The sequence below is a fragment of the Mobula hypostoma genome, chromosome 4 (assembly GCF_963921235.1).
Source record: "Mobula hypostoma chromosome 4, sMobHyp1.1, whole genome shotgun sequence".
Classification (NCBI taxonomy): domain Eukaryota; kingdom Metazoa; phylum Chordata; class Chondrichthyes; order Myliobatiformes; family Myliobatidae; genus Mobula; species Mobula hypostoma.
The window spans coordinates 54,103,023-54,175,111 of record NC_086100.1 but is presented as its reverse complement, the minus strand read 5'-3'; the positions used below and the strand labels follow the sequence as shown (position 1 = coordinate 54,175,111).

General features: G+C 40.4%; 1 protein-coding gene across 1 annotated transcript; it reads right to left on the bottom strand.

The window, feature by feature from the left end:
* Positions 1-15,736: 15,736 nt before the first annotated feature.
* Positions 15,737-48,129, bottom strand: tiparp (TCDD-inducible poly(ADP-ribose) polymerase). Its single transcript, XM_063045807.1, has 6 exons — positions 47,940-48,129; positions 46,295-47,216; positions 32,011-32,176; positions 30,836-31,023; positions 27,474-27,752; positions 15,737-24,218 (listed from the first exon to the last, which is right to left on the bottom strand). Exons 2-6 carry the CDS (start codon positions 47,188-47,190, stop codon positions 23,771-23,773), a joined length of 1,977 nt encoding a protein of 658 aa, XP_062901877.1. The 5' UTR covers positions 47,191-47,216; positions 47,940-48,129; the 3' UTR covers positions 15,737-23,770.
* Positions 48,130-72,089: the final 23,960 nt, after the last annotated feature.

Below are 72,089 nucleotides of genomic sequence, written 5' to 3'. Positions count from 1 at the left end.
TTTTAGAAAACCTGGCACATTTATTTTTCGCAAACACGAGGAAATCTGCAGATGCTGGAATTTCAAGCAACACACATAAAAGTTGCTTGTGAACGCCGCAGACCAGGCAGCATCTCTAGGAAGAGGTACAGTCGACGTTTCGGGCCGAGACCCTTCGTCAGGACATTTATTTTTCCTACATTTACACACTTAGTCCAGTGGTCGTGGAGCATACGGATCCCTTCTTTGTAGAAGTCAGTGCCTTGGACCTCCAGAAGTGGTCCACAGCAGGGGTGATTGATAAGTTCATGGCCTAAGGTAAAGGGAGATGTTAAAGGGAGAGTTATTAACTTCAAACTTTTTCTGCATTTTCACTCAAAGAGTTGAACTGCATGTGCATGTAACAAGAGCTGTATAACTCATCGCCTTCTACTTAGGCCACAAACTTATCAATCGCCCCTGCTGTGGACCACCTGGAGGTCCAAGACTCTCTCGTTACATGCATGTGCAGTTCAACTCTTTGAGTGATAATGCAGAACGTTTGAAGTTAATAACTCATCTCCTTCTATCTTAGGCCACGAACTTATCATTCACCTCTGCTGTGGACCTCTTCTACAACGAAGGGATCCGTATGCTCGACGACCGCTGGACTAAGTGTGTACATGTAGGAGGGGACTATGTTGAAAAATAAATGTGCTAGGTTTTCTGAAATTGACTCCTTCTACCTTAGACCACGAACTTATCAATCACCCCTCATATGTGGAATACAGGCCCATTCTTTGAAGGACCTCATTGGTTACAAGTGAAAAAAAGAAATGTACTGAGACATGACTAGTTTTCCCTCTTTTTTCAAATGCAAGAAGTAGAATTTACATGCATAAAAAATGTATTGAGGATACTAGCCTGATAGATGCTTACACTTTTGCACTCAGGATTAATTTTCCACACAGGCTCCAGGGTTACAGAATTATTTCGAGCACTAATGTCCATAGCCAACTTTTTCCCAGGACACTGAAAGGTAATATGCAGTTTAAGTAAGTTAGGACAGCAAATGATAGCCATTGTTGTAAGGAGATTTGAGTAAGTGAATGGAAAAAATCTTGCTTTAATTATGTAATAGTGTTCAGGTTTGTCCTCCCTTTTTAAAGGAGGTTGACTTGAGTTTGAGGGAAACTGATTCTTTGGGTAGCAAGTTTGTTCCATCAAGGATTAACCAAATTTGACCTCTATTCTGGAGCCTGCCCGACGCCGACCCCCTAGGCCTGAGTCGACGTAGTAGTAGTCTGGAGTTTAAAAGAATGAGAGGTGATATCATTAAAACATCAAAACTCTGAAGGGTTTGTTTGGATACGTGCAGGGATGGAGTGGCCAAAACTAAACGGCAGTCATTCAAACAGAGGAGAATTTTTCTTCCACAGCAAGAGGAGTGGATTTTTGGAATTCATTCCATGAGTTATGGAAGCTCAACAGTTAATTATATCATGATAGAAAAGAATGATTTATTTTTAGATTTAAGAAATAAAGAGATATAGGGTTATCACAACAAAGTGAATCAAAGACAAATAATAGCTCTGATAATAATGAATTGCAGCTGGCATGAGGGACCAGATGGTCTTCTGCTACCCCCATTACTTAAATTCTTATGTTCCTAATCCCATGGAGGATTAATTTTTAACCTACAATGTTGTTTTTGCTCACATTGCTGTTACTGTACTTTTACAGAAATAAGTGTTTTGCATTAGATTTGGTGCACATTTTAGGCTAAAGTGGTAGGCAGTCTCCTCTTACAGAACCCGATTACAATTCATTCATAACAGCCCAAAGCACATCTACATCTTGCAAATCACATAAAAGAAACTGACATTATAAGAAACTAAGAACTGAGATTGTATGTAACCTTCTTGCAGAATACTGTCAAAATTAGTTCTAAATTAAATCAATTCATTTTAGCCAACTTCCAACTGCTGCTAAAAGTGCAGTCTGCTATTCTTCATGACTTAATTAGCAAATATGTCCAATCAATTAATCTATTCATTACATCTTTAGGCAAAATCTTCAATATACCATACTTCACATTTTCCCTTATGAAACCGACTGTACATTCAGTGGAAGATAACATATGTGTTGTTCACCCTTAGAAACTCACATAGCAATATCTTTGTCAATTCTAAACTCCAAGGTTGGATAATATTTTCACTGATGTGTTTTCCTCCTACCTCCATTTCTGTATTTTGAACTTGTTTTTAAATTAAGTTTTGTTCATATTATATAATGTTTACAGTTATATTGAAATATTTTTACATGTCACAACTAATTAAATTATACATCCAGCATCCGTAAATATAATATCAAAAATCAAGCTTGGAGAAGTACAGTGCAAGATGTTCAATCAAAATCAAAGTAGAAACTTTGAAACACAAGTGAATCAGAAACGTAGAAATCTATACACCCACCTTGGTGACAATGAAAAGAGATATTCAACATTGATTTGCATTGATTGTGGGAGAAATTTACAGGGAATTCCTCCTATACGCAAAAACTACAAGTGAAAAAGCACCTCAAGAACGGAAAGAGTTAAACATTTTCCAGAACATTCTTTTTAATGATCTCAGCAGTAATTCAGTTAATTTTGTGCATAAGCACGTTCATGCTTATATACATGGTGGGATGACATTCCTCAAAGTCATTTCCTGAAGATATTTCAAATGACTGAGGGGTAATAATTAGACTACCTTCCTGCCCCACCCCTACAGAATCATTGCTTCGTGTATACCAACGTCCTGCATTTGATTTTGAAACACTGATGTAGCCTAAATTTTACATTTTATGATTTGATAATTAGGCAAGAGTATTTCTAGCAGTCTTCATGCTGATCATCTTATAGGAATGGAAAGTACTTTGTTCCTCAGAACACAGATTCAATAATAGTGCTCTCTATAGGGGCTGTGAGATTCTGCAGATGCTGGAATCCTCGTTAAACACACAAAATGTTGGAGGAACTCAGTAAGTCATGCAGCATCCATGGAGGAAATAAACAGTCAACGTATTGGACCAAGATCCTTCATTATTTTGTGTCATTGACCTTTTTAATCATATGGCGTTGGTTCTGATGAAAGGTCAGTGAACTAAAAGTCAGCTCTCCTCTCTCCACCAATGGTGCTCATCTTTCCGGGCATCTCCAGCATTCCCTGTATCTAGTTCAGATTTTCAGTATCTACTGTTTTGTTATTAAAGTAGCTGTACTTCTGACACAAAGAAATTACAGCATGGTGGAAATGCCAGTCTTCACAGACTATTACACACAGACCATTACATTTGTGGTGAGGGCAGCCGCATTTAAATTTCCTAAATTCTTGCATTTCTGATCCATTGAACAACTTTGTAATCTTTTGTCCTGTTCCTTTTTTTTAAAAAAAAGGAGAAATATCTAATTGTGTGCAGAATGCAGCTGGTATGCATTGACTTACCTCCACTTACACATCTTAATTGAAGCACAAGACTGCACAGGAGCAGGCTCTCTAGCCCATGATGCTGTGTCAAACTGAATGCCTAACTAAATTTACCCCTTCTTCCTACATAGTGTCCATATCCATTTATTCTCTGCAAATTCACGTTCCTTATCTAAAAGCCTCTTAAATGGCCGATCATATTTGCTTCCAATACCAACCCGCCAGCATGTTGCAGGCAACCACCACCTTTTACAGAAAATTGCCCTTTGGACTGAACCCCTTTCAATTTTAATGCATGCCCTCTGACATCCCTTCCTCACACCGCGCCTCTCAAATTTTATCAGGTCTCCCTGTAGTCTTTGCCATTCAAAAGATAGCCCAGGTTTGTTCAACTTCTCCCGCAGCACCTGTCTTCTAATCCAGGCAGCATCCTCGTAAACAAACCTAATAACTGGGGAAAAAAGTATTTTTTTCCTGATAAAAGCATTATATTTTTGATGAGATGGTTGACCCAAGACACATCTAATTCATCACATGGTCATAACTCATCCACTGTTCTGGACTATGTTTGTAATATTAACGCAAAAACAATTTTTTAAAAAATCAATAGAAGAAATCAAATTATTTATATTGTATGCCAACCATTCAGAGGGTTCTATTTAAATTGCATATTCATATCCATCCTGTTGCACTTTTGGTGATACCAAAGTCTGAAGGGACCTTTCAGGCTCTGTTGTCTATATGACTAAGAACCACAGTTACCTTTAGATATTGACCTTGTGCAAATAATCCAGTAGAAAGTCCACAACGCATGCAGAAGCTGACACAGAATTTACAAGATATGCAAATCTTAAACCAGAGTCAATAGTCATGCAGTGTTCCGGAACACGAGCAATGCAGCATTTGACTCTGATTTTCACAAGGCAGTAATTTCCAAACCATAATTCCATTCCTCGTTAGCTTTAATAGAAAGAATATCAAAATTTCAAAAATAAATCAAGAGTTTTCTGCAATGCTGCATAATGTAGTGGGCAAAATCATCATCCCTTTCTGACATTTTTGTAGCAGTATATGTACTACCTGTTCATCATATTAAACCAACAATGCAGCTTAATAAATAATTAGTATACAAGATAAGTTTGGATCATGCCATTAGACCCTTGGAATGAAGTTACATTAACTCTCAATGCAAGTAAAATCTTCATGGAAGACATGGCCTGTTTTTAATATGTTAGTTCAGAATTCCTCATCAATAATATAGTCAACAGAAAATGACACATGAAGAAAGCAACAGCAAGTATTAATTGAAAGCTATAATACATATCAATAAACAATGTTCTTACAAAAGGACCTAGTAATTCATCTAAAAAAATTGGATAGTGTTCACTGAAAGCATAATATCTATAATTAAATAATAACAAATGGAATTAACAAGCACAACTTACCTGCTTGGAATTAATTATGTTAACCCATAAAAACAGAATGATTTTGATGATGGAAAAATTCCAGTTTAATATTACTTTTAGTGAAATATTTCTGAAGAAATTTTCATTCTTTTTATTTTGTAGCAAAGTCTTTTTAGAATTACTTGACTACTTATATAAACAAGTTAAGATCTGAACTTAGCTTCAAGACTTTTATTAAAGTTAATCTTGACAGTACAGCATTGAGTAGGTCCCCTGGGAGGTAAATGATTAAGCATACCTTTTGAAAATCTAATAAGAAAGGCAATGATGAATGCTTGTAGAACAAGAGATCTAGTGTATATCAGAGGAAATTAACATGATGATCTAGTTACTAGATGTGGGGTTCTATGTCTTCTGATTTAATGTACAACATGAGCTAGTTTTTACAAGTGTATGATATTGCCAAACAATTCTTGGATTGTGTCCTAGTATTTGTAACTTGTGCGCTGTACATTGTTACGAATATGAACACTAGAATCCAGTGATGATGATCCAGCCCATGTTATACATTAAATCAGAAAACATAAAACCCCACAAAACAACCTTAAAATTCACTTCTTTCTGTTTATTGCCACTCAAAACCAAGCAAAAACACTATCCAGTAAAATCAACATTGCCAGAGATACATCTGATGAATGCAGAACCAGAAAATGAGAAATTAACTTTAAGTATTAATTACATAATTATTAGCCTAATTGGTACTTATCAACTGGATTTTCTACTTAGAATTTTGTGACTCCATCTTCTGTGTGGTAATCCAAAGAATTATGCATCTAACATGTAAACAAAATCGTGTTCAATGAAGCAGACATATGAATTTTCACTTATAAAAATCAACTAAGTGAAAGTCTAGATAGAGGATAGAGCAGATGCATCTTCATGTTAAAGACTAATTGTGAAGAAATTTGTGATAGTAACTTTCCCAACTTTTATAAAAAGCAGGGAAAATTCTATGTCATTGTGTTACAATATCTATTGTTCATTCACAGACCTTGGGTAAGTAAAACCATTTATAACCATATATGTTATATGTTAGTCTAAAATCTAATCTTGGCCTGATAAGATTTATATTCTGTCTGCTTTTGAAGAAAGTTGCATGACTAGATGTGATACATTTCAGGAGCCCATGCTGAGAAGGTAGGGTCCTTTTATAATGCCTGGCTCTCATTAACATTTCAATGAAAATGTATATAGCATACTGTATATTGGATATAGAGAGCTGGTTGGTGTTTTTTTTATCATAAGGCTATAGGACCATAAGAGATATGAGCAGAATTAGGCCATTCGGCCCATTAAGCTTGCTCCACTATTTCATCCATTTTCCACATTCTCCTGCCTTCTCCCTGTAACTTTTCATGCCCCCATTAATCAAAAACTTATCAACCTCCACCTTAAGTACAGCCAATGACCTGACCTCCATAGTCACCTGTGGCAAATAAATTCCCCAGGTTCACCACCCTCTGGATAAAGGATAAAATTCCTCCTCATCTCTGTTCTAAATGGAGGCTGTGCCTTTTTGTCCTAGACTCCCCCACTATAGGAAACATCCTCTCCACATCCACTCGATTTAGGCCTTTCAACAATTGATAGGTTTCAATGAGATGTATCCTCATTCATCTAAATTCCAGCAAGTAAAAGCCCAGAGCCATCAGACACTCCTCATATGATAATCCTTTCATTCTCAGAATCATTCTTGTGAACCTCCTCTGAACCCTCTCCAATGTCAACACATCCTTTCTTAGATAAGGTACACAAAACTGCTCACAATACTCCAAGTGAGGCCTCACCAGTGCCTAGAAAGCCTTAGCATTATATCCTTGCTTTTACATCCTATTCCTCTTGAAATGAATGCAAACATTATTTTCGCCTTCCTTACCACTGACTCAACCTACAAGTTAACCTTCAGGAAATCCTGCATGAGTTGCTTTGCTCTTTTTGAATTTTTGATTTTTGAATTTTCTGCCATTTAGAAAATTGTTTATGCTTTTGTTCCTTCTATCAAAGTGCATGACCATACACTTCCCAACTTTGTATTCCATCTGCCAGTTCTTTGCCCATTTTCCTAATTTGTCCCAGTCCTTCTGCAGTCACCCTGCTTCCTGAGCCTTCCACCTATCTTTGTATCATCTTAAAACTTGGCCATGAAGCTATCAATTCCATCATCCAAATCATTGACATATATTGTAAAAAGAGGCAGTCCCAACACTGACCCCTGCAGAACACCACTAGTCACCGGCAACCAACCAGAAAAGGCTCCCTTTATTCCACACTTTGTCTCAATCCAAAATAGCTGATCCCCTAGTGTGCTCAACCACAAGTCTAAAAAGCCATCTTGTAGGCATTTGACAAATTCTTTGTCTTGGAATGCAGCACTAACCTGATTTTAAACACAAGAAATTCCGTAGATGCTGGAAATCCAAAGCACACACACACAAATTGCTGGAGGAACTCAGAAGGTCAGGCAGCATCTATGCAAATGAACAGGCGGTCAGTCTGAGGTCTTTCTCTAGCATAGCAAAGTAAAAGAGAAGATGTCAGAATAAAAAGGTGGGGGATGGGAAGGAGGATAAATGGAAAGAGATAGGTGAAGCCAGGCAGGAGGGAAAGGTAAAAGTCTGGAGTGGAAGGAATCTGATAGGAGAGGAGAATGGACCACAGGAGAAAGGGAAGGGGAGGGGGCACCAGGGGAAGCTGGAGTAAGAGGCTAGAGTGGGAAACAAAAGAGAGGGGAGGGGGAGGGAACATTTTTTCTCCCCCCAGAAGGAGAAATCGATATTCATGCTATCAGGTTGGAAGCTACCCAGATGGAATATGAGGTGTTGCTCCACCAACAATTTTGCAAACCTATCTGCATATTCAAATCCCCCATGCCTATCATAACATTGCCCTTTTGACATGCATTTTGTTCTCCCTCCCGTTGTAATTTGTAGCCCACATCCTGGCTATTGTTCAGTGGCTGTATACAACTCCCATCAGGGTTTTTTTTTTACCCTTGCAGTTTCTTAACCCTACCCACAATGATTCTACATCTTCTAAACCTATGTCACCCCTTTCTAAGGATTTGATTTTATTTTTTACTAACAGAGCCACCACAGCCCTGTGCCTTCTGGCTGTCCTTTCAATACAAAGTGTATCCTTGGTTGGTAAGCTCCCAACTGTGATCTTTTTTCAATTTTGACTCATGATGCCCACAACATTGTACCTGGCAGTCTCTAACTGCACCACAAGAACATCTACCTATTTCGTATACTGTGTGCATTTAAATATAGCACCTTCAGTTCTGTACTCATCACCTTTTTAGATTTATTCCCTACGCTACACTGTAACTCATCCCACTGGCTGCAATTTTGCCCTATCATCTGCCTCTCCTTCCCAACCGTATCACTACACTCTTCCTCCAGCCCCATCACTCTGGTTCCCTTGCCCCTGCCAATTTAATTTAAACCCTCCTGAATGCAACTAACAAGCTTGCCTGCAAGGGTATTGGTCCCCGTCAGATTTCCCCTTTCCCTTTTGTACTGGTCACACCTTTCGCAGAAGAGATCCCAATGATCCAGAAATCTGAAACCCTGCCCCCTGCACCAGTTCCTCAGTCACACATTGTTCCACCAAATCATCCTATTCTTACCCTCACCAGTGTGTGGCCCAGGCAGCAATCCAGAGATTACTACCCTGGAGATCCTGCTTTTCAGCTTTCTGTCTAGCTCCCTAAATTCTCTCTTCAGGACCTCCTTCCTTTTCTTACCTATGTCATTGGTGCCAATATGTACCAGAATATCTAGCTGCTCACCCTCCCCCTTTAGAATGTAATGGACTCAATCTGAGACATCCCTGACCCTGGCATTTGGCAGGTAACATGCCATCTGGGTGTCTCTTTCACATCCACTGAATCTTATGACCACTCCACAAGATTATAAGGCTAGCAGGAAGGAGTTTAAGAATGAAATTAGGAGAGCCAGAAGGGGCCATGAGAAGGCCTTGTCGGACAGGATTAAGGAAAACCCCAAGGCATTCTACAAGTATGTGAAGTGCAAGAGGATAAGACATGAGAGAATAGGACCAATCAAGTGTGACAGTGGAAAAGTGTGTATGGAATCAGAGGAAATAGCAGAGGTACTTAATGAATACTTTGCTTCAGTATTCACTACGGAAAAGGATCTTGGCGATTGTAGGGATGACTTGCAGTGGACTGAAAAGCTTGAGAATGTAGATATTAAGAAAGGAGATGTGTTGAAGCTTTTGGAAATCAAGTTGGATAAGTCACCAGGACCGGACAGGATGTACCTCATGCTGCTGTGGGAAGCGAGGGAGGAAATTGCTGAGCCTCTGGCAATGATCTTTGCATCATCAATGAGGACAGGAGAGGTTCCAGAAGATTGGAGGGTTGCAAATGTTGTTTCCTTATTCAAGAAAGGGAGTAAAGATAGCCCAGGAAATTATAGGCCAGTGAATCTTACTTCAGTGGTTGGTAAGTTGATGGAGAAGATCCTGAGAGGCAGGATTTATAAACATTTGGAGAGGCATAATATAATTAGGAACAGTCAGCATGGCTTTGTCAAACGCAGATTGTGCCTTACGAACATGATTGAATTTTTTAAGGATGTGACTAAGCACATTGATGAAGGTAGAGCAGCAGATGTAGTGTATATGGATTTTAGCAAGGCATTTGATAAGGACCCCATGCAAGGCTTATTGAGAAAGTAAGGAGGCATAGAATCCAAGGGGATATTGCTTTGTGGATCCAGAATTGACTTGACTACAGAAGGCAAAGAGTGGTTGTAGACAGGTCATATTCTGCATGGAGGCTAGTGACCAATGGTGTGCCTCGGGGATTTGTTCTGGAACCCCTACTCTTTGTGATTTTTATAAATGACCTGGATGAGGAAGTGGAGGGATGGGTTAGTAAATTTGCTGATGACACAAAGGTTGAGGGTGTTGTGGATAGTGTGGAGGGCTGTCAGAGATTACAATGGGACATTGATGGGATGCAAAACTGGGCTGAGAAGTGGCAGATGAAGTTTAACCCAGATAAGTGTGAGGAGGTTCATTTTGATAGGTCAAATATGATGTCAGAATATAGTGTTAATGGTAAGACTCTTGGCAGTGTGGAGGATCAGAGGAATCTTGGGGTCCGAGTCCATAGGACACTCAAAGCTGCTTTGCAGGTTGGCTCTGTGGTTAAGAAGGCATACAGTGTATTGGCCTTCATCAATCGTGGGATTGAGTTTAAGAGTCAAGAGGTAATGTTGGAGCTATATAGGACCCCGGTCAGACCTCACTTGGAGTACTGTGTTCAATTCTGGTCACCTCCCTACAGGAAGGACGTGGAAACCATAAAAAGGGTGCAGAGGGGATTTACAAGGATGTTGCCTGGATTGGGGAGCATGCCTTATGAGAATAGGTTGAGTGAACTTGGCCTTTTCTCCTTGGAGCAATGGAGGATGAGAGGTGACCTGATAGAAGTGTACAAGATAATGAGAGGCATTGATTGTGTGGATAGTCAGAGGCTTTTCCCCAGGGCTGAAATGGCTTGCACGAGAGGGCATAGTTTTATGGTGCTTGGAAGCAGGTACAGAGGAGATGTCAGGGGCAAGTTTTTTTTTATGCAGAGAGTGGTGAGTGCATGGAACAGGCTGCCGGCGACGGTGGTGGAGGCGGAAACGATAGGATCTTTTAAGAGACTTCTGGATGGCTACATGGAGCTTAGAAAAATAGAAGACTATGGGTAAAGCCTAGGTAGTTCTAAGGTAGGGACATGTTCGGCACAGCATTGTGGGCTGAAGTGCCTGTATTGTGCTGTACGTTTTCTAACTATGGATCCCCTATCACTACCGCAGTCCTCCTCACCCTTCTTCTCTTCTAAGCCACAGTGCCAGAAACCTGGTCGCGGCAACTCTCCTGGTAGGTTGTTCCCCTTCAGCAGTATCCATAGTGGTATACCTATTATTGAGGGGTAACAGCTGCAGGCATACTCTGCATTGGCTGTCCATTCCCTTCTCTCTCCTGACAGTCACCCGCGTACTTGCCTCCTGCAATTTGGGGGGTGGCAACCTCCCTGTACCATTATCTTAGACTTCCTCAGTTTTCCGTATGAGCCAAAAGTCATTGAGTTGCAGCTCCAGTCCCCTAACACGTTTCTGAGGAGCTGCAGCTTAGTCACCTGGTGCAGATGTGGTTATCCAGGAGGCTGGAGGTCCCCCCACATCCCCACATCTCACACAAAGAACGCAACATAGCCCCTGTGGCCATTCGCATTGCACTAACTGACAAAGAGTGCAGATGAAACTTACCCACCTAAGCCCGTTGAGCCAAAGCCTTCCCCACTCTAACACTAGTCAGCTTACTGACTGACAGTTCCACTTGTCCTTGTATTATTTTTATTTGCCCTTGCTAATGAATTGCAGTTTGATTGGGTCACCAGTAAAGGCCATCAACCCATGAATACTCCTTTTTAAATATCTTTCCTCGAACTGTGATGCAGCCTCCTCTCTCAATTTCATTAAGCCACTGGCAAATAGTAGTGTTAATTAAACAATCAATATTGACAAATGGAGATACGTCCTTGCTCTTTTTTGAATAAAGATAGTAAAATGGGAAGACTTTGTCAAATGAAGTACTTTCAATTCTCAAGTGATCCATGTCTCATTGGTTGAAGCTCTCTTTTATTGTCTACATCAACTAGACAAATATGTTATTCATCAACTACTAATGATTGTATTTATCATTAAGACATTTCCAGTCAGTCAGTGGGTGCCGTCCCGAATCCGGGGTTGGCAGCTATGCACCTCCATCTTCTTCGATTTGCGCTCTTTTTCTGGCCTCAGCATAACTCGACCCAGTCTATTGCCTCACATTATCGTACCAAGTGGTTCACTGCCTTCCTCTTTCCCTCTCTTTTTTATTGATGCACTGTGGAGAGCATTCTGACTATTTATATCACCACCTGTTATGGAGGCTTGAATGCACAGGATTGAAAAATGCTGCAGAGGTTTGTAGACTCAGCCAGTTCCATCATGGGTACTATCTTCCCCACCATCAAGGACACCTTCAAAAGGTTGTGCCTCAGGAAGGTGGCATCCAACATTAACGATCCACCCCATCCAGGATGTGCCCTACTCTCATTACTTCCTTCAGGGTGGAGTTACAAGAGCCTGAAGATGTACACTCTGTGTCTTAGAGTCATGGAAAAGTACAGCAGAGAAACAGGCCCTTTGGCCTATATGGTCCACTGAAACTGCCTAGTCTCATTGACCTGCACCTGGACCCGTGCCATCCATGTACCTATCCAAACTTCTCTTAAACTTTTAGTTCAAGCTCGCATGCAGCATTTGTGCTGGCAGCTTGTTCCACACTCTCACAACCCTCTGAGTGAAGAAGTTTCCCCTCATGTTCCCCTAAAACGTTTCAGTTTTCACCCATGGCCTCTGGTTGTAGTCCCATCCAAACTCAGTGGAAAAAGCCTGCTTGCATTTATCCTATCAATACTCGCCTTCTGCTTTAAGAACAGCTTCTTTCCACTCTGCCATCAAATTTCTGAACAGTCCATCAATCCATTAGCACTGTCTTATTATACCTTTCTTTTTGCACTGCTTTCTGTATATATATTTCAGTTCAGAAAGCCTTTGACAAGAGACTGCTTAACAAGCTATGAGTGCATGGTATTATAGGAAGGACACTAGCATGGATAAAGCAGTGGCTGATTGGCAGGAGGCACGGAGTGGGAATAAAGGGAACATTTTCTGGTTGGCTGTCGGTGACTAGTGATGTTTCACAGGGGTCTCTGTGTTGAGACCGATTCTTTTTACACTCATTGACAATGATTTGGATGATGGAATTGAAGGCTTTATTGCAACATTTGCAGACAATATGAAGATAGGTGGAAGGGCAGGTAATTCTGAGGAAGTAGAGAGGCTACAGAAGGACTTAGAAAAATTAGGAGAATGGGCAAAGAAGTGGCAGATGGAATGCAGTGTTGGTACGTGCATGATCATGCACTTTGGTAGAAGATATGAGAGAAATTACAAACACCGAGGTGCAAAGGGACTTGGGAGTCCTTGTGCAGGATTCCCTAAAGGTTAATTTACAGGTCGAGTCTGTAGTGAGGAAGTCAAATGCGATGTTAGCATTAATTTCAAGAGGACTAGAATATAAAAGCAAACGTGTAATATTGAGATTTTGTAAAGGCCTTACTTGAGTATTGTGAGCAGTTTAGGGCCCCTTATCTTAGAAAGGATGTGCTGAAACTGGAATGGGTTCAAAGGAGGTTCACAAAAATGATTCCAGGATTGAATGGCTTGTCGTGTGAAGAGCGTTTGATGGCTCTGGGCCCGTATTCACTAGAATTCAAAGAATGAGGGGTGATCCCATTGAAACTTATCAAATGGTGAAAGGCCTTGATAGAGTGGGCATGGAGAGGATGTTTCCTAGGGTGGGGAAGTTTAAGACCAGAGGACACAGCCTCAGAATAGGGAGGCGTCCTTTTGGAACGGAGATGAGGAGGAATTCCTTTAACCAGAGAGTGGCGAACCTACAGAATTCTTTGCCACAGGCAGGTGTGAAGGCCAAGTCTTTATGTATTTAAGGCAGAGGTTGATAGATTCTTGACTTTTCAGGGAAGAAGGGATAGGGAGAAGGCAGGAGATTGGGGGGGCTGAGAGGAAAATTGGATCAGCCATGATGAAATGGCGGAACAGGATTGATTAGCCAAATGGTCTAATTCAGCCCCTATATCTTAAGGTCTTATGTTCTTATATAATATACTTCTTCCAATATATACAGTTCATATGTCTTTTTGTAATTTATAGCATATTTTATATTTTGTACTGTCAATTGTCAGCTACTTCATCAAGAGCTGAATATCAGAAATAAGTTGAAAATAAATGACCCTGTTAACAGGAATATAAACTACAGATGTGAGAAAACTCTGAAATAAAAAACACAGAACATTGTCAACACATCAAGCAATATCTGTGGAAAGTGAAACAAGTGTTAACATTTCAGATCAAAGGCCCTTCATCAAAACTTGGAAAGATAGATAAGGAGGATGTGTTTAAGTTGCAGTGAATGTGATAGGAGGGATGGTGGGCAGGTGTACATAGCCAAGATTTCTGAGGGCGTGAGTTTTAGAGTTAATGGAAGGAGAAAGAGGCGATAATAAAGAGCAAAGTGCAATGTGTTGCTATTAGCCGGCTGTGGGACATGCCGGCCTGTTAGGCTGGGCTAATTGAGAGAAAAACTGAGGTGATGCCACAGATGGATGACTTACAGCATAAACTGCCTCTGATCTAGGCAGCTTGAGGCCAAGAGTCCATTTTAAAGCAGAATAGAACCATTGTCTTATAACAACAGTTTAAAAGCTGTCCTTAATCCTGGTGGCATGTTCTGCTGAAGGGTTTCGGCCCGAAATGTTGACTGTACTCTTTGCCATCGATGCTGCCCAGCCTGCTGAGTTTCTCCAGCTTTTTGTGTGTGTTGCTCAGATTTCCAGCATCTGCAGATTTTCTCCTGTTTGCGATACAATTTTCTGTCTGCTTGTTTGCGAATCCCAATAGTTCAGCATTCAGCTTACTGGGTACCGAATCCTCCAGTCCTGTTAACATTCCTGGGTTCCAGTTCCTCTTCTCCCTTGAAAGTAAGTCACTGGAGCCGTTCGCTGCTTATCCTTTAAACATTCAGAATTCACTAGAAATTTTATTATATTGCTATGTGCATCTTAAAAAAATTAAAATATGTTGGAGTATTAGTTGGAATAATATCCAGCGTCTGGAAAATCTGCTGGTATGGCACTTCCAAAGTCCCATTTTATTGTACAAAGATTTTGTATCTCAGTTTATATACTGTAAGTCACTCTAGGGTGAGGGTAGATTTAGTGAAAGGGAGTTGAGTTTGTGGTAAGAGCCAAAAGTGATGACATCTGTCTTCCTCATGCTCATTGGACTAAAGTTGGACATGGTATCTTACAGGTACGCTGAGAGCATACAAGTTGGCGAGAAGACAGGATGAGCAAATAATATATTGCAACCCAGACATTATTCTATATTATTTAGTACATATGTCAGTTTGTGAGCTAGAACCGGCTAGAGCGGATTATGAAAATAATCTTGAAATAATCTTAGATGGATAAACATCTTTAGATGGATAAACAAATCTTTTAATTTGTTTATCCATCTATAAGTGAATGCTATAGTAGGGCTTGAACTAAGATAAAATCCTGAATTTAATTTAATTTAATCTTTCAAAACCTGTCTAGATGTACATTTTATACTGTCCTTTTTGCCAGCTTTCAATTTTCCACCATCTGTAAATTGTATTTCAAAAGCAGTTAGATCCAGATATCCTAAATCATCAAGGGCCTCAGATCCCCTTAAGCAATACATCTAATTTCTGTTATATAACAAAATTGCATTGATGTTTGGGTAATTTTATTTGACCACAACATTTGCATTTTAGTGAAATCTCACCTGAGGTGGCCAAAATACACCTTCAAAATGGCTCATGATACAAATTGATTATAATCAAAATGAAGACTACACTGCCATTGATATAACAAGCTGTCCTGATTCGACAGGAATTAAAATCAGGCCTATGTTGTCATCTTTATTAGCTGCATTCATTTCATATCGGAGGTAGCAATGTACTGCAAAAAATTACTATCTTGATGTCAAAGATAAAGAAAAATGGGGGAATGAGTGGGTTACTATTGATAGGTGCAAATATATAGTGGGTTATTATTAATAGGTGCAAATATATAGAGGTGCTCCCAGAGTTATGTAAGGGTTCATTTCCCCACCATTGTCCATAAACTGATTTCACCACAAATCAGAAACAAACATCACTATACACACACTTCTTATAAGTCTTTTCATTTAATCATGTTCACTCCAACACTACTCATAATTAAACAAATGCATGGCTGCACAGGTTGATAGAGTAATAAAGAACCTAATGGTATACAGTCCTTGGCTTTATTAGTCAGGGTATCCAGTTCAAGAGTTGGAATTTATGTTTATAAAACTCCAGTTAGATTGCAACTGAAGTATTATATTCAGTTTTGGTCACATTATAGGAAGGATGTGGACGCTTTTGAGATGTTTCAGAAGAGGCTTACCATGTTGCTACCTGGGTTTGCTAAAAGGAGGTTGGACAAACTTGGGTTGATTTTTTTCCTGGAGCAGCAAAGGCTCAGGGGAGATCTAATAGAGGTTTATAAGATTAGGAGAGGCGTTGATAGAGTAGACAGCCAATATCTTTTTTCCCATGGTTGATATGTCGCATACTGGACATCATGTGTTTCAACTGAGAGGGAGCAAGTTCAAAGCGGCTGTGCAGGACAACTTTTTTTTTAAACAGCATTGTGGGTGCCTGGAATGCCCTGCATGGGCAATGATGGAAGCAAATACAATAGGGGCTTTCAAGAGGCTCTTACATAGGCACATGAAGATGCAGAGAATGGACAGATAGGAACATTGTGTAGACAGAAGTGATTTGTGTAGTTAGGCATTTAATTTCTAAATTTGTTTGGCAAAACATCATGGGCCGAAGGGCCTTCTCCTGTGCTGTACTGTTCTATGTTCTAGATGTTACCAATACCTAGTTCTAGATAATACCACTAGGGGAAATACCATTCCTCCTACCAATTTTCCTTATATTCAATAAGATCACCTCTTTTCTTCCATACAATGTATATAGAGCTAAACTGCCCAACATTTCTTCACGTGTACCCCTTAACTGAAGAATCAATTAAATGAACCTCTCTCCTCCCCCTCCAACTCTAACCCATTCTTTAAGTATGGAGGATCAAACAATACTTAGTGCTTAAGGTAACCACGTAATGTTGGGCAGCACTATTTCTCTACTTTTGTACTCTACACCCTTAAACCCTTGCAGTAAAAACCAACATTTGATTAACATACTTAATTCCTCGCAATATCTTTTTGTGTGTCATGTACGATGACCCCCAGTTCCCCAGGTACTTCTTTATTTTGTAACTTTACTCCATTTAGAAAACCACTTGCTTTTCACTCTTCCATACAAAGTTTTTCACTTCACATTCTCCCACTTTTTACTCCATCTGCCAGCTTCTTGCTCATTTACTTCTCCTAATCTTTCTCCCTCAAGGTTATTTGTGTCCTCTTCATAAAAATAGTGATCTATTTTCATGCTTCTAGAAAATGTGTTAAACATTTGTTACAGACAAATGTATTCATTAAGCAAGCTGTTATGACACTACACGTTGATGGTAGATTTCCATGGTAAACTATTTCTGATGAGATTATTGACCTGAAACCTTAACTCTTTCGCCACATGACTTGCTGAGTGTTTCCAGCATTTTGTTTTATTTTCAATTCAGAGTTCCAGCACCTGTAGCTCTTAGATTTTCTCAATTATTTTATTATCTGATATTATATTTTGTCATGCTTGAGGCATTATGCCATAGGTCCAAAAGCCTGTAATTTTTCAAATGACTTTTTACCCTACTGTGTCACCCAAGCTTGGGACTATTAAAGACACAGTGTTAAATACCTGAAATATCATAGGACTATTACAAAGAACAAAGTGCTCCAGTTTCACATAGGAAAATGAGTGAAAAATTCTGTCATAATATCTCTGCTTAAAACAGGCTTCTCTCGAAACTTTCTGCCTTATTCTTTCAGTGTCTCTGATAGTCTGTAAATTAAATACATAGGTCTACCTGCTGACTAATTCATAAAATTGATTCAGACTGAAACTAGAGCTAGGAATATAACATGCACAGATTTATCTCCAGTTTCAGGCTCAATTTTGAATATTCCACCAAGTACAGGATATAGTTATCAGGGATGTTAATTCAAATCAAACTAAATTTTCAATCCCATTGATATATATACTTTCCATTTGATCTTATCTATGGATTTCTATATCTGCTTATTATTGCATGCATTTTAGAACTGCAATCCATAGTAATAATAATTATATTCTTTGATAATGTAATTCTGTATTATTTTATTGATGACACTAATATTTTGACCCTACAGGATAACAACAATAATGACAATATATCTACAGTATGAGAGAAATCAAAATGATTAAATTTAAAATCTGCCAAACAAGCATGGGTATTACAGTAAGCGTGCACCTTTTGACTAGACGGCACACTGAAAATTAACTTCATTATCTATTGTGAATACGATTTCAGAATTCATCCAGACTTCCTTGCCCCATTGGTTGAGTGAATATCATTAATGAGTGACAATTACCATTAGCTTACATTGATTAAAAGAGGAGGCAACAGGAGGTGTTGGAAATCATTCTGCAAGCAAATCTGCACAGGGAAGAATGGGCCTATGTGGGAGAAAGTAGGTTCTGTGCAGATTCACTTGTTGGTACCTGGGGTCAGTCCTGACAAACTAGATACAGTTAGAAAGACATTTACAAATAATAACTCTGCGCAGGTAGTCTAATCACTTACCATATCTTCAAATGCCACCCTTCTGACTGCATTATTAGCTTCAGATGTATCAACAATTTCTATCAAACAGGTCTGCTCCCTAATTCTAAATGCTGCACCATATCCTCAAGCACTTAGCAATAATAAGAAGCCACCATTCTCAGGGAGCGTATAATACTGGTTATTCAATTGTGACACCACATCATACAAACTACACAATACACACACACTTCCATCCCACATGACAGGAGGGAGGAAAAAGCAGCTAATTGGTGCCAGTGGAGGAGACAGAAATAGCCACTGTTGGAACAGCTATGGCTGAAACCATGGTAGTTACTGTAATCTCTCTCCCCAATCCTTCCTTCTTCTCATTGCACACTGCAAATTGTAGCTTCACGTCGGCCAAAGGGCCTGTTTCTGTGCTGCGTGACTATGGATCTACCAATTGGAATGACCGAGATGGTTTTCCCCAGAGGGAGGCTGTGAGGTGACGTTATAGAGATTTATAAAATTATGCGGGAAATAGATAGGGTATATAGGTATAATCTCTTTCCCAGGGTAAAGAAATCTATAACTAGAATGCATACATTTAAGGTGAGAGGGGAAAAATTTAGAGGGAATCTGAGGGACAAGTTTTTCATCCAGAGGATGATGAGTTTATTGAACAAGCTGCCAGAAGAGGTGGTAGAGACAGGTACAATTACCACATTTAAAGGACAATAGGGCATGTAATGTAGAAAGGATAGGTTTAGAGCAATATGGACACATGGGATTAATGTAAATAGTCATCTTTGCTTGGATGGATAAGTTGGGCCAAAGAAGCTGCTTCCATGTTGAATGACTCTCTGAATATTCTCCTCTGATTCTGCACATTTGTACCATGACTCAACCCTTGTGCCTTATTTACTCAAAATGGCAACTCTGTTAGGCCATGGAAGAACAAGACACTGATGTCACATCTTCACACACTCAAGAGCCACCAGCTCAAGTTAGACCATCTGGATAGAGCAGAAATTGACTTTCCATGTGGTAATCATTTGGCACACATGGCTTGCAGCCAGGACGATGCCAATACCAACTTGCGAGGTGTTGAGATTACACATGAGCACTCCTGTGACACACATGAAAGTTCCAGAAGAAGACTACAGAAGAACAACAAAATACTTGCTGAATTGGAAAGGCAGGGTCTAATATCAAGGAGTATGGAAGTATTAGGCCTCCAATTTGGAGCAGGACTTCGCAGATTACAAGGTACCCAACAGAAATGGTGGACAACAGACTTTGCACTCAGCTGGTCCCACCAAAACGACCCAAGGTCCAAATTCCATTCCATCAAAAGCAGGGGCCTGTTAAGATCTGGGAGTTGCAACTGTAGCTTGGACTCCATAATGGCTATGGATGATAATGTGTGAAGGGACCTGGAGGATCATTTAATACCCCAGAAACCTGTTCTCCACTGATTGAGGGATAGCTGCTCAGGCAGGGTATTTGAACTCATTGCCCTCTCATCCATCATTCCAAATTCTCTTACTGTTGCCTGCCCGTCAGCCCAGATTGCTGTTACAATAACCACCGAATGTCATCCACAGCTATCCCTTTAAGCCCTAGACCTTGTATTGTCCTCGGTCACCATTGGCACTCCCTGCCCTGCAAGATAGAAACACTGCACCAGCCACGCTGCCACTTAATAAGCACTGTCTAAAGACTGTAGAATAACTGTAAAGGTAATGGAATGGGGAGAGTAGAGATGTTTGCTTCTGTATGGCATTAAAATGTATAATATTTCATTTGGAACACACGAAATTCTGCAGATGTTGGAAATCCAGTGCAACACATACAAAATGTTGGAGGAGGTCAGGCAGAATCTATGGAGAGGAAATAATAGTTGACATTTTGGGCTGAGATCCTTCATCAGGACTTGAATTTGGAACTTTTTTTTTTAGTGATAGCATTGATAGTACCTAACTTCAAAATATGGTCAAATAGATGTCAGTGACAGAGATGGCAAATTGGAAGCGATTCAAATTGAAATTGCCATTATGGTTGTATGAATTTTTAAATCAATTTTGGCAACTTGGGCTGCTTCCTCACTTCTTCCACCTTCCTCCTCATCATCATGTTTTTTGTTTAGCTTCAGATTTATTTATCACATGTACATCAAAACATACAGTGAAATGTGTTGTTTGCATTAACAAGGATGTGCTGGGGGCAGCCTATCAGTGTCGCCACACATTCTGATGCCAACACAGTGTGGCCAGAATGCATGACAGAACATACCAAGTTACAAAGCAATAACAATAAACCAAGTCCCTTGTTGGCCCCTCATAATGATAGCGTATCACCTTATTGGTTAAATCATACCATACTGCTTACAAACATCACACTGCAGCATCACTTTTGCAGTTATCCTAATGTCTTGTGGAACAGCGAAGTCTTTTCTGTTGAAAAGTCACCATGAATCTTGACATCCAGTCTTGGAGAATTCCCGGTGAATAGTCCAGATAATAAAACTGCATTTTCAGTATGTTAATAGCCTGCTTAGTGTCCCACAGCTTTCACCCTCTGAAAGCTAACATTTCCCAGGTGTTCTCCTTTGATTTATCATGGTTACTTAATTGCAGCTGAGACAATGGACAGCACAGAATAAAGGCAGTCTGATTCCTGACAGGCATTGAACCTGCATGGCTATGATTACACACTTGATGGAAATAGACTGTCATCAATAGCACCATACACAACTGAGTGGTTAGCACCCTAGCAAAGTTCCCCTGCTGGTTCCTGACAAGGTGGAATGTAGTGTCAGTGACCAAATTGATATAACAGTGCCAGATTGTGCCGTGTAAAAAATCCTCCAATACTATTGTGAAGGAACCAAACCCACAGATGTTTGTTGTCATGGCAATCTTGTCAATCGTTTGTTGTACAGATTTTCTCTGGGAAATACAAGGATGACCTTACAAGGATATTCTCCTGGAAATCTGCACCTCAGAATGCACGACGGCAAATCAGAGCAGGATAGGTTGTATACTCCTAACTAACTACTATTAGAACCAGTTAGTTTGGTAAAACCCATCCTACTCCTGAGTTTGTAGTCACACCTGCAGTAGGTGCAGAGTTATATTTTATTTTAAGATACAGCACAGAAGAGGCCCTTCCAACCCTTTGAGCCACACCATCCGGCAAACCCCAACAACCTCAGTTTAACCTTAACCTAATCATGGGACAATTTCCAATGACCAATTAACCTACCCGTTACATCTTTGGGCTGGGGGGAGGAAATTGGAGGACCCAGAGAAAACCTATGCATTTCACATACAGAGACCCTTTACAGACAACACCCCGCGCTGTAGTAGTGTCACATAGGAGAACTTCTCCCAGAAGACTGAATGCATACAACCAACTATTTCTATTTGTCATTTGCCCTACTTGGCATGGCTTCTGCTCATTCTCCTCTCTATGCTTCAATGGAAAGTTAACACCTTTTGCTCTCCGACACTCTAGATTTTGTGGGACACTGCTGAAATTTTCTATAGGGAAGAGAAACATGAAATACTTCATTTTGCCAGCCATTTCTTTATCCCCCATTACTACCTCCCTAATGTCACTTCCAGTAGTCAGATGTCCACTCTTGCCTCTTTTACTCTATACCTGAAAATAAACATTGGTTAGCTTACCTACATAGTTCATCTTTTCTCTCCTTATTGAGTATGTGTTTTTGAAAATAAAAGTTGCCTTCAGCTGGCATTTACAAGCCTCCCAATCACTTTGCTATATTGTGCTGTCCCTTTTGCTTTTACACTGTCTTTGACTTCCCATATGAGCCAGTTGCCTCATCCTTACTTTAGGATACTACTTTGTGATGAATCTATCTCGCACCTTCTGAATTGCTCCCAGCAACTTCATCCACTGCTGTTCTTACATCAGTCTCTTTCCAGTCAACTTTGGGCAGCTGTTCTCTAATACTTCTGTAGTTACCTTTACATTTGTTTTTAGTTTCTCCTTCTCAAACTGCAGGGAGAATTCTATCTTACTATGATCTCCATCTCCTAACAGTTCCTTTAGCTCAAGCTTCCTAATCAGCTCTGGTTCAAAGCTTCAGTCAAATGATTCTAGGACAGTGCACATAAATGGTGCTGGCATGTCTAGCCAGATCACAATTTGTTTTATTATATTAAAAGCAGCAGCTACTCAATGGCACTGTAACTTCCAAAATTCAGCATTGTTTCAAAGTGAAATAATCCATGAGACAAAATAATTGGAAACAAGCAAATTCCTTCAAGATTTGTCTGCTAATAGCTTGGCATTTATGCTTGGAAGTGCACCACTCCCAGAGGCCAGTGTCTTGAATAAGTTAACTAGAAAGATGTGATTTGCTTGTGTTTACAGTTACTTCCATAATGCAATCCAATGACATTTGAGACCGACCGACAGGCCTGTTTCAATTACTGTAACAGACTTTCCTTCAGATCAGGTTAATTACGTAACATGGATACTAGTAAGGACAGTCAGGTTCTCAGTGTTGGGCCAAATGAGTCTTACACTCAGGTTCTTGCCATTCATTTTACAATCAAACCCAACAGACCCACATTGACATTGCAGCTTAATGTTGTGGTTTGAACAACTACACCATTATTCTATTACTATGTACAGCCAAAGAAAATTTTAAGGTTAGGATTATAAAACAATTTTGGTATTAATTCAATAAGGGACTGTTCAGTTTAAAACTTTCTTTTCTTTGATTGCTAAATGAAGCAGAATACAATCAATGTCTACACTTCCATTTTTAGCCATTAGTAAAGCGTCCCCATCTGCTATATGTTGGTTTCTTTGGTGGGGGCGGGGGGGGGGGAGAAGAGGAGGAGAAGAAACTGGACCAAAGGACCAAAGAACCAAACTTCACAATTCACAGCTCTGAGAAAGTATCAACTGGGCCTTTCTCACGGTAAGGGCTTCCTTTCCTGTGGCAGATGACATGAATGTTGTGGCAGATCTTATCTCTTGCAAGTAAGGTAAGCATAATGCATTGCCTTTTCCTCTGTACCTCTGGCAGTTGCTACATTTTACTGAAATCACCATCAATATCTCAACATAAAAACTTTGGTTTAAAAAAATGGTCAACATTTAATTTTCACACTTTAGCTTCTGATAATTAAAAAATAAACTACTGTACTCGGGTCAAGTATACATTTTTCTCAAATACTTCAGAATTAAAAATGAGCAACTTTTTTTCTATATAAATACACATTCACAAAGAGGCACATAAAACAGTTGAACAATGTTCAAGGCAAAGTTTAGTTATTTACACTTGTCAGGGTACTGCTAATGCAGAAGTCTCACAGTAGCTGGCAATTTAGTGAGTCATTTAGGTCATCAGTAAATTCAGTTTTCACATACAAGTCTATAGTGTGTACATAAGTTCAGTTCACTGTGGCATCTCCAGTCTTTATTCATCAAAGACTTACTGTACTTCCAACTTCCTCATATTGAATAATGAAGTAAGGAAAGCTCTGATCATCATTAAAGATTACAAAAATCTGAGGTTCTAGATAGTTATCCACACAGGAATCATACAAATCACTGGAAGGGTCAGCAGGAGATTGTGGTGGTGGTCTCCGCATTGTAGGTTTGCCCAACGTGTACTTCCCAATAAGAACTTTTGCTAAGAACATAAAATGAACACCTTCTGGAGATTTCTTTGAAAAGTTGTGAGAATAGCTTGCCTTTCTTGCAAAATAACTGCCTTGTCCAAACATAGTGGCATGTTTTCCACACACTCTGGGATCAAAGTTGTGTTTACAGATTGCATCCACTGCATCCTGGGAGGTCCCATGGAATAAATGTCTTTCATTTAGGATCTTATCCATTTCAGACATCTTTCGTGACATGTACTCCTTTTTCCTATAATGGAAAAGAGAAAAATGAAAAAAAGGCTTATTAAACCCCCAAGTTTTATTTATATATTATTTTTCTGATTGAGAAAAGCTAGCAAGGACAGCACTTCCTGCTTATCCCCAATTAGCTTAGAAAATGGTTGTGGCCACTTTATGAAACTGCTGCTGAAGATAATGCTACAATGCCACTGGTGAGGGATTTCCTTTATTTGCACAAGGTCTAAAATTTTAGAACAATTCCTAAATTAGGACGGAGTGTGATAATGAGGCGACCCAAGGTGGTGTTTGTCTCCCTGGTGCCCTCATCCACATTCTTAATCACCAAGGGCATGAGGTGGTGGCAGGTATTTGAGGAGAGTAACTGCAGTGCATTTTGTAAATGATAGCCCCTGCAACTATTATGCACCACTGGTGGAGAGAGTGAACGTTTATGGTGGTAGAAGGGAGACCAAATGACTCAAATGCTTAGTCGTAGATGGTCTCCAGTTACTTGAATTGTATTGGCGTTGCACTCAGCCAGGCAAGTAGATGGTATTCCACCACTTGTGTCATTGATGTACTGGAAGCTGAGTCACTTGCCTCAGGAAGCTTAGTCTCTTATCTGTTTGTGTAGCCATGGTTTTTTGTGGCTGATCCAATTAAATTTCTAGTGACCTCCCAGGACACCGATGGTGGGGAACTCAGATGTCATGCCACTGAATGTTAAGAGCACTGTTGCAGGAAGATCTGCTACTCTCAGGCATTCAAAAACCCCATCCACTGACCCCATCAATTTCCCAGAAATATTCTGAATCAAAATCACCCATAACCTTTTTTTTTAGTCCAAAGGAATATAGTCACAAGTTGGAACGCAATACCTGGAGTCCAAGTTTATTCTAATACATCTTTGTAGTGTTCCCCTAAAGATAATTTAGCCCTAAAGTGCTATGCCCAGAACCCTCCATGGTACTACAGCTGTGATTTCACTGGACCACTGTACAATTGTAGCACAAATACCGATCCATTACAGTCTAGCCCCCAATTGTAAAACTCAAATTCCAATAATCTAAATACATTTCTGTATCTATTTGACATTTTAATACAAAGGTATTGTATCTTCTAGATCACTTTTTCTAGCTCTTAACTATTTCAAAAGTACTCTGGGCTAGATGATACAAAATTTATCCCATTTAATAATTCCTTTTTCCCCTCCCGTCTGTGAAGTGTACTGCTTGTCCCTGTTTATGTTAGAGTTAACATTAGAGACTAAACTGTTGTTTAGGATTCTCGGTTGGTTTTATGAGCAATAGTGCTATGGGCTGACAGCTATCCCAACAAATTTTATTGCTTCTGAGCCAAATCTTCTTCTGCTTCTAAGCAGATTTTTGCAATGGGCTGGATAGTATTTGATTTGGCCATGCTCTGTGGTTGACCCTGGCTACCCTGTGGTCACACTAACCAGCTACCTTATGGTCCTGCCAGCATCACTGCAAGACAAAATAAACTGTAATGGCAAAGAGAGTGCAGAGGGTGGAAAGGGAGGCCTCAACCTTGGGTAACCTGATGACCTTCTGACAATTCATGTTGTCAGATGTTTTTACTGTTTCCAAATGGCTGATTGTCAAGACACATGCCAACAATAAAAAAAACACAAATTTACTTAAAATTAATTTAACAGTGGTTAATTACACAAATACAGTGAAATAAAAATAAACAAATATGATAAGATTAAATTAAAGTTGGTCCAAAATTTCCCAGTCATGACTGGCATAAAACCAAGGGAAAAGGTAAACAAAGTTGCGAGTCCAAGGATAGAGTAAGAGATCAGATTGTTGTGATCTAACCTTCAGTGCACTGCCAACCTCTGCTGTAGTTAACAGATATGAAGTCCAGAACAGTGTGTCACATTCATTGCAACTAGCCAGTTGATCTATACAGATTGCTTGCTAGCAATGTGTTCCAGTCCTCAACTTGTTTCCTGGGCGTAAATTGGCATTGCAAGTAATTCACCACATTTCTGATTTTCTTTGATTGTACTGGACATCCAAAATGCAATAGCAGCTTTACACTTGCATGATATTTTATCCAAAAGTATAATACCCTAGCCATTTATCTACAGAACGAATTGTTATCTGCATTATGTCAGTGAAAATGTCCTCCAATACTCCAGCATCACTTGTTCTTCTACATTTTATATTGGAAGTCTAACTTTAGGATAACTGTGGCCAGCATGGTGGTATAGTGGCTAGCGTAATGCTTCACAGCACCAGCATTCAAGGTTTAATTCCCACCGCTGTCTGTAAGAAGCTTGTATATTCTCCGCATGACGCTTGGGTTTTTCCCAGATGTTCTAGTTCCCTCCCCCTAACATTCCAAAGACATACAGATTAACACACAAAATGCTGGAAGAACTCAGCAGGCCAGGCAACATGTATGGAAAAAAAAGTACAGTTGATGTTTTGGGCAGAGACCCTTCAGCAGGACTGGAGGGAAAAAAAAAGTTAAAAGATGGGTGGGAGGACTGTACCCTTTTCCTTAGATGCTGCCCGGCCTGCTGAGTTCCTCCAGGATTTTGTGTTGCTTGGATTTCCAGCACCTGCAGATTTTCTTTTGTTTGTGATATACAGGTTAATAAGGGTTAACAAGTTGTGAGCATAATGTTGCCGCATGAAGCATGGCAACGCTTGCAAGCTTCTACCAGCACATCCTCAGAAAGTGTTAGTCATTAAAGCAAACACATTTCACTGTATTTTTCAATGTACATGTGACAAACAAAACTAATCTTTTATCTCAGGATGCATCAACTCTTAATAGTGAGCATACAAGTACTGTAGTACACAGCAAATATTGCAGTAAATAAAGTATTGCATTCTAAAGAACTGATATGCTGAGTCACTCAATAACTAATGATAAAAAACTACAAGTTACCATTAAGATTAGCAACCCACATATTTATGGGCAATGCATTTTACTAACAATTTTTGCAAGACAGATTTTACTTTCAACTATCCAATTCATAGTTTAGATTCATTGTTTCACCTTTAGTACGTGTATATACACACACACACACACACACACACTTTGTCCTTTGGTACCTGAATGCCTCTGATACACAATACCAGTTGCAGAAACAGACCAGCTCTGAAATAACCTAGGTGACATGCACTATAGCTATGATCTCTTCACACTAAATATAGTTAGCATTTCCAATTCAGAGTTAAATTTAAATATCAGAATACAATAATTCCTTTCAAATATTTGATAGCATAATTCAATACTTTACCTTTTATACTTCTCCCAAAGATATGGATTTTGTACTCTTAGTATATTCAAAATCTTAAATTTAGTTTCAGGTATCGTTTTGTGGAAAAGATTATACACAGTCCTGTAGCTTTTGTCTTCTATAGAAACCGGCACTTGAATGAAATCCTCTAATAGTTCCATTGAAATCCAAGTTTCAGGATAGACTTTTGAAAAGGGAGTCACAGCAGGGAAGTCAATATGCGGAGAAATGGATCCTTCTGGTAACTTTGCAAGAGTGCCTGTTGTGCCACCTAAAGTTCTACGATTAAAAAAAACAAAACAGTAAATATGGCAAAATCCTTGAACTTGCTGTAGCAACACATGAATACTGTGTGGTAGTGACAAAACAGAGACCAATATCTTCTAGTTTTGGTGGCTCATGGGATTCCTTAGAACAGCCTGAAAGGACTTCTGTTTCTTTATAACATTTATCAATTTCTACCTTATGGAAATAATGAAGCTTGGGCTAGATAGTGATTCATTTCATTTCAGTTTATGAAGCACTGAATGCAGAATTATTCTTCCATTTGTTTATTTATATTCACCATCCTTCAAAGGGGAATTGATACGAAGCTCTGATATATTCAGTAGGAGCCAGAAAAGCTAAGCAAGGCAGATGTCAGAATTTTGAATAAAAAATATGCTGAAAACATTCAGTGTATTGAAGTCCTGAAACACAATTCTCTTGCTTCACAGAAGCTCCCTGATCTGCTGAGCATTCCCAACATTCTGTCGTTACAATAAAGCATTATACAAATAAAAATGGTTTTGAGGCTACTAAATACTGCCCTTTATAGTGACAGACTTTATCCCAGCTAATTTGGTTGTTTCAAACCAAGAAGCAAATAATGAAAGTATAATGAACTGATTCACATGCTACAAAATCTCTAATCTTACAGGCTTATAAACCACGTGCAAAGGTTATGCTGATGTGACTGATGTACAAACTATAACATCTGAATGCTAACCTTGCTTTAAACTCTCTGGACTTATTAAACAATCTGTCTCACTACCACTGCATAGGATCTGAAACTTGAAATTGTTTCCTTTTGAACTCCATGTTGAAATCCTCTCTATTCACTATTGCTGCAATCCTAAGGCGAAACAAAAGGGGACAATTCCTCCACAAAAACCATCATCCTGCAGAAGGTGAACGCATACAAGGCGGGTATCTGTGAGCAAAAGAACTCCTTACTGGTTAGCACATGCACGAGGACAGGCTGTGCTGAAACTCTAGCTGATTAAAAACAAATTTTCTTCCTTTATCTTAGACCGCAAAGAACTGCTTTTCTGTAAGTCTTTTCATGATTTCAGCAAGTCCCAAAGTGCTTTACAGCTGATGAATTACTTTTGATGTAGTCAACACTAATCCAGAAAACATGGCAGGAAATTTGCACACATGAGCTATAAATAGTAATATGACAGTGACTGGATTATCTGCTTTTAAGTGGTGCTGGTTAAATGACAATTATTGGGCATGCACCCAAAAGATACTGTATGTCTAAGCCATATGCACCTGACATGGAAGGCAAAACCTCAGTTCAACATCTTGCCAGTGTTTCCTACAGTACTGTATTCAAAAGTGCTCGGGCATCTAAAGAATGCTACCACAACTCTCTGGCTCAGAGATAAGAAAGTTACCCAGTGATCTACGATGTCCTAGAGACAGCAGTACACAAAACTGCTTATTTGCTCTCCCCTCCACCCAGCCCTTACAAACCCACAGGCATATCTGCCTATTGATTCACCATGGCTGACAACACAGTTTTGGCAGATCACATTACCAATTAGCCACTGTTATACAATTAATGGAATTCTGCAAATTGCCATTCCAGAATGTCATTTAGACCAGTATAACTTGTATGCTTACATCTCTGTATGGTTACATCTTAATATGGTTCAGCTCTGCATGCCAGTGAAAGGTCAGATGTTACATTTCAACAATCCTCAAACGTTTCAGAGCAATCAAAAAGTGAGGAATCTCACTTATTTATAAAAATCACAAGACAGATATTTTTTTGTCTGAAGTCAGTCATGACGGAATAATAGCTGAGGTATAAACAGAGCAGAAAACAAAGGAAAAAAAAAATCGGGTCTACAAATACTTCCTCATATCAGAGATGAAAGGAGAACAATACATCATCTGATGGCACTTTGTAAGCATGAAACATGTTTACATTCTAAATAAATAGAATATAAGCAACACAACATTGGAAATATAGAAGTAGGCCATTTGCCACTTCAAGTCTGATCATCCATTCAAGATTGTGGGTGGTCTTCCACCTCTGCCACATCCCTTGAAGTCCAGATTTCTATTAATCTCTGCTTTGAATGAACTCCATAACCCTTTACAAAAGAGAATTCACCATCATGTGCGTACACATTTTTTCCTCTACTCAATTCCCCATGTTGAACTGTATAAGAATTGAGAGTTTTAGTGAGATTTCCTTTCATTCTTCTAAACATGAGAATATATGCCAAGTCTACTCAATTTTCTTCAAATGGCAAATCTGCCACACGTGCAACACTTTAAAGTATGTCCTCTTTAAGAGAAGGGGCCCAAAATTTGTTCTCCAGGTGTGTTCACAGAGGCCTATTATAACTGCTACAAGACACCTTTACACTCAGCATCCATTTCAGAGCAATTAGTTTGTCTTGGGCCATGTGGAGGATACAAGCATATGTACGAAAAACTGCCTTCCCCAGCTGTAGATTCCCTACTCCCAAATTAAAAGCTGACAATAAACTGAACTGTTTTGAACATTCTTTTTTTATTTTTATCTTCTTAGTTTGTATTGTATTTGCAGTTTAAAGCTGCATAATCGATTGATATTTAAGCACGTTACATATGCAGAGAAAATCCAGTGGTAGAATGGAATCATTTACCAGCCAAAGGGCGAAAGGGTAAAACCGCCAATTCACTTTTTAAAAAAGTTTGCTGTTCATTCCCTAACTGAAACCTATTAAAGTGTGTCTATTAAAAGATACTTATGACCTTGTCAAATATTTTGGAAATTTCAATGGTATTTAACTGCAAGACAAAGAAGCAGAATTAGGTTATTTAGCCCATTGTGTCTGTTTTTGTAGTGATGGGCTAATTTCTGTGTAAATACTATTCAATCAGATTTTACATTTGGCAACAGACTTGCAAACCATAGCTAACAGGTGCTTGATTGTACTATGAAATTTCACTAATTGGCTGATGATTCATTGCAACACAAAAAGTTTTGTTCTAAATCAATAATTTTCAGCTGTCAAATATTCTCCAACATACCGCATTTTATCAATAAATTTAATCACCTAATATTTCCACAGGAGTATGTGACAGTATGCTCAACTTACTGTAAACAGGGTATCAGCAAGACAGGGGAGCGAAATAAGGGTCGGCGGGTGATTCGTCGCCGAGTGCCAAAGACAGCATTTTGCTGAAAGCCCTCCATTAAATTCAGGATGTACCGATTTTGCTGCATTACGAAACAAATCTCACTCATGCCTCGAGATGAGGCTTCCTCAATGCATCGAACAACTGCCTAGAAATAACATAACAACATAGTTTTAAATTTTAATGGCAAAAAATGTTAACATTGAGATACAAATAATCTGCCAGCTGCGCAGCATTTTCATGTAACAATTGAACTTTCCAGACACATATTTGGATTGACAAGTCCTAATAACTTTCCTTTTGTCGACCCCTTTATTACAACTTAATCTTTGTAGATAATAACTATGAAAGCTTGCATCCTCACTTGTTTTCCTGCAAACATTAACTGAATTATGCTTAGGTTTGTAGTTTACTCAATTCAAAAGATTGAACGACTAATAATTTGTGAACAACTGTTCTTGACAATACAAATGCTGTTCTTGGGGTTATACATCTAAATAATGGCAAATGCAAGATAAAAATAAAAAATACTATGGCCTTTGGACCAATTTATTTTCTACATGGAACAGAATGTGAAGAAGAATGTGCTAAAATCAATACATTTCTATGCTACTTGTTAAGCCTGGCTGGCCTATCGCTGTGCCTGAAGTCTCTCTTTTGATAATGCTGGTGAATGTTAGAGAGGATTCTGCTTGTGGATTTTGGACTATGGACTTTTTTCGTCCAGCCTTATTGTTTTTATATTCTGTGTTTTTGCCATTCTTTCTCATTGTACTTTATGTGGAGGGAGGGGACGTGGAGGGGGGAGGGGGGGAGGTGTTCTTGTTGCGTTTTTTTAAAGCATGGTGGGGGATTGGGGGTGGGTGTGTGTGTGTGTGTGTGTGTGTGTGTGTGTGTGTGTGTGTGTGTGTGTGTGTGTGTGTGTTTTGTTGTTTCTTTCTGAACCGACTTCCATGGCATTTCTTTGTTTCATGGCTATCTGCAGAAGAGTTGCAGTTGCATATGGCATACATACTTCGACAATAAATGAACCTTTGAACAGCAATGATGCAACACTTCTAATTTTCAAGAATCTGGGGCTCATCTTAACAATCTACATTTCACCTGTTAGCTAACATGACAAACATTTCATTACCTCAGAATATTCTCTCCAGCCAAAGTGTTCTCTGCAATAGTATTTCCAAACAGTGTGAAATTGTGAGCCAGAACGTGCTACAGAGGCAGTAGACAGTCTCCTCACGTGGTTAAATTCTACATCATAGACTGTCATTAAGTTAAGGTCCAGTGAGAAGACACGCCCCCTAAGAAAACAAGAAAATACAAATTACCACCTGAGTTATTTAGATAATATTCAACGATTAACAATTAAATTGGAAATCTTAATGAAACTTTGCAAAGCAATATTTTTCAGTACAGTGATCCTCATCCAAAGCTTGACATATGATAGGTCAACGACAGACGCAATCTCAATGGCTTTCCACAGCTTTAGACCACCTGGACAACACAAACACCCATGTCAGGATGCTGTTCATTGACTATACCTCAGCATTTAATATTATCATTCCCACAATCCTGATTGAGAAGTTGCAGAACCTGGGCCTCTGTACCTCCTCTGCAATTGGATCCTCAACTTCCTAACTGGAAGACCACAATCTCTGCGGACTAGTGATAACATATCCTCCTCGCTGACGATCAACACTGGTACACCTCAGGGGTGTGCTTAGCCCACTGCTTTACTCTCTATATACACATGACCATATGGCTAGGTATAGCTCAAATACCATCTATAAATTTGCTGACAATACAACCATTGTTGGTAGAATCTCAAGTGGTGACAGGAGGGTGCACAGGAGTGAGATATGCCAACTAGTGGAGTGGTGTTGCAGCAACAACCTGGTACTCAACATCAGCAAGACTAAAGAGCTGATTGTAGACTTCAGGAAGGGCAAGACAAAGGAACACATACTAATCCTCAGAAGGATCAGAAGTGGAGGGAGTGAGCAGTTTCAAGTTCCTGGGTGTCAAGATCTGAGGATATACCCTGGTCCCAACATATCGATGTAGTTATAAAGAAGGCAAGACAGTGCCTATACTTTATTAGGAGTTCGAAGAGATTTGGCATGTCAACAAATACACTCAAAAACTTCTATAGATGGACCGTGGAGAGTATTCTGACAGGCTGCATCACTGTCTGGTATGGGGGTGGGGGCTACTGAACAGGGTCTAAAGAAGCTGCAGAAGGCTGTAAATCTAGTCAGCTCCATCTTGGGTACTAGCCCACAAAGTACCCAGGACATCTTCAGGAACGGTGTCTCAGAAAGGCAGCATCCATTATTAAGGACCTCCAGCACCCAGGGCATGCCCTTTTCTCACTGTAACCATCAGGAAAGAGGTACAGAAGCCTGAAGGCTCACACTCAACGATTCAGGAACAGGTTCTTCCCCTCTGCCATTCGATTCCTAAATGGACTTTGTCCCTTTGGACACTACCTCACTTTTTAAAATATACAGTATTTGTTTTTTTGCATGTCTTTTTAATCTATTCAATATACATACACTGTAATTGATTTAACTTTTTATTTTATTTATTATTTTTCTCTTCTGTATTATGTATTGCATTGAACTACTACATTAACAAATTTCACGTAACATGCTGGTGATAATAAACCTGATTCTGATTATTTGTTTACTGTTTATGATTACTGGATTGCACAAAGAAACCCAACAATGAAAAGAATATTTTTTTCTCTAAAGTTAGAATAACTTCAGTAATAAAAACATCCTTGCATAAATTGATGACCAAAAGCAGTTTAATTATGAACATGTCAAATGATATAATTTCACAAGTGAATTGTATGATTGAAATTGAACTTCCTTATGCTAGAACTGCAGATGTGAGCTTTCAGTATTAGAATGCTTTGACTACTATACAAACACAATTTGAATGATTAAATCATATGACGTCCTCAGTGCAATTATAAACAGCTGCACATCAAATGAAAGGTGTGCAATTGTTTGACCAAGCCAGCTATTCCACTACCGCCGCCCCCCCGTGCGTGAGCTGTAACTTGCAAAACCCACAACCATCTGCAGTGCAAACATTAAACAGATGATAAAATCCGTCAATAGTGATGATCTGAGATCACACTATGTGAAAATACAAGAAAGCGATGGACCTTTTGAAGACAAATTTGCTTGCAATTCTTAATGCAAATTTATCTTGGGTTCAGAAAACTGAAACTGAAAAGGCAGATTTAATTAGGCCAAAACGAAACTCTACCTAAACAGCATTTCATTGATAACTAGATGTGGATGCAAGCTTGCAATTCTACTGCTGTTGCTATAGAGGAAATCTCTTGAAGTGAAATTTATGTTGGAGGATTGTGCAAAAGGAACAAAAAACTTTTCCTCCTTTCCCATCACCTAATATATATTGCACTCTCCGTGTCTTTGAAGCAGGATTCTTGGTTTTCTCACAGGCTGTTGCTGGTAATCTGCCTGCGAATAGATCACTTATTACTTTTCACCTGCAATAGGTGCCAAATTTAGTTCTAAAATACATCAGTTAGACTTAGTGGATTGAAAACCAACTTGCTGAGTCAACCTACTGCATATGGCTTCTGAAGAGGGTCATAACCACAACCATATTTGTCTGGAGGAAGCCATTCATACCACACTGGAACTTTGTGATGACCAATCATTCTGGTTCAATAGAACAGGATTATCACCCTTCACTGCAGGCCAAGAAATCAGGCCAATAAAACTATTTTTCATTGGAATAACAACATTATTGTGTGATTAGTCAGGGGACGTGCGATCAAGCCACTTATTAAGAAAGAAATTACTATACAAGCTACCAAAGCTACGAGTAAAATGTTAAAGTAGTAAGAATCACCACTGGCCATCAAGTTTGAGCAAACCCCGAGACCGATTGCCCAAGTTAAACTCTATTTGCTACCTTTATCCAGTCTGGCATGTACATAACCTCAGCCTAAAGAAATATTGAAACTTTTACCCAGCCACTTAGTTCAAAGGCAATTGTGGATGGGCATTGAAGGCTAATCTTGCCAGTGATATCTGCATCCTATCAGCTAATTGAAAGATCCAAGATGGTTGCAGTTTATTTCATCCTTGTCTGTACAGAGAGTAAGACATCCCACCTCTCCCGGAACTTCCAGGAGTCTCCCGCACATTAATAGTGGCTCCCCGAGCGAGCAAGAGAGAAAGCAAGCGAGAGCGCTTGAGAGTGCGCGAGCGACAGAGAGAGAGCGAGAGAGCGAGCGAACGAACCATGGCAGTGTTCCAAAAAAAATAAAACGTACGTCACCCCAGACTACACTAAAGCGTACCCCTGCCTAATAGGGGTCAAAATAATGACAGTGTTGCTCGCTGCACTGTTTACAACAATGACTTTTCTATTGCCCATGGTGGGTTAAGACTGTAAAAGACATGTTGAGGTGAGTTTAACAGGTGCCATTCACTCATTAGCATAGCTAACATTATTTAAATTAGCTGGCCAGCTGCTAAGGAGCTACTTTATTGCAGACATCCCACCTCTCCCGGAAGTCTCCCGCAAATTGATGGTGCTACCTCCCTGAAATGAGTTTTTGCAGGGTGGGATGTCTGCAAATTGATTTAGTACAAATTATTTAAAGACCTTCAGGGCAATAGACATTGCTACTCAACAAAAAAAGGGAGGCATAATAAATTACTTTAGTAATTACGATATGCTTAAACAAAAACCTTTTTCCCTCCCCACCCCTCAAAAAAATCTGTTACTCTTTTTTCCCCCCGTTAATCACCTCTTCATTTTTCAGCAGGTGCCCATTCAAAGTTACCCAGAAAGTGAGCTGACACTTGTGTACCGTTCCACTAACTGGGTCACACAAGCAGCTCCATACAATTCCACTTAAAACTAACACTTTCCCTCAATACTTGGAATATTTTCCAAATATGTTTTTATTCTCTTTTCCTAGATTAAAATGCTAAATGCTCCAACAATATTTAAACATGCCTTTCAGAATTTGATAACATTAGTAAATAGCTGATGAGACACAGCGCTGCTTTCATCCAAGCTATTGCACAAAGAGCACATCTATCCCGGAGCAAAGTAATTATAAGCAGGAAACCTAGCTAATTTTTCCCTCCACAAGTCAAGATGTTAATACAATACTTCCATCAGCATTTCAGATAGAATAGTCAACACAATCCAGTTAAAAGAATCATTAAAAAAAACAAGTAAAATAAGATGCTTTATCTGGACATTTTAAATGTAAAATACCATAGCAAATGTGAGCATTATAAAGAAATCTATTTTCAACAAGTGTCAAGAAAAATAGCATACAAATTACAAAGATTGTACACTTATTGACCAACATTATTGATTTAATAGAATTTTCATACGAGGTTATTCATGTCTGTTCCATAAACTTCACCTAACCAAACACTCCCTAGTAGGGACAACGCCTCTAACTGCAATTATGGAAATGGGTGAAAGTTCACTTGTGCATGTAAAGACTTGAAAGTTTGTAATATCTTTCATACCACAGACATCCACAGATTTTCAAAACTGATATTGCATTCTTCTTAAAGGCAAATGAGTGGTATTAGTTTTTAAATAATTCTTCAAAATGCTAAAACAATTACTGTATCGGTCCACATTTGATGCTACATTGTTTGAAGGAGTCAAATACAGAAATCTTGTCTGGTTCACACAAAAAACAAAGTCTTTATCCTGAAATGGTGTCCGATGATCAGATCCAAGAAACCTACTCTGAGCTTTGCTATGTCATCAACAACCATCAAGTTAGTCATGATGTTCTGCTCTTCTGTAATAAGGATAGTCTGAGAGATACAGCAAACATGGTCCACCAGTAACTGATAGCAGACTGAACTGAGAGAGAAAGCAGAAACCCGAACTGGTGACTTTCACTGCAACTTCTTAGCACTTTTAATTTAATCTTTGTATGAAAAGGCAGGAATATTGACTATAAAGAAAATGTGGAGAGAATTTGATTCACTTTATGACACTTCATAATAAGCTCAGTAACTGAATACTCAAATCTGTTTTCTGGCATGACCAACGAATTCAGTAATCCTTGGGAGTCAAATAAATATTCGTCCAATTTGATGAAAGTTGCAGTGATGCCTCTAACACTTCAATGAAGAGATAAGATGAACTGAGTCAGTGTTTTCTTCGCAAACAACAGGAATTCTGCAGATGCTGGAAATTCAAGCAACCACACATCGAAGTTGCTGCGTTCACCAGCAACTTTCATGTGTGTTGCCAGTGTTTGCTTCATTGCCTGGGAAATAATAGTACTATTGGAGGGCTTGGGAACATTATCATCATTACCCTGTTCTAAGCATCATCCAGTCAGTCTCAGTAAAGCCAAAAAGGTTGTACAGGTAAGCAAGTCTTGTGATATCGTCAATATACAGTAATCCATAAATAAACAGGTGAACGAATATTCAATTGTGTAACATAATGGACAATGCCCCATACCAAGGTAATCACTCTCTAGTGCCTTAATAAATTAAAACATCAATGAGAAAAGTCCCAAGCAAAATTAGAGAAACAGTTCAAGACAACATGCTGCTAATCATATGCAAATCAAATCAGGAATTGATAATATACTTTTAACTGGCTCTTTTCAAAGTCCTCACAGGTCAATGCAGGTCTAAATTCACCAGTTTATTGCTTCTTGCTGATTTTGTCTCAAGGTTATTTCTGTCCCTATGAGAAACAATTGGAACTTTAATGAGCCTGTGTTGTCAGCTGTTTCTAACCAAACAAATCCTGTTTACACAACTGTGCTACAGCCATTGTGACATTGTCAAGCTGGTAAAATAACCATCACGTAACAGCCACTTTCACAATGTAAAGATGCACTAGTGTTTCTCTAAAGCACTCGTAGAAAATTTCAAAAGCTGAACTTCAAATTTAAAGTGTATAATATATCTATTGAAACACCAAGATTTTTAATGTTAAATACAATTTATGATAAAATCATATACAAGGAAGAAATGGCACCAAAATCTCATACAATAATGGCTGATAGATCCAGTCGTATACACTTAAAAGAAATTAAATAAACATAGCCCCATTGCCACTCATATGGGCCCCAGGGGTGACACATCCTTTGATTGTTCACAGGGTTTCCCCACCCATTTCTGCCCCTCCATGTAGTAGAGTTTAGATGGTGGTTCTTCCACACCAAACCTTAGCATTGGCTGTCTCAAGTTTCAGTGCATCCTTGAGAACATACTCAGCCTGGACTGTACCAAGTGTGCAGCATTCTCAGAGATCTTGCTGTGTTGGAAGACCAACAACTTTCGGGTAGACCAAAGAGCACCCTTCAAGTTGATGATCTTCCAGCAACGTGAGGTGCATATACCTGGAAACTGTTGATAAGGGAATCCTCCGTTATGCAGATGCTAGGGATGAACCAGAACATGGAGCTTGGCATCAATCTCCTCACTCTTGTCAAATCCAACCTGCAAAGAGGTGGATAACCGTGCTGAACAGTGTCTACGCCCACCTGAACAAACCAGCGAGCACTGTGAGGGTCCTGTTTTTTGACTTCTCCAGTGCGTTCAACACCATCCGCCCTGCTCTGCTGGGGGAGAAGCTGAGTGATGCGGGTGGATGCTTTCCTGGTATCATGGATTCTTGATTACCTGACTGGCAGACCACAGTACGTGCGCTTGCAACACTGTGTGTCCGACAGAGTGATCAGCAGCACTAGGGCTCCACAGGGGACTGTCCTGTCTCCCTTTCTCTTCACCATTTACACCTTGGACTTCAACTACTGCACAGAGTCTTGCCATCTTCAGAAGTTTTCTGATGACTCTGCCATAGTTGGATGCATCAGCAACGGAGATGATGCTGAGTACAGGGCTACGGTAGGAAACTTTGTCACATGGTGTGAGCAGAACTATCTGCAGCTTAATGTGAAAAAGACCAAGGAGCTGCTGGTAGACCTGAGGAGGGCTAAGGCACCAGTGACCCGTTTCCATCCAGGGGGTCAGTGTGGACGTGGTGGAGGATTACAATTACCTGGGGATACGAATTGACAATAAACTGGACTGGTCAAAGAACACTGAGGCTGTCTACAAGAAGGGTCAGAGCCGTCTCTATTTCCTGAGGAGAATGAGGTCCTTTAACATCTGCCAGACGATGCTGAGGATGTTCTACGAGTCTGTGGTGGCCAGTGCTATCACGTTTGCTGTTGTGTGCTGGGGCAGCAGGCTAAGGGTAGCAGACACCAACAGAATCAACAAACTCATTCGTAAGGCCGGTGATGTTGTGGGGATGGAACTGGACTCTCTGACGGTGGTGTCTGAAAAGAGGATGCTGTCCAAGTTGCATGCCATCTTGGACAATGTCTCCCATCCCCTACATAATGTACTGGTTGGACACAGGAGTACATTCAGCCAGAGACTCATTCCACCGAGATGCAACACTGAGCGTCATAGGAAGTCATTCCTGCCTGTGGCCATCAAACTTTACAGCTCCTCCCTTGGAGGGTCAGAATCCCTGAGCCAATAGGCTGGTCCTGAACTTATTTCCTGGCATAATTTAAATATTACTATTTAATTATTTATGGTTTTATTACTATCTAATTATTTATGGTGCAACTGTAACAAAAACCAATTTCCCTCGGGATCAATAAAGTATGACTATGACTAACTATCTCTACCACAGCTGAAGAGTGAGGAACAAATCTCAGCTGCGCCAAATACAGTAGCCCTGAGAACACATTGCACCTGGTAACCAAGTTCACTCAATTACTGATGAAGGAGGCCATTTTCACAGACCCAGGTTTTGTTTTCCCTTCCCATCACTGATGGGGAAAGGCGACATTGGATAATATGGGACATAGTCTCACTCTGTTTGTAGCTGACTCTGCCCGACCCCGCTCCCCCCCATCCCAATAAACTGGTTGCAGATGCTAATCAAACTGCAAGCTGACTGTGGATCCAAGCAGAACATGGCAACATTGTCCACATACAGGGATGTTTTGATTTTGGTGCCTCCAATGCCCCTCTTGTTCCTAATGGGTTCAGGTAAAGGATTCTACATAGCACACCAATACGCCAGCAGAGTGGATACCACTGTTAAGACTCCAGGTTTGATTGGGAGGGGGGGACCTGCACCTATCAATTTGGGCTACACTACTAATATATGGGTAGAGCAGGTGGATTCAATATCTGATTATGTACAAGTGTGACATCCTGTTGCTGGCCTCCTTTTTCCCCAAGCTGATTTGACATGCATCCACCCCTCTGTCCTGCATGTAGGACATGCTATCCCTGAGGAGCACAAAACTATCAAGAGATTTTCCTGTCTGGTACAGCACAGGTTTAATCTGGGTGGAACACCTGACTTCAAACAAACTTGCCCTCATTGGCAATGGCCTTGGATAGGATGGCATAGACCACGTTCAACAATGAAACAGGTCTCCAATTCCTGATGTCCTCCCTCTTCCCCTTCTGCTTGTTCATGAGAGTAATGATGCCCCTCCTCACGGAGACTAACATGCCACCTGTCAGAAACATTGCGTTATACACTTACAGCAGGTCGGTGCCCATTCAATCCCACAGAACCAAGCACAACTCATCACTTCTGGAGATTTTATTTATGTCAAGGGAACAGATGGAGTCAAGTCAGCTCCTTCAGGATCAGTAGCAGATCCAGACATGCCGGTTTGCTATTGTCCAACACCTCTGAGGTGGAGGCAAGGTTTGGGAGACTGTTGTCCGTAGCCTTTCTGTCATAAAGACCCACACAGAAGGATATTTAGATCCTTAATATGTCTCTGTGAGGATGCTACTGACCCATCCTCTTCCTCAAGACTGAATCAGAGCTCCCCCAGTTAACATTTACAAAGAAGTGCAAGCACATTTCATGCTGCTCCACAAAACAGACCTTGAATCAGAAAATAATATTGGAGGATCTATCAATATACTGGGATTAATAAGATACTCTTTTACAGCAAACGTGGGTCACAAAAGAGCTCCTTCACAGGAGGATGTTGTCATAGAAACATTGTTCCAAGTTGTGTGGGACTTCATCCTATCATTAGGACAGAAGATGGCAGGCTGTAGCCCAATACCAGCATTTGAATCACCGGACTCATAAGAACACAAGAAATAGGAGCTGAGTAGGCCATCTGGCCCATCGAGTCTGCTCCACCATTCAATAAGATCATGGCTGATCTGCCCATGGACTCATCTCCATCTACCTGCCTTTTCCCCACAATCCTTAATTTCCCTACTATGCAAATATCTATCCAACCTTGTCTTAAATACATGTACTGAGGTAGCCTCCACTGCTTCACTGGGCAGAGAAGTCCACAAATTCACCACTCTCTGGGAAAAGCAGCTCCTCATTCCAGTCCTAAATCTACTCTCCCAAATCTTGAAGCTATGTCCCCTAGTTCTCGTAACACAGTATTGAAGTAGGCTTCACCTCCGACAAACACTCCTCTCCCCACCACATCTATACCAACCATCTAGTAGCCATCTCCACTTACAAGCATTTGGTCTGTATTCTTCAATGACTTGGTGATTACAGTACTTGTCAAGATATTACCTAAATGTTGTTAAAGTAACTGCTGCCACTACACACTCAGGAAGTGCATTTCTGGTTCCGCCCTCTGAATGATGCTCCTCCTCATATCCCCTTTAATTCTCGTCTATATATTGAATTTTTTTTAATTGCTTGTGATAAAGATTGGAAGAATTAAGCTCCATGAATTGGATGCGATCTATACAGTGTGATATTTAGTTCCACACTCCAGTTACCCTGGCAGCACCTTCCTATACAAAGAATGTGATACTTTATTCCCTTTCTGCTCCCTAGAGTCCTGAACAATTTTTTCCAGGTGAAGCACCCATTAACCTGTGTATTTAATACCATCTACAATTCAGGAGTGTCAGAGATTAAGACAGGTAGGCTGATCATGTTTATAAAGTTCTAAAGCTTTTCTGAAACCTCCTGTCATCCTGCTCTTAGGTTTCCGACACTGTTACAACAGAAAGGTTAGGGAATTGCACTTCATATTTTGATTAACATTTTACAGTCTACTGGATTAAATATTCTAATTTACCACCCATGAGCCTTCGTATCCAACACAGCATTCTTTACAAGTTTCCACCATCTCCAAAGGGATCCTACCAAACGCATCATCATCTTCCTCCCTCTCTCCACTTTCCACAGGAACCACTTCATGATTCCCTTGTCCATCCGTCCCTCCCCACTAATCTCCCTCCTGGCACTTAAACCCTGTAAACATCAAAGTGCTACACCTGCCCATTCATCTCCTCTCACCTCCATTCAAGGTCCCAAACAGTCCTTCCAGGCTAGGCAGCACTTCACCTGCAAATCTGTTAGGGTCATCTATTGTATCTAGTGCTCCCGAAGTGACCTCCTCTACAGTGGAGCGATTCATCATAAAGTGGAGGACTGCTTTGTCGAGAACCTCTGTTCCACCTGCCAAAAGTGGAATTTTCTGATGGTCAACTATTTCAATTCCTTTTCCATTCCTGTTCCAACGTGTCAGTCCACAGCCTTCTTTTGCCAAGAGAGGCCACTCTCATGATGGAAGACCAACACCTTATATTCTGTCTGGGTAGCTGCCAACCTGATGGCATGAACATTGATTTCTCAATCTGGTTAAAAAAAAATCTCTCTTCTTCGACTCCCCATTCCAGCCTATCTCCTCCACCTGCTGCTCCTCCTTCCCTTTCTCCTATGGTCCACTCTCCACAATCAGATTCCTTCCTCTCCAGCCCTTTATCTTTTCTCATCCCCCTGGCTTCACGCCATCCACTTCCCCCTTCACCCCCAACCCTTTTTAATTCTGGCATCTTTCTCCTTCCTTTCAAGTCCTGAAGGGTCTCAGCCCAAAATGTTGGACTTCTTATTCATTTCCATGGATGCCATCTGACCTGCTGAGCTCCTCCAGTATTTTGTGCATTTGCCATATTAGCCCATTTCTTCATGTACTGACTCTGCTGAGTACTTCCAGAATTCATCATCAGCATTTTGCTTCTAAAGTTTGAGGCTCAATTCATACACAGAGATTGACCAGTATGCCTACGATCTAGTTATGTCAAGTCAAAGTTCGATACTAGCTTCCACTTTTCAAATATATCAGAGAAAAGAACATCAACTGCTGCTGGCTGAAACAGAGAGTGCTGCCTCCGCATACTCCCCAAAGAGCCAAATCAGTTCCTAGAATGACAAAGAACAAAACCTATAAAGGAACTACAGGTATTGGCAGTCTGATCAACATGGTCTCCTTTGATTGATAAAGCATTGAAGAATAATATTTCATACTCTACACCATCGGTTGTAGGTTTTGTGTTATCCCTGGAGACTTATGTCGTTGCCACTGGATGTGCATTGGCTAATCATGGTGTGACTTAAAAAAAATCAGTGAATCTTCTAACTGCTCTTTCCCTCCTAATTTTTGAATGTCCTTAAATTATGCAAAGTACTTTAAAAATTGCCTGATAGTTGAAATCAAATGGGTATTTATGATCATTGTCAGTATTGCAACTATGGCTCAGGAATTTTGCAAACAGGTTTTATTGCAATTAACTTCTTTCCTTCACATTTACCAATTTTTAACATTCTCCTGAACTATACAATTAAATTGAACAAAATCCATATTTACAGCACATCTGATTTGCTTGAAGTAGTTCAGAACTATATCCAAATATTTTATGATGCCTCTCAAAGTTACAGGAAGTAACTTAGTGTTCTAATTGGGAGGATACATGCAACTGAAGTAGACAGAGGATCATACTACAATTTCTCCTTATGACAAGTATTTTATATTAAGGTAATTCAATTTTGCGAACAACATTTAATGGAAGAAATCAACATTCTTCCAAACTAATCAGATGTTTATTTGGCACAACTGTTTTTTGTATTGGCTCTTTTCTAGAAAAAGACTGAATATAGTCTCTTGTCTATACACCCAACAGGAGCAACACAAATACTGTTTTTTTTTCCCCCAGTAACAGATTGCAACTTTCTTTATCATCGGATAGACATTTGTGCCTGATAGTTTCTACCTTTAGAAAAATGTTCATAACACTGACTATACTTCGTTAGGAGTTTGAAGAGATTTGGTATGTCAACAAAAAACTACTCAAAATCTTCTAGAGATGTATTGTGGAGAGCATTCTGACAGGCTGCATCACTGTCTGGTATGGAGGGGCGGGGGGCAGGAGCTGCTGAATAAGACCAAAATAAGCAGCAGAGGGTAGTAAATCTAGTCAGCTCTATCTTGGGTACTAGCCTATAAAGTACTCAGGACACCTTCAAGGAATGGTGTCTCAGAAAGGCAGCATCCATAATTAAGGACCCTCAACACCCAAGGCATGTCATTTTCTCACTGTTACCATTAGGTAGGAGGTACAGAAGCCTGAAGGCACACAGTCAGCGATTCAGGAACAGCTTCTTCCCCTCTGCCACAAGATTACTAAATGGACGTTGAACCCATGAACACTACCTCACTTTTTTTTTAAAACATTAATTCTGTTTTTGCACGATTTTTAATCTATTCAATATATGTATACTATAATTGATTTACTGTGTATTTTCTTCTATATAATGTATTGCATTGAACTGCTGCTGCTAAGTTAGCAAATTTCACGACATATGCCGGTGATAATAAACCTGATTCTGATATTTTACCTCACCCACTAAATTTTCCAAAGACAAGCTTCAGAGAAAATATTTTTTTCATTAATAAATCAAGCACTTCAAACTCTATGAGCCAATTCATTTGATGTCAGTTAAAAACATTTTGTTGGAACAAAATAATCTTGACATTGTACAAACAGAATAAATACAGCATTCCCTACAGTGCAGGTCACAGCAGGACTTCCCTAATTAGCATAAGTGGTGATACTAATCTTTAATTGAAATGAATCAATAATTTGTATGTCATCGGAAGCTCTGAAGAATTTTTGTAAATGCACGAGGCCTTCCAACCTGTGAAGTAGCCATTCTGAAATTTACTGTATCTATTATTGATTTTTTAAAAATTCTTTGTAATTTTCTCCATAAACAAATGTCTAGATTGGATCACTTCCACTTTTCCTTCATGGCAGGAGAAAACTGAAAATAATCAAATACTTTTTTCAATTTTTCAGCTGTTAAATTACAACTCAAAAGAAACATAATGGGCCGTTAAAAAATTTACAGTATTGGTGTTGCAATCACAAAATGATCACCATCATAAAATGCCAATTTACCCTTGTTAATCAAAGAGGCTTTATCATCAGTAAACATCTATACACGCCATGTTACAGGAACTATAGCCTGTGGATCATAGTATCAATACCTATTAGCAAAGTTTCAAAAATGTTGTATGCATGCAACTACACATGTTCTGCATTACAGACTGTCTGTGGAACACCTTAGTGACAGTGCAGGAAAAAAAAAGGAGAAAAGGGTCCAGATTATCTGTGCACCTCTAATGACCAAACAGCAGCAACACTGAGTGAAACCCGAGAGCAGGTCAGTTATGTCTCAATCTGTGAGAACACAAAGGAAGACTGTTTTGATGAAATCGAAACTCCACTTTGACCCCCTTTGAAGGGATGATGCAATGATGTGTATTTGTCAGTGTCCTCAAATGTCATTACACCCAGTTACAAACAAGGTGAGTTATAAACAAGGTTTGAAGAGGAATGGCATGTCCTGGGGCAGGACAGCTAGCACATAACATTCTAGAATTTTAAATGTGGAATGTACCACTGCCTTTTTTTCATACCATCACATGAAGTCATTTTTATATTAGAATGACATGTGAATTTTGTGTGTGTATTATTGGTAAATGTCAGAACCGCGTATTTCAGTCAGATAAATTCACCAGTGCAGGTTCAGCAGACTTGTGATCAACAAGAATCAGTAACTATTATAGGATTTTTTTAAACTCAATCTTTCTGTGAGTGAGGTGCTGATCTAACAATTTCTTGCTACCAAATAGATTTTCACTGAAGCAAAGTTGACCACAAATGATTAATAGCATTAACAAAATAGTATGGTAACCAGGCAAGTGATGTGCAGCACCGATTTGTTTACAACTATTTTGGCTAAGTATTGTATGCTGCTATCTGCATCTAGTCACTATGGAAACAACATCACAGAAGAACTGAGCTTCTGTGCATTGAAAATCTAACATCCACACTAGCACCTTGCCTGCATTAGAGTATAATACACCTATACCCAAACAGGTTTCCATTCACACGGTTGCAAAAAGATCACCCAAGAATGATCAAACTCAATGGAAGTACTTTCATTGCTGATTTAAAGGTAAACAGCAGCATTAAAATATTAAGATAACTTGCCAAAATGTTTTAAAATATAAAAAGTATCTTGCTTCTGTTACTTACTGATATTGGAGCTTAACTTGGTCATTGTCAGGATTGCAGTAGAGCCTTTCCAAATGTTCCTGTGCCTCGTCTGGCACCGCCTGCCATGCCTGAGTTATAATATTTTTCAGCTGCCATTGATAAGGCAGCACGGTGTGATGTTTTGGACAGTCATTTCCATAAGCACAAATTCCCTGCAAAAATTCTTCACATATTTCTATTCCATCGTCCTGATGAGTGTGATACTGTAACTGGGTCAAAAGATCAAAGACTAGGTCGATTGACGCCTCCTCGCTCTTATCCTGAAATATGCCAGTTTTAAAATCTTTTTCGGCCTTAACCTGGTTAGGCAAATCGGGATACAAGTTATTGACGTGAGGCTGGCCCGTAATGTCGAAGCACTCTGTGGTGACAACATCTTGAGTGGAATGTGCCGAGATCTGGAATGGCAAGTTTGCAGCAGTGGAGATCATTGCAGATGCCTCGGTGGCGAAGGAGTGATCGGCGGGGCCCCCAGGCTCTTGGGCACCGTGCTGCACCACTGGCGGTTGCCGCATCTGCTCAATGCTCCCTGCTGACGGAATTCGTGTGGAAACACTATTTGCAGAATTAGAGCATGCCTGAGTCTCTGAGTCATTTTTCAAAGGTTCAAATAAACTGGTCCGATTTTCTTCACAGCTCCGGGAAAGAAAAACCCCGTCGCTTAATTTGTCCGATCGCAGCAAACTGGTGAGGATCAATCCTAGAGCTCTGAGGTTCCTCGCCTCCAACTGCCTCTGGGCATGTTTCTTCTTGAGGTTGAGAAGCGGCACTTTGTTGGTGGGAGCCGGCTCTGGTGCAAAGGCTGGAGGCCTGGAGCAGTGCAGCACCGCCGCCCTGCTCGCACCCCTTGCCGAGCCGGCCAAACTCTTTTCCATGCTGGCACCCGGGATAACTCGCCGACCTGTTGACAACAAGATCCAGACTCATTTAAGAAGTTTCTTACTCAACCCTTTAAATTGGTGCACTTTAAATCCGTCCCCCAGAAAGATTTGAATCTCCTCCCTTAATGCTGATGTTCCCTCCCCTCCCCGGGCACGTCAAGCCGAGCTCCCCACACAATGGCTCCGGATAATTAATCCCAAACCTCGTACGTGCAGAATGTATGTTCCCAACAAGCTGCTACGTGAAAGCGGGCGGGTCGTGACCGAGGCGGCTGAGCAGCCCAGCCCAGTATGGCTCAGCCCGCCGCAAAACTTTCCTGCGGCTGCCGGCTTATGATCGGCGGCGACGGATCGCCACCCCGACAGCAGAGTAAATATTGCCGGGAGAGTCTGAACCCAAAGCAGCCCCCGGCTCACCTGAGGCACCGTCGAACCAACAGCCATTTCTAACAGGGGCGGTGGGTTGGGGGGGGCGGATGTGATCATGAAAATAAATTGTTTAGAACCGATGAGCGTTGTGAGAGAGTACCGTGTCCTCTCACCCCCTCCAAACCCCCGCGGGCAGCTGTGTCCTTTCACCCCCCCCCCACCATCACGGGGTGGGTTGGAAGCTGAATATTTGCCCCTTACGGTTGGCACAGCTGGTAGGAGTTGGGGGCACGGTTGTGAGGAGATTTACCCCTTTGATAGGGTGAGGCAAGGTTAACCCAGCCGCAATCAGTTCCGGGCGGGGGTACTCCTACCTTTTGGACGGGTTTAGTCTCGAGCTCCTGCCCTTCGGAGCTGCAGTCGGTCAGCGACACACGATGTCGATGGCTTGGGCCTTGGAGAGGACAGGGGTGCTCGGAGTGAGGGGCCTCGCTCTCATCGGGCGGCTATGAAGGCAGCCCGGTTCGGGTTGGAGTCAGAACGCAGTGCAGGGAAGAAGAGATCAGCTCCTGTCATGGCTCGGCCGGCCTTTTAAGTAGTGCCCGAGTTCGTCACTCGGAGGCTGCACCAGCAACTGGGCGGAGCCTTCCCGAGCCTGGCAAAGCCAAGCGGTGCAGAGGACCCACAGCTCCAACTCTTACCAGGAAACAGACAGGCTGTGAGAGGTGGTTCATTACACTCCGACTCCTGTTAGCTTTGCGCCAAGTTGGCTCGTTCCTGACAGGACTGCAAAACCCGATAACCAGCTGGTTCTTCTTCACACGTCTCGGAAGAAATTGAAGCAGATAAAAGCGTATAAAAGAACCGACTCAATAAAAATAGATTGTTCCCGTTTTTACAATGGTGCTTTTACTGAAATTATAAAATGTTACCACTGTTTATCGAAGATGGCTTCATCCACAGTAGCTCGGGTGTGAAAGTGTCGGAAGTTGGTTTTGTTTGCCAGTCTGCCTCAGTACTTTGGTGAGTCATGTTTATGTGACAGGAAACTTTTAATATCCCTCACACCGCAACTACTATCATCTGTAGGTCGGAAGTAAATAAATCAGCATGTCTTTTTATATTAAAGTATGTTTCTTCATGTGTCATGGAAATAATATTGGTACCGCGCGACACAAACTGGGCTTCTTGAAATAACGCGTCAGTTTGTGTTGTGTTTGCCTTTGCTGCCGGTCACCGAGGCAGGGACAAGGAGCGGTTAGACGGAGAAGTGCGTCAGTATTGTTTCCGTCAAGGTCGACAAATACATGGAATCGGAGAAGTACAACACTGAAACAGGCCTTTCGGCCCATCTAGTCTATGGCGAAATCATTCAAACTGCCTACTCCCATCGACCTGCACCGGGACCATAGCTCTCCATACCCCTACTATCCATGTATCTGTTCAAACTTCTCTTAAACGTTGAAATCAAATACATGCACCATTTGTGCTATCAGTTCATTCCACACTCTCACGACCATCTGAGTGAAGAAGTTACCCTTCATGTTCCCCTTAAACTTCTCACCTTTCACTCTTAACCCATGACCTCTAGTCGTAGTCCTTTCTAACCTCAGTGGAAAAAGACTGCTTGCATTTACCCTATCTATACCCCTCATGATTTTGTACACCTCTATCAAATCTCCTCTCAATCTTCTACATTCCAAATAATAGTCCTAACCGATTCAATCTTTCCTTGTAACTCAGGTCCTGCAGATCCGGCAACATTCTTATAAATTTTCTCTGTACTCTTTCAACCTTGTTTACATATTTTGTATTTATATGACTCCATTCATGAACACCCCCTATATTTCACAACACTTTTGAGCCAGTGAAATACTTTTGAATTATAGCCACTCTTATTATGAGGGAAATGAGGCAACCAATTTGCAAAATGTAAGTTTCCAGAATGGCAATGTGATAATAATCCAATGCTGATTTAAGTGTTCTGAAACTTTGTGAGCCTGTGCATTAAATTATAATGTAATTACCAAAGATATTTGTTGTGGCGCTTCAAGCTCTGTCAAGTATGCAAACAGCTTCACTAATCCTAGGGCTTAATATTTGCCAAATTCTATTGAAAGGAACATTCCAAGTTAGCACATAGTACAAAACTAAGTGTGAATGTGAGAGAGAGTGATGAGGATAAAAAGACACCTGAAGAGAATATAGATAAATGAGTGGATAACAGTATGGCAGATGAAGTGCAACTTGGAAAACTGTGAGGATATCAACTTTTGAAGAAAAGTCTGTGTTGGCAAATGTTCATGTTCAGATGGACCTAAGTTTCTTTGCAGTAGGCAGTTTGGAAACCAAGTGGTATGATGCCCTTTGTTGGAAAATGATTTGAAAATGTGTTGTTTTATAACAGTTGTAAAGTGTATTGGTGAGACTGGAGGATTGTTGTGTCCTTACCAAAAAGGATATATCTTTCCAGATTTAAGATTCATCAGACAGTTTCTTGAGATGGTGCATCCATCATATGAGAAGATACTGAGTATGTTAAACCAATATTCATCAGAGTATAAACAAATGAGAGAATAGCTGTGCAAGTGCATCAGTGATACTGTCTTCAAGATCTTGACGTCTAATGTACAAAATAGTTTACATGGTTGTTATGGGATTGATGTTTCCCTGAGTGAGAAGTTTGGAACTCTGATCGGAGTCTTAAAATAAGGAGGAAGTCATTTAGTACTGAAATGAGGAGAAATGTTGTAACTCAGGTGGAGAATCTATGGAATTCTCAAGTCCAGATGGCTGTGAAGTCATTGATACCATTTAAAACAGAGATCCAAAGATTTCTGCTGTGAGGGATATGAAAATAATGTAGAAAATTGTGTTGAGGTAGAAAATCAGCCATTATCTTATCAGCCATAAGGAGGCAGGAATGACTATAGTCACTATTATTAAAAAGAAAGTGCTTGGGAAATTGAAAAGTCTGAAGTTAGGTAAGTCACCTGGACCAGATGGACTACACATCAGGGTTTTGAAAAAGTTAGCTGAAGAGATTGTGGAAACATTAGTAGTGATCTTTCAAGAATCATTAGATTCTGGAATGGTTCTGGAGGATTGGAAGATCACAAATGTCACTCCACTCTTTAGGAAGGAAGGGAGACAAAAGACATGACATTACAGGTCCGTTAGCTTGACTTTAATGCTAGGTAAGATGTTTAAATCCAGATTAAGGATTAGATTTCAGGGTACGTACTCGGAGGCACATGAGGAGTGGCACGGTAGCAAAGAGGTTAGCGCGTTTCTATTACAGCTCAAGGTATTGGAGTTCGGAGTTCATTTCCGACGTCATTTGTGAGGAGTCTGGACTATTCTCCCTGTTGAATGTGTGGGTTTTCTCTGGGTACTCCAGTTTTCTTCTACAGCCCAAAGACGTAACAGTTAGGATGTTAGTTGGTCATTGTATATTGTCCCTTGATTATGCTAAGGCTAAATCGGGGTTGCTGGGTGGCACGGCTCAAAGGGCTGGAAGGGCCTGTTCTGCATTGTATCTCAATAAGTAAATAAATGATAAAATAGGCAAAGTCAGCATAGTTTTTAAGGGGAAATCTTGCCTGACAAATTAGTTGGAATTCTTTGAGGACGTAACAGGCAGGATAGACAAAGGAGAGTCAGTGGATGTTGTTTGAAACATAGAAAAACCTACAACACAATACAGACCCTTCGGCCCTCAATGCTGTGTCGAACATGTACTTACTTTAGAAATTTGTTCAGATTTTCAGAAGGCCTTCGACAAGGTGCCGCACATGAGGCTGCTAAAGAAGAAAAGAACTATGGTATCACAGAAAAGATACTAGTATGGACAGCAGAATGGCTGATGGCAGAAGGCAAAGAATGGAAATAAAGGGGCCTTTTCAGGTTGGCTGCTAGTGACTTGGACTATTGCAGGGTTCGGTGTTGAGTCTGCTATTTTCCACGTTATAGGTTCATGATCTGGATGACAGGTTGATGGCTTTGTCTGGAACTCTGGGTCACAGTATCAAAATAAATAAATTAGAACTGAAATGAGGAAAAATGTTTTAACTCAGATGGAGGTGAATCTTTGGAATTCTCAAGTCTGGAGGGCTGTGAAGACATTGATTCCATTCAAAATAAAGAACCAATGAGTTCTGCTGTGAGGGGTATGAAAATAATGCAGAAAATGGTGTTGAGGTAGAAAATCACCATGTTCCTGTTGAATGGAAGATGATAAGTTGTTTGTGGACGACAGAAAAGAAGGTGGAAGGGAAGGTAATGTTGAGGAAGCAGGAAATTTGCAGAAGGAGAATAGGCAAAGAAGTGGCAGGTGGAATATAGTGTAGGGAAGTAGGATCTTGCACTTCGGTCAAAGGAATGAAAGTGTAGACTATTTTTTAAACAGAGAGTGAACTCATGAATCAGAGGTGCAAAGAAATTAAGAATCATTGTGCAGGATTCCACAAAGATTAACTTGCAGGTTGAGTCAGTAGTAAGGAAGGCAAAATCAACATTAGCATTTATTTCCAGAGGATTAGAATATAAAAGCAAGGATGTAATTCAGAGGCAATATAAGGCATTGGTCAGATTACATTTAGAGTATTGTGACCAGTTTTGGACCCCAAATCGAAAGAAGAATGTGCTGTCATTGGAGAGGATCCAGAGGAGGTTTACGAGAATTATCCCAGGGATGAGGAGCATTGGATAGCTCTGAGCTTGCACTTGTTGGAGTTTAGAAGAATGAACAGGATCTCATTGAAACCTATTGAATATTGAAAACCTTAAATAGAGTGGGCAGAGTGGGGATGTTTCCAACAGTAGGAGAGTCTAGGACCAGACTCTCCCTGGGCACTGCCACAGAGTAGAAGGATGTTCCTTTAGAACAGAAAGCAAGGAGCAGAGGATAAAATGTATTCATGAACAGAATGCTTATAAAGTGGAAATAAAGAAACATGTTATATACTGTATAAAAAAAAGTTCCAAGTTTTTCAATAATTGTCCAAAAGTAAGGTTCAGTGACATAAAGCAAAGAAGAGAAATTATTTGTAATTATTACAGGAATGAAAGGTTTCGGCAGAGAAAAAGTTAACAACCTTGACACACTTTAGATTAGGGCACTAAAAACTAAGAGATCTAATTGAGGTGTTCACTTTCTGTTGGGTTTGATGGGGTGAATATTGTACAATTATTTCCAGGATCAATAAGTTAGTAAATGGCTTCTACAAATGTCTGAACATCTCTAACACTGTGAAAGGAGCGATTATGGGAAAGAGGCTGAGAACTGTTCTTGGCAGAGAGCTGGCAGACGTACAATAATTCAGATTGTATCCAACAATGTTTAGGGTGAAGATCCTTCATCAGGATTGTAAAGGAAAGGGGCAGAAGCCAGAATAAGAAGGTGGGGGGAGGGAAGACATACATGCTGGCAGATAATATGGAAGACCAGGTGAGGGGGAAAGTAGGTGGGGAGGGGGATTGAAGTAAGAAGCTGGGAGTTGATAAGGGAAAGAGGTAAAGGCTGAAAAAGAAGAAATCTGATAGGAGAGGAGAGAGGGCAATGCTTCACCTGTGAATCTGTTAGGCTCATCTACTGTAACTGGTGCTCACAGTGATGAGAACAGATGTAGATTGGAGGGTTCCTTCAAGTACCCTTGCTTCGTCCACCACAAAAGGTGGGCCTTCCCGGTGGCCACCCATTCCAATTTGACTTTCCATTCCTATTCCAACATGTCGGGCCATGGCCTCCTCTGCTCTCATAGTGAGGCCACTCTCAGACTGGAGGAGCAACACCTCATAATCAATCTGGGTAGCCTCCAACCTGATGGGGTGAACATCAGTTTCTCTGACCCTTGGTAATTTCTCCCCATTTTTCCCTTCACTCTTTTTCCATTACCCATTTTGGTTCCCCTATCACCCCTTCTCTTCTCTTCAGCTGCCCATCACCCACTCTGGTGTCCATCCTCCTTCCTTTTCTCCCATGGTCCACTGTCCTCACCTATCACACTTTACCTCTTCCACCTATCACCTCCCAGCTTCTCATTTCATCCCCCTCTCCCTCCCATCCACCTTCTCCCTTGGGTTTCACCCATTGCCGGCTAGCTTGTACTCCTTCCCTTCCCCCTCCCCCTCCCCCACCATCTTATTCTGCCCTCTTCCTTTCCAGTCCTGATGAAGGGTCTTGGCCCAAAACATCAACTGTTTATTGTTGAGATCCCCCAGCATTTTGTGTGTTACTCTGGATTTCCAGCATCTGCAGAATCTTTTGTGTTTCAAATTGTATCCTCCTCCTTTGGAAATCTCTGTGATTCCATTATTTCAATTTCAGGAGAACTAATTCAAAGTTTTACTATCTCTCGTCAGTCTCATTAATTTGTAATCTTCATAAGCTCTTGGCTAAGAGGTTAGTCTTGGAACAAAAACAGTTGGAGTATTACGAAAGAAAATTATTCTCATGGAAGAATTCAGCTTTGGTCCTTAATTGCATTCAACTGTAGAACTTCTACTCTTGAATGTACTAAAATGATTTCCAGCTGTTGTCTAAGTACTTTACATAGCACCCTTGTAAAGTGCAATCTCTGCCCAAAAATTTGAATCATTTTCTACAATTGACATTCTGCCTCTTCACATTCATAAGATACCCAACGACTGTTTCAGATGGACATCTAAATTAGCAGCAAATGCTTTTCCAAGGAAATCAAGTACAATTAATTGCAATCTGAAATTGTCTCCTATCCTTATTCATACTCTCAAAACATTAAAATATGTATCTCCTCATGTTAATGCTCAAATACTGCATCATTCATATGGTCAGAGTTCTGGCTGTGTACCAGTTTATATGGTCAAATAGATATTGTACTTATGAACATAAATACATAATGTCAGTATAACTTTGTAGTATGACTCGAACAGGTCTACAGAAAACACGTTTCACTTAATAGATTTGTGCTGTCATGAATTAGGTAATACAGTCTTCTATTATAGAAATCTAAACTGATATTATTGTGTAGTATTCTTCAAATTCTTCTTATTGTCATGGCTACTGTAAATTGTTTTACCTTGATTTTCATATACAGGATAAGAAAATGTTTTACCCTAAATTTGTATTCATTTCATGCCACTTTGTAATAAGAATGATGATTATTATATAGGCTAGCTGATAGACCAAGAATATAGTTGGTACAAAGGAGTTCCATTATCTCACCATATTTGATGCCAGACCCTGTTGACAGTTCTCAGGATTCTGCAATGGTCTAAAAACCAAATTCTGTAACAAATGAATTGAATCGCTTGAGAAAAAAAAGAGTTCAACAGATGTGTGGAAACAAAATGAAAATTCCACATCAGCATTAGTACATCATTGATTGGGTGTAACTTAACTTCAACACCAAGGCAATGTCATAATGCAAACACACCCTTCAGTTGTAGGAACAAGTTAACAGGCAGCAAATACTTAGATCAGTAAATGCTGATCACGCCCATTCATTCAACTGCATCTCTCAAATCCTGAAAGCTTTCTATCAAGATAAGATAAATTAGCTTAAAAATTAGCATGAATGAAAAAAAAGTTTTCCGAACATGGAGATCTCTGCGGTCAGAACGATTACTTAGCTCATAAGAAAGGTATGGCAGCAGAGGAAATACTCTACAGAACAGCTTTTGCAAAAGGGTGACATTATTATGGCAGTGTCATGCAAAGCACTTCATCATATTTATACTAAGAGAAAACAGTGATGGAGCTAGCATATGATATTATTTATTGGAAATTCTATGCAGTATCCTAAATGCATTTTAATAAAAACTTAAAATATGAAATTCATTATTATGAAAAATTGTAGAGTTTGAGCTCTACAAATTTTTGATATGAACTCGTTTATTTTACTCTTCACCCTCAAAAGTTGAACCTGCATAATCTATCTGATGTGCCATTCAAACTCCCTACATTACGTTCCATTTGTATACCAATAACCTCAGCTTTATCCCAAAACATGTGTATTTCTCAACTCTTGCATGTCTGTGGAGGTGTTTTGTTTTAGTATGCAGAATTAGGTGGATAAACTAAAAATTCCAATGAATAAGTATAGGTACAACTGAAATTGTTGCCTTTGCTCTCTACCATTGCTCCCCAGTTTCCATTCCTGTCCCAGGAGAGTGTTTGAAGCTGAGCCAAACCTATCACAAATTTGATACGGTGCTTAGTAGAAAGCTGGACTTGTCCACATTTCCTTAATTGCACTATTTTTTTTCTCCATGACCACCCGATATTACCCTGCCTTAGCTTATCTATTACTGAAACTTTCATCTACGCTTTTGTTACATCGTCAATTTTCTCTTGGCTGGACTCCCATCTTCAACTTTGTTGTCCATATCTTAACTGCCACTGATCTCATTTGACATCCTTTCTCTGTTTACTGATAATACACTGGGTCCACTCTGACAATGTTTCAGCTTTAAAATCTCTTATCTCTGCATTCTCTTTTGGCTTCACAGCCTTCTTTGGTTTTGTAGTTTCTCCATTTCTGGTCCCTTGTAGAGAAAGCAAGTTGTGAGGAGGACACAAAGAGTCTGCAAAGAAACACAAACAAAAAAAGTGAGTTTTTAAAACTATGGTGGAATGGACCATAATATGGAGAAATGTGACATATTCCATTTTGGTATGAAGATTTAAAAAGCAAAATAATATTTAAATTGTGTGAGTCTATTTTGTGCTGGTGTTCAGAGTGATTTTATATCCTCTATTCTTACACTTGCACACCACTGGACTTAATTGCTCTACCTCATCAGACTACTTAAAAGGCCTTAAATTCAAAAATTCTCTCCCTAAAGCTCTCTGCTTCTAAATGTCTCTCTCCTTAAGACATGCCATAAACACACATTAATGTTAACTGGTTTCCACTTCCTGATCATCTAAAACATGAAGTTCTCATCAATGTATTTATTTGGTTTCATGATCCCATCTTTCTTTGTTGTTATATCCTCAAACATAAGAGCACCCTTCACAATTTTCTCTGTCTTGAGTCGCTTTTTGCTTCCCCTTCTTCAGTGGCTATCCTGTCAATCAGTCAGATTCTCTGAATCAGATTTATTAACACTGACATACTTCATGAATTGTATTGTTTTGTGGCAGCAGAATACTGTGAGACATAAAAGTTACAAAGATAAATAATGCAAAAGCTGAATTACAAGGTTGTGTTCATGGATCATTCGAGAATCTGATGGCAGAGGGTAAGAAGCTGTTTCTGAAGCGTGGAGTGTAGGTCTCCAGGCTCCTGAACTTTGACCCCGCGAGCAGTAAGAAGAGGACATTTCCTGGATGGTGAGGATTTTTAATGCCACTTTCTTGAGGCATTGCCTCTTGAAGATGGCCTCAGTATCAGCGAGGGTTGTGCCTGTGATGCAACTGGCTGAGTCTACAATCCTTCCTTATACAATCAATTGTTTATATCCAATTTATTCTCTTTATATCCAACCTTGTTTTTCTTCCTAATATCTCAGTTTTCGACTTGAGAATCATTTTGCTTTTCTGACAGTCTTAAGGTGATTTTCAGTATTAAAGATACAATATAAATGTTGTTGCAGAAGAGTTACACCACAAAGACAAGAATCCCTGCCTTTTAATAATATTCACCTCCCTTTAATCATCTCCTTGTTATTTGAATACATTACTTACAACCAATCCTTCCCAAACATTGGGGAGCAGAATGAATATAGACCACGTAAGAAATCCCCATCCACCACCATTTTTCATCTGTTCCTTCTATTGCCATTGAGTCTGAGTTTTCTGGAATGGACTTGTGGTTTCCTCTGCCTCATTCCATGCATCCCAAGTGATTTCATATTAAATCATGACATTGGCCTTATTCCAGGAATCATTCTTCCTGTCTCATTCTCTTCCTCACTACTTGCTTCCGCTTATATCTTTTCAATTTTCCCAGAAACTCTTTGCTTGCCCATCTGAATCACAGATTAGCTGTGTCAATGTCAACCTACTAGTTTAGGTATCAGAGATTCTGATGGAATCGATGCCTTGGGGATGACAGAGCATAAATCTGACATCACAACACAATGATGAACATAAATGCAAATTTTTTTTATGTTTTGGGATTTGGAATTCTCTGCTGAAAGCAGCTGTGGGAGAACATTCCCATTGGACTGCAAAAGGGATGTGAATTAAATCAAAAGGAATGCGAAATAAAATATTTGAGGAAATGTAAGGAAATAAGTCTATTTCCATTTTTCTTTCAGATTATCAGATGTCCTGTTTTCCTACCTACTATGTTACTACCTGTTATGCTGTTGGCATTCAGAGCAGCAATGAAGGTCCTCAAACACTGGTGGTGTTCAGAGCTTCCTTCATCATGTCAGTAGCTTCCTCACGGTTTTCACTACTGTCAGTCATGCAGATTAGATTCAACTTTATTGTCATTGTGCCGAGTACAGATACAAAGCCAATGCAATGCAGTTAGCATCTGACCAGAAATGTTATTAGTGTTATTTATAAAATAACTGCGAATAAGAAGTAAGTGCTACAGCACACAAATATGAGAGTACTGAGACAGTACAATATGGATGCAATACTGCTTAGTGCTGTGATGTGAGGTACAACAGGGTCACAGCCTCAGGGAAGAAGCTCTTCCTGTGCCTGCTGGTGCAGGAGCGGAGGCTCCTGTAGCGCCTACCGGATGGGAGGAGAGTAAAAAGTCCATGGTTAGTGTGAGATGCATCCTTGATAATGCTTTTCGCCCTGCCCAGGCAGCGTTTATGGTAGATGTTCTCAATGGTGGGCAATTGGGTGCCGATAATCCGCTGGGCAGTTTTCACCACACGCTGTAGTGCTTTGCGGTCTGATATGGGACAATTGCCATACCACACTGAGATGCAGTTGGTGAGTAGGCTGTCAGTAGTACAGCGGTAAAAGTTTGTCAGTATCCTGGGACAGAGGTGAGCTTTCTTGATGCTCCGCAGGAAATAAAGGCTCTGTTGTGCCTTTCTGATCAGGATGGAGGAGTTCAGGGACCAGGTGAGATCCTTGGAAATGGGGACACTGAGGAATTTGAAGTTTGGTTCACGTTCCACTACAGCTCCGTTGATGCAGATGGGGACATGAGTGTGGCTCCTAGCATGCCTGAAGCCCACAATGATCTCCTTGGTCTTCTGGGTGTTAAGGGCCAGGTTGTTGTCGGCACACCATGCGGCCAGGTGCTGGACCTCGTCCCTGTAGGCCGTCTTGTCATCCCCCCTAATCAGGCCGTGGTGTCAACTGCAAACTTGATTATGGAGATAGAACCATGTACAGGAACACAATCATAGGTGAAAAGGGAGTACAGAAGAGAGCTCAGCACACAGCCTTGAGGCACACCAGTGTTCAGGGTGAGAGTGGAGGAGGAGAGGTTGTCTAACTTAACTGATTGGGGTCTGTTAGTCAGAAAGTCCAGGTTCAATTGCAGAAGGATGAGCTGATACCAAGCTAGTGAAGTTCGGTGATCAGCTTGGAGGGGATCACAGTATTGAATGCCGAACTAAAGTCAATGAACAGCATTCTGACGTAAGAGTTGGGGCTGTCCAGGTGGGTCAGGGCAGAGTGAAGTGCCGTGGAGATGGCGTCCTCTGTTGACCTGTTGGTGCGATAGGCAAATTGATGGGGGTCCAGGGTAGTGGGCAGACAGGATTTCAGATGTGATAGAACCAGTCTCTCAAAGCAGTTTGCAATGATGGGGGTGAGTGCAACTGGGTGGAAGTCTTTCAGGCCCGTGGCAGTGGAATGGTTCAGCACTGGCATGATTGGTGGCGATCTTGAGACTTGTGGGGACAACTGCCTGGGCCAGGGACAGATTATCCATGAAGACCCGGGCCAACTGCCCTGCACAGACTCTGAGCACATGGCCAGGTATTCAGCTGCCTTCCGTACATTCACCCTGCTCAGGGTGGTGCAACCATTGAGGTGGAAAGTGAGAGATGCAGTTCACCAGGTGGGAGATCCGCTTTGAGGGTGACCTCCTTGTTCTCTCGGTCAAAGCGAGCGTAGAAGTAATTGAGCTCATCAGGGAGGGAAGCAGAGCTGGAAGGGGGCACAGTACTAGGTGGTTTGAAGTCTGTAATGACCTGTATGCCATGCCACATGCGCCGGGGGTCCAAGGAGTTGAAATACTCCTCGATTCTTTGTTTGTTCTGGGCGGAGACTCAGGAATACCGTTGCACTCAGATGTGAAAGAATTCTTCATTGCTGTTTCTGTAACAGTTTTGTTTGACTAATCGGGGTTGTTAGCCCTGAGCTGGATGTCCTCGTTTAGTAGAGAAATATTATTTTAGCTCCTATTTCACATTCATACATTAAGTCCATATTGAGGCCCCACACCTTTCTTTTCAGATGCTTATGTCCAACATGCGGCCAAACATGTTGTTTGTCACTGAAATCTGGCTCCTGTTTGATAATGTGTTATAATACTCTTCATCTGTACTCTCCCTCAAAATTTCTGTTGTCTTCTAACTTCCCAAATAATTGATTAACCTCCATTCAATGACATTTTACTCTTTTTCAGCATTTAGGGAGACCATTGATATGCTAATCAATCCCAAGATTAGCTTTCTTTCCTTTGCTCAATTATTATGAAGACATTCGTTTCCACTATTATAGCTTCATTCTTACCCATCCATTACAAAACCATGGTCTCCTGATCCCTCTGTTCAACCAGCAATATCTGCTCATTAGGCTGTTACTTTTTTGTCCTCTGGAAACTCTGTCCTTGCTACGTTTCTATATTTTCAGAAAGTGTCATAAATTCATGCCGTGACAAACTTTTGCTGCTCTCTGAGCCTGTAAGTTTTCCTCTTGATTAAGTCCAGCTAAGTAATAAAATGTTCTTAAAACAACATCCTGTGGAACAAAACATTTTTGTATGCGAAGAAACTTGCAGAAATACAAGTTCTTTTTCTGCATTGAGCCGTCAGTGGTAATATTAAGATAGCAATAAGCAGCTGCAAAGCAACTACACTTTTGCAAACGTATGTTTCTGGCAGGCAAAATATTAACATCTGCATATAGTCCACACTAGCCAGAAGTGTCAAACCACCACAGCAGTTTGTAGGACTAATCTACACAAGAACCTAATGCTGCCTTCTATATTTGGAATGCTAAGCAGCTTCCTTTTATATTTGAATTCTAGCATAATGCCCCAGAAAATGATGATTAGAGTTTCTTTAACGGGTGAATTTCTGCAGTCATCTCGTTTGTCAAGTGCAAGTTGCATGACAAGAAGAAAAATGGTTAATGGTTGCTGTCAGTAAATGAATTGCGAATGTTGGCAACAACCACTGGGCTGTGGCATCTGGCACACTGTCAATTCCAGTTCCAGTGTGCATTCAGCTGCATTTCGGGCGAACAGTTGGCTGATTGCTGAACAGCTAGCCATTGCGTCCGTTGTTCATGCTGGCCCTCTCTCAGCCTGTCACTAGACCAGAGTAAAACAACACACTTCCACTGCAAGAAGAAAACAAACATTTGAAGGAACTCAGTGGATCAGGCGGCATCTGTGGAGATAGAGAAGTGATTACATTCCAGTCACTGGGATATCTTCCCTGCTTACCAGCCCAATCACAATGGGCAGTGAGAAGGACAAGGCCCCAGTAACTGCTTTCTGTTCTTGTTGTACTCGGTAGTCTTGCTCGTGCCCTGATTATTTACTGCTTTTTTGCACTTTATTGTTCATCATGTGATGCCCTGAAGGTTCAAAGGACCAAAAATGCAACAATGACAAAGACAGGCTGAATTGCCAGTGCTGAATCCTGGGTCATTCTTGCTGGCTGTTATTACAACCTTGTTCATCTTGTAAAGGATACAAAGAAGTATTGTTTTGCAGCATTACACTCGTATTTAGCTGTGAACTTTCTGTCACCTTTAGCTGTTCTGTGGTTCATCAGCCACAAGGAATCAGGTGATCTACTGGCAATCTCATGAGATGTGTGTGGTTGTTTGCAACTTTGCAAAGTGGAGAAGTATGTTGTGGTGATTGAGAGGCCAGTCAGTGTAAGGTGTGCATCCATTTTCAAGTTGTAGGCCTCTCCAAGTGGATCTTTCAGATCCTTGGTGCACCTCACTTTTAACCTGCAGAGGTTGTCAAGGTGCTGAGGAGAATCATCAGGATGTTGCCACGGATGGAGAGTTTCAGTTATGAGGACAAATTGAAAAGGGTGGATTTGGTTTATTTGGAGCAGAGGTGTCTAATGTAGTAAAATATGAGGGGTATAGAGAGAATAGATAGTAAAGGAACCTCTCCATATGGTGTCTAAGAGCAGAGAGCAAAGGCTTAAGGCATAAGATGGGGGTAGAAGGTTTAGAGGGGCTCTAAAGAAGAGGGGTTTTTTTTGACCCAGAGTGGCTGGAACCTGAACTGCATTCTTGAGAGAGCAAAGGAGGCAAAGAATCTCACAACACATAAGAAGTATCTGAATGAGCACTTAAACCATCAGGAAGTATTGCAATGTAGATGGGGACTTGATAATTGGCATGGTGGCTGAGGTAAAATATACATGCCTTGAAGACATATATCTTTTCTTCACCTAGATGCTGCCTTCAGGATGACGTATAGCTCCTGATATAATGGAGACACAGAAGACTGTACGGATGCAATAACAGATGCAGATGTTGGGACCTGGACCAGTAAACAAATTGCTGGTGGACTGAGTCCTAATGCAGGGGCTCGACCCAAAACATCCATTTGCCTCCATTGCTGCTGTTGCTGAGTTCCTTTAATGGTTTATTGTTTGCACGTTGCTCCAAGTTGCTAGTGTCAGCCAAGCTGCCGTTTGTCTTAATTAGACCTGGTAAGGCAGAATACAGTTCTGAATTTTCAGCTAACACAAAGCTTGGAAGAGAAGTGATCTATGAATAGAATACTTAAGGATTCAGGAGGAGATAGGGAGGCCAGAGATTTGCATGTTCATACGGCAGATGAAATTTATTGCAGAAAAGTGCAATGTGTTGCAGTTTAGTAGGAAAAACAGGAAAAAGCAATAAAAACTGAAGGGCAGTCAATGTACATTAAAGGAACAGCAAGAGGTGAGGATATGTGTGCGTAATTCATTGGAAGGAAATTGATGAGGCGGATTGTTTATATAGTTAAAGAAGCATGAATGATCAGAGGCTTTATTAAAAAAAAACAGGTTTCTCCCGGCAATCACTACATATCTGTCTTTCGTATTCTGAAGGCCTTTGTGAGGATATAGAGGAGATCTTTTGGTATGGTATAAGGGAGAGAGACCTTTTAAGACCATAAGACCATGAGATATGGGAACAGGATTGGGCCATTTAACCCGTCAAGTCTGCTCCACCATTTCATCATGGCTGATCCATTTTTCCTCTCAGCCCCAATCTCCTGCCTTCCCCTCCGTATCCCTTCATGCCCTGACCAATCAAGAATCTATCAACCTCTGCCTTAAATATACATAAAGACTTGGCCTCCACAGCTGCCTGTGGCAACAAATGACACAGATTCACCACTCTCTGGCTAAAGAAATTCCTCCTCATCTCTGTTCTAAAAGGATGCTCCTCCATTCTGAGGCTGTGTCATCTGGTCTTAGACTCTCCCACCATAGGAAACATCCTCTCCACATCCGCCCTATTAAGGCCTTTCACCATTCATTAGGTTTCAATTAGGTCACCCCTAATTCTTCTGAATTCTAGTGTATACAGGCCCAGAGCCATCAAACACTCTTCATATGACAAGCCGTTTAATCCTGGAATCATTTTTGTGAATCATTTTATAGCCACATATTGTGTGTATAGTCAAACATCTAGGATTTTTCTCCTTGGTGCAAATGGAGGAAAGGGGTCTGATAGAGGTATTTCATACCAAGGAGATCCCTGCACAGTAGAAGGAAGAAAGCTGCTCCATATGCAAGTGAGGCAAGAGCCAGGGGTAACAGAATGGAAAGAGCTGGCAAAAGAACAAAGCATGACATGAAGAGAAACTTACTTTAAGGAGCAGGTTACTTAGAACTGTGATGCCTGGGAAAATGTGGGGCTGGAGAAGTAATGGAGGCAGTAAAGTCCTTTTTGATTTTAGCATAAACCTAATGCAGGAATTTGCTGCAGCCTAAATGGAACAAAAAAAGAGTTCTTGCTATTCAGGTTGCAAACTCCTGTGTGCAAATTAGCCCGAGGCACTGTCAGGGGCTAGATTTGCTGCATTGAACCTGAGGTATTCCAAAGTTGTGATGCCAACTCGATAATTGCCCACTTCTGTGTATTCTTTCTTATTCTCTTGCCATTCATTTCAAAATCCTCTAAAGAATGATGTCATCTACTATTGTACCTCCAAAGCTGATTTCTGCTGTCAACTCCTTTGGAGCTGTTGAGAGTCTGCAGCATTAGTGACAATGACTATAGCTGATCAATTAAATGGGTCTGTAGGCAGTAGCTGATACTTATTCTTGTCCAATGTACTGTGTGTCATTAGGAACATGCTCCATTGAGACCTATTCCCAGACACTGAGTACTTACTCTAGTCATGGCTGTAAGAGTGATAGTAGTCTTGAAGATATATACAGGCAGTCCCTGGATTACAAACGAGATTCGTTCCTAAGTCTGTCTTTAAGTCGAATTTGTAGGTAAGTCGAAACAGGTACATACAGTTCATATTTAGCGTCAGTTAATCAAATGTTTGTTTAGTATATAGTATACAGTATATTTTACCTTTCTATGTATATAAAACACTTAAGAAACACTTCCAAATACACTAAAACATCTTAACATAATAATACAGTACATAATAATAATACAGTAATAATAAAAGTAACTACATACAGTACTGTACTGAAGAGAGAGAGAAAATCTGTGTGTATAATGTTAACCTACCCTTCGATGCCTTATGCCCTGGTGCACTTTTTCCCTCTTTCGAAATGTAGGTCCTTTCAGGCATTTTTTTCCAAAATAAGCCAGTCTCGTCTACATTAAATATTTGGTCTGGCAAGTAACCTCCCTCCTCAATAATTTTTTTCAACATTTCAGAACAATCACTCGCAGCAATTACATCGGCACTTACACTTTAATATTATGTAAATTTGCCCTCACTTTGAAACAATTGAACCAACCCCTACCCGCAACAAATTCTTCATCACAATCACCTTCACTTGCAGCACGTGCAGCTTTAAATCATTGAAAAGGCTTCACGCCTTTTCTTGCACTAAAGTAAGGCTGGTAGGCATATTCACTGATTTTGATCATCTAACCAAATTATCAAAAGCCTTTCCATTTTAATAATTAAACCACTGTGTTGCTTAGTAATAATTGTAGCTTTCATCGGGGCAGGACCTTTCACATGCTCCATTATTCTCACTTTATCCTTTAAAATTATTCCGATCATTGACTGACTGTAGCCTAACGCTTTTCCAATGACCGATGGTGTTTCACCTCTTTCCGATCGCTTTATTATTTCCACTTTATTTTCAATCATGATCGTTTTCCTTTTCTTTGATGCATCACCAGCACTTGCATCAGATTTATGCTTTGGAGGCATGGTTACAAGGGTAAATAAGAGAAAAATTTAAGCCAAATGCAAAGTTACACACTCAACACAGTGTTAACAGCAACGTGATCTGACTTAAAATGGCGGACGGCATTCTCCTTCCTCGAGCTGATGAACAGCTGAAGCTGCACAATGTTTTCAAATGTTTAATATAATAGGTTTTATGGCAGTCCGTTCGTAAGTACGAGTTGTCCATAAGTTGGACGTTCTTAACCCGGGGACTCACTGTACTTCAGGAATCTCCTAAGCAGACTGTATTATCCAGAGCACAAATAGGGTCAGAATTTACCAGGTCACTGTTGCCATCTCCATGAAGGTGACAAAGTTCTCTCCCTGGGCTTGTCCATGAGGTTGAGAGTTATCCACCAGGAAGCTTTTTCAGAAGGCTGATGGGAGTGTTGGGTGAGAGACACTGTTGTCTGTATTGCATGGGTGCCAAACTACAATGTTCACTCCATGTGGTTAATTATTTTGTTCTGGTCTGTGAGAACTTCACAAGTTTGTAATCCAAGCCTTGAACCAAAAGAAGAGAATTCCAATGAGCTGCCTATTCAGACAGCAGCTTTGATGGGATTCCCCACAGGTTGCACATACAGCATGAACAGTCAACTGGCAACCGAGGCATTTGGAATTAATGGCCTGGAACTTGGACCTGTAACTGAAGAAATCTGTCTTTTGTCTCTTACTTTTACTGCAACTTCCAACACCTGGACCTTGACATGGGAGGAATCGTAGTTTGAGAACAAATGAATATATTTTCTAATAATGCACAATTCAGTGAACTTGTAGTTTGTGACCAAAATTCAAAAGTTCAAAGTAAATTTATTATCAAAGTACAGGTTTCTCCCGCTATCCAAAGGTAGAGCATTCCTATGAAACAGTCTGTAAGCCGAAATGTCCTAAAGCGAAGAAGCAATTACCATTTATTTATATGAGAAAATTTTGTGAGCGTTCGCAGACCCAAAAATAACCTACCAAATCATGTCAAATAACACATAAAACCTAAAATAACAGTAACATATAGTAAAAGCAGGAATAATATGATAAATACACAGCCTATATAAAGTGGAGATACTTTTCCACAACCATTGCCGGCACTGTTCGCCAAAGCCGAAAATCTCACGCAAGCGCTCGCAGCAGAAAATCTCACGCAAGTGCTATTGGCGAAAACACTCTCTCTAGTGACCTTTAAGCTATGAAGCTGCCAAATCATACCAAATAACATGTAAAAATACACAGCCTATATAAAGTAGAAATCATGTATGTACAGTGTAGTATCACTTACTGGAATTGGGAAGACAGCGCAGAGCACACTGATGATAGTGTGTTAGACTTTTGGGTGGTGCAGTGGCCCCCACCTTCCAGGCCGCCGACAGATACATTGCCGCGAAGCATGCAGGGGTCCAGCGGTAGCCGGAAGGCACAAAGCACATCTTTTAAGAAAAAAGCCGAAATAAACATGCTAATTAATTAGGTGCCGCCCGACACGTAATTGTTGGCCCAGATCAGTGTCGATTGCCGATTGCATCGCCTCTGATCTGGGCTGACATTTATGTGTGGGGCGGCACCTAATTAATTAGCATGTTTATTCCGGCTTTTTTCTTAAACATGTGCTGTGTGCCTCCCGGCTACCGCCGCATTCTCTGCAAATCGGTATCTGTCCGTGGCCCAGGGGTTGGTGTGGTGGGACACTGGCGTGTCATCTCGTCGTCTGTTTCTATTAGAGCAGGCGGCTCATCTTCTCCTATGACTGCCCACCTCGATGTCAAAGGTCGAGGTTCGTCGTCTGCTGTGGCTGATGTGGAAGGCTTGCTTGAATGCTGAGCCTTGCGCATTTTTCTATCATACAGTTCTTTGTAAGGACTCAAACCATCCTGCAAATATCCCCTAAACCGACGTACCCTTTCAAAATTAAAGTTGTACTTTATCATTACTTATTCGGTTTTGATTGTCATCCTTTCCTCTTCCAATTAGTCATAGTCATAGTCATAGTCATACTTTATTGATCGGGGGGGAAATTGGTTTTCGTTACAGTTGCACCATAAATAATTAAATAGTAATAAAACTATAAATAATTAAATAGTAATATGTAAATTATGCCAGGAAATAAGTCCAATTGCATCAGCTCTTCATCTATCAGCTCTTGGTCATGGGATGCCAAAACCTCTTCAACATCATCTTCGTCAGCTTCCACAAACCAAACTCACTTAGTCCTTACTTCGTTCACCACAATCAAAACGCTTAATTATGTCTAGTTTTACGCTAAGTGTAACACCCTTACGAGCTCTTTCAGGCTTTTCCAATACCTCAGAACTCATCTTGCAAACAGCTGCTCACAGGCATGTGTTAAAGCAATGCTGTTCCGAATCCGGGGAGGAGCAGCTGCTCGGGGGGCGCGCTGCCTTTTATCACGCGCTGATTTTTTCGCGTGCTGATTTTTTTCGTAACAGTGAAAACACCTTCTGTTAGTGAAAACAGGGTACTAATGTAGGTCTTTCATACAGTGAGGTTTCATAAAGCGAACATTCGAAAAGTGGGGGACACTTGTACATAAGTTACCATATACAACCCTGAGATTCATTTTGTTGTGGGCATTTACAGTAAATACAAGAAACACAATAGTATCAATGAAAGACCACATCCCACAGGATGGACAACAACCAATATGCAAAGACAAAAAACAACAAGAGTGCAACTACAAAAGAAAGAAAAAACAGAAATAATAATAATAAATAGGCAATAAATATTGACAACATGGGATGAAGAGTCTTTGAAAGTGAGTCCAGTTCGTTAATGGGTGACTAAAGTTGAGTGGTTATCTCCTCTAAGAGCCCGATGACTGAGGGGTAATAACTGTTCCTGAGCCTGGTGGTATGGTTCCTGAGGCTCCTGTACCTTCTTCCTGCTTGCAGTAGTGAGGAGAGAGCACAGTCTGGATGTTGGGGGAGCTTGATGATGGCTGCTACTTTCCTGTGACAGTGCTCTGTGTAGATTGGTTGGGGTGATTTTAATGAAAAAAAAAATTGGTGTGCATTACATTTTTGTGTAGAAATGGTTGAAAAGATCAATGCTCACAACCACTATTGCTCACATCTGTGGTTCCCATAAAAGTTTATTAGCCTATGTGAAAGACAGATGCATTGAAAATAGCCCAATTTATGGGCAACCTCATTCCTCAGCCTTCGGCAGGAACAATGGTTGTTTCAGGGCTAGGCTGCTTAGAGTCAGATCTGGACTGGATAGTGCGAGCATGTGCTTGAACTAACCACATTGGGTCATTTACAGAGACAATAGAAACATGTTAACATGTGCAGGCCACATCCTTTTCTTGAAGCGTATGCACAAGCCAACTGCAACACATACGAGGGGTGATTGATAAGTTCGTGGCCTAAGGTAGAAGGGGTCAATTTTAGAAAACCTAGCACATTTATTTTTCAACATAGTTCCCCGCCCCCCCCCCCCCCCACATTTGCATGCTTAGTCCAGCGGTTGTGGAGCATACGGATCTTGGACCTCCAGAAAGTGCCCACAGCAGGGTGATTGATAAGTTCGTGGCCTAAGGTAGAGGAGATGAGTTATACAGCTCTTGTTAAATGCATATGCAGGTCAACTCTTTAAGTGATTATGCAGCAAGTTTGAAGTTAATAATTCATCACCTTCTACCTTTGGCCACGAACTTATCAATCACCCCTGATGAGTTATTACCCTCAAACTTTCTGCATAATCACTCAAAGAGTTGACTTGCATGTGTATGAGAGCTGTATAACTCATCTCCTTCTACCTTAGGCCACAAACTTATCAATCACTCCTGCTGTGGGCACTTTCTGAAGGTCCAAGATCCATATGCTTCACAACCGCTGGACTAAGTGTGTAAATGTAGGAGGGCACTATGTTGAAAAATAAATGTGCTAGGTTTTCTAAAATTGACTCCTTCTACCTTAGGCCACGAACTTATCAATCACCCCTCGTATGCTGTCGGGCAGTGTTACAGACATTTGCACTGAAAAGCTACATATACCATCTAATAGTCTCATTTCAGAGATGGAGCTCTGCACAGCAGTGGAACCAGGGGCTTTTTCAGAATGTAAAGTCATGCATTCGATCTTTGCTGTTCCATATCACTCTGTGACCTCTCGCTCGCATTGTTCATTGGATCCATGTAAGGAACAGAGCATGCAGTGTTATTATTTGTTGCATTTGACTATGGAAGCTCCTTCCCTGCCTTTGTTGCTGTTATCTGATTCACTTGAGGCTGTCTAGGAAAAGCACAATAACTAAAGACCAAAGCCCTCTGTGACAGTCTCTATTACCAATGCAATGTCACTGATTTGGATTCCAAAGTTAAGTCATCTTCTAAGTATTAACAGTGCTTGTCTTGGCTTACTGTGCAATCTGCTTGAAATTGGTGAGTTTAATGTCATCTTGGCTTTATACTTTCTGGGTTACAGTCTGGAAGCACAAACAAGCATTGATGTTGCCCAGCAACATAGATTTTAACAAGGTGACATCAGCAGTGTTTGATATCATCCAAATGGCATGCCCTTATCTTTATCCCATAGTACAAATGGAACTATCTCTACTGATTAACTTTCAAATACCTGGACTAAACATTCTACAAGCTATTTTGTGCACCAATAAAATCAGGCTTTAATGTTACATTATCAAGGGATCAGATTGAATCAAAATTTCATTACCACAAAGTAAATAAAATCTAGTTCCTTTTTATACTGCATCATGTTCCTAAGAAAGGGCATTTATCAGAAATTATCTAGTTACTGGCCAATGTATCTATGCACTATGATTATATCAGTTAGATTAAAATAGGCTATAAGACTCAGGATATGTCTCCAATGGGAGTTTCCTGTCCAGGAACAAATGATCATATACACAAAGTTGGCAACATTATAACTGAAGTTGCCAGTGTTACGTCAGTATGTTCACTTTAAAAGGTACATAATTGTTTTTTATTATGCAAGTGCAGAAATTGCAGGAACCCTGAGAGAAATTTAGAACGTCCTTAGACAGATGAGGTGCCAGAGGACTGGAGGATAGCAAATGTTGTTCCATTGTTTAAGAAAGCCTTTAAGAATAAGCCAGAAAATTATAGGTAGGTGAGCCTGACGTTAGTCACACTTCGAAGTTCAAAGTAAATTTATTTGCAATGTTCATCTACTGTATGTTATGATATACTATCTTGAGATTGTGAGTAAATTATTGGAAAGTATTCTAAGGCACGGGATATATAAGTATTTGGCTGAACAGGACCTGATTAGGGTTAGTCAACATGGCCTTATGTGTGGTAGGTGATGCCTAACCAATCTCACATAGTTTTTTTGAAGAGGTTACAAATGAAGGAGAAGGCAATAGAGGTTATTTACATGGACTTCCGCAAGGTCTTTGACAAAGTCCCACGTGGAAGGCTGGTCTAGAAGGTTAAGTTGGAAGGCATTCAGGATGAAGTAATAAGTTAGATTCAGCTTTGGCTTAGTGGAAAAATCTAGATAATGGTAGTAAATGGTTGCCACTCTGACTTGAGGTCTGTGATTCATGGTGTGCCACAGGAATTGGTGCTGGGTCCATTGTTGTTTATCATCTTTATTAATAATTTAGATGATCATATGGTAAAATGGATCAGCAAGCTTGTGGATGATACCAAGATTGGGGAAATAGTGGACAATAAGGAAGGCTATCAAAGCTTACAGTGTGATCTGGAACACCTGGGAAAATGGGCTGCAAAATCGCAAAAGAAATTTAATGCAGACAAGTGTGAGGTGATGCACTTTGGCAGGACAAACCAGGTTAGGACTTGCACAGTGAATAATAGGGCACTGAGGGTGTGGTAGAACAAAGGGCTCTGGGAATTCAGCTCCATGATTTCCTGAAAGTCATATCACAGGTGGGTAGGATCATAAAGAGAAATTTTGGCACATTGTTCTTCGTAAACCAGAGTACTAAATACAGGAGTTGGGTTGTTATGTTGAAGTTGTATAAGACATTGGTGAGACTGAATTTGGAGTATTGTGTACAGTTCTGGTCACCTACCTACAGGAAAGACATCAATAAGCTTGAAAGAGTGCAGAGAAAATGTACAAGGATGTTGCCAGGACTTGAGGACCTGAGTTATAGTGAAAGGTTGAATAGGTTAGGATTTTATTCCCTGGAGTGAAGGAGAGTGAGTGAAGATCTTGCAAAGGTATACGAAATTGTGAAGAGTATAGATTAGGTAAATACATGCAGGCATTTACTCTACGAGGTTGGGTGAGGCCATAGGTTTAGGGTGCAAGGTGAAATATATAAGGGGAACTGAGAGGAAGGTGCAAGTGTGAAACAAGCTGCCAGTTGAAGTGGTGGATGCGGGTTCAATTGTAACACTTAAGTGAAATTTGGACAGGTACATGGATGAGAGTGGTATGGGAGTGCGGATCGATGAGATGAGGCAAAAAAGTAAGTTGGTGTGTACTAGATGGGCCAAAGGGCCTATTTCTGTGCTGTAATGCTCTATGTCTCTCTGACTCTTAAAATTGAGTTTAGGATTATATTGCCTTTGTTTTAATAGGCATTTCAGCTATGTTCGAAGTGTGTGAAAATACATGGTTATATTATATAAAATGGACAGTTTGGAAATAGGTCTCTTTTGTCCACCTGGACCATGACTGTGTATACAAATCTCTTATTCCTATTTACCCCACTCAGCTTAGATTTTTAAAAATCACTACAATATGGTGTCACTTTTCAGATTAATCAATACAGTCAGACCACGCAGAGGGGGCAACACTGAAAGGCAGAAACTTGAGGGCAGCGTAAATGAACAAGCGGGAAAACAAAGTCCCACATGGATGATGTACAGATCAGGCCTCAAACTGATGTTATTCACCATTTGTATTAATAGTTTTTGTTCTGACAACTTGAAATACCCCTGTAACTTTTACACTGTTTTGCTAAGCAAGCCACCCTTTGCTTTCCAAATCTGCAGATGACAATGGAATGGATAGATAACCGCCA

Coding starts and splice junctions, on each gene's coding strand:
- tiparp (XM_063045807.1), bottom strand. CDS start 47,190: ATGGAAAAGAGTTTGGCCGGCTCGGCAAGGGGTGCGAGCAGGGCGGCG. Junction 32,177..46,294: donor CAAGTTAAGCTCCAATATCA/GTAAGTAACAGA, acceptor TTGTTTTCTTAG/GGGGCGTGTCTTCTCACTGG. Junction 27,753..30,835: donor TTGCTGATACCCTGTTTACA/GTAAGTTGAGCA, acceptor TTTTAATCGTAG/AACTTTAGGTGGCACAACAG.